Here is a 72,089-nt window from a genome sequence, read left to right on the forward strand (position 1 = left end):
TTCGCAACTTGCCCTTACTCGACAGAGTAAGGGCTACTCGATAGAGTACCCCCCAAGACATAAATACGGAGTATTACAAGAGTTGCAGAGTTGGAGGGCGCCCAGCAGTAGTTTTGTGTAGCTTTTGTCGTATTTTGCACATTTGTACATTGATTTTGAACATTTTTGGACTTTGTTTGGGGCTCGAGCCCCCAGTTTGTTGTACATTTCCTTCATTTGGTATATATACGATGGCCTGAGTGCCTTTGCTGCTGGGTGGTGTTGCTTGTATCTGCAGGTTAGTTTCGAACAGGTTTGGTAGATGACGGTTTACGCCGTCATGCTGCCAAAATTACATAGAAAACACGCAAAACGTACATTTTTATATACATATGGCCTTGATTAGCGCAAGATGAGAGACTCGAGAGAAAAAAAATGCAAAAATTTTGCCGAAAATGACCGGACGGTAGGGAGGGTTACCCCCTAAAAAAAAGAAAAAAAGGAAATTTATAAGTTAGAAATGTAGAAATGAAATTAAGAAATTAGTATATACATGCTGAAATTCGTAAAAAAAGGATTAAAATGAGAATTATTTCCTAAAAACGAAAATGGAATTTATAAAAAAATGAAAATGAAATTTATTTCCTAAAAAAAATGAAATGTGCACATGTGGTAAAATGGCAAAATGTCGATGTCGTCTCGAAATGCGTGCCCGCGGAATTAGGAAACTTGGAGCATGGTAATCTTCCCGTATTTACCAAAATAATAACCCGTAGGAATAGGAAATTATTCGTCATGGAAGTAGGAAAGATCTAACGCGGAAAATCACAGAAGTGAAACTGAGGAAGAGGCGCAGCATGAGCTGCGTCCCTTTGAAGAGGCGCAGCAGGTGCTGCGCCTGTTCCCATGCTGTCCTGTTCTGACGGATTTTTGGAAACAGCAATTAGTATAAATAGAAACGTCGATAGAGCTTTTATTCACACAAATCTTCCGTCTCTTCTTCGTCTATTTACATAAAATTCTCAAGACAAAATTTTCATCATGAATACTTTGGAGATCCGCTTGAAGGAATGGACCAACGAGTTTTCAAATATGGAGAAGCATGATATGGGCTCTTATAATTTTGGATCGCTGTTGAGTTTGAAACTCATCAAGGTTGTGAGACCGTTCTTGGATGCTTGCCTTGACTACTGGGACCCGAACTACCATGTTTTTGTGTTCCCTGGAGGCGATATTTGCCCCTTTCCTGAAGAAATCGCTGCTATTGGTGGGTGGGACCCCGAACATTTGCCTGCTATTCCTTCTACTTCTCAAGGGTACAAAAGCAAATTTAGAGATTTGCTCGGACTGATTAGACTTGAGGTGGACCGTCTAGTTACCTCAAAAGGTGTGACAATGTTGGACTTCATAGATCGATTCATCAACAGGGCCGACCCCACCGTTTCTCATGTTGCTAGGCGGAGGGCATTTGGCTTTTGCTTGTTGCATGTGTATGTCTTCCAAGGGCATGTTGATGAAGACTTGAGAGGTGATCCCCGTCTTTTGGGCTTTGTTGAGCAGATGGAGTTGCGCAGGAGCCCAGCTTGCTTATGCTTAGGAGAGATTATTTTGGGCTTGGATAATAGGAAATCCAACCGTGATCTGCCATTCTTGGGGAGTCCCGTCATTCTGCAGGTAAAAGACATCCTTTTTTTTCTTCTTTTTTTTTTTTTTTTTTTTTTTTTTTTTTGTTTTTTTTTGTTTTGTTTTTTTTTTTTTTTTCGTTCGTTTTTTTTTATGTCTAATACCTGCTTTTGGTAGGTTTGGCTTATGGAACGGCTCCGACTGATCGAGCCCCCAGTTCATGCGCTTTCCTATCATGCCCGTTCAATCGCGATGAGGACAAGGTTGTACATGGTGGACTTCACCCGGGTCTGTGATTATTGGAAGAACAAGCTAAGGAGCGATGATGGTCCCTTGATTAGGTGGGTCGTACCGTGGTGGCACCTCAAGTCCATCCGGAGTGTCTTCTTTGGATCCCACTAGGTCGGTGCGCATTCCTGGATTGGAGTTTATGGTGTGCATCTTCCGGAAAGGTGATGAGACAAGTTGGGCTGAAACAGACGATCCCAAGGCTTTATACCGTCCCCATGATCGCTATGGCGCTTACTACAGAGAGCCGAAGAGAGTGGGCTATCAAATGGGCCCAAAGAAACATGTGGTTCTTGAATTTCTCCGCCAATGCTTTATGGGTGTCGGATTCTTATCTGCGGTGGAGAAAGGCTACAACTCCGGAAGAGCGCGAGAAGTTGAGGAAGCGCGAGCCTATCGACTACAAGGTGCGCGAGGGAGAGAAAGAGAAGGAGAAGCATCTGACAGAGGGATAAGAAGAAGCCGGGTTTCAAGTTGTTCATCCTTCAAAGAAACCGAAGACTACTCCTGTCGCAGAGATGGTGATTGGCAAGAATGGAAAAGCTAGGCCTCGAGAAAGACCGTTGGTGATTAGGTCTGAAGTGGCGCAAGAGCGTCCGGCTCGAGGTCGTGACAAGAAGTATGACAAGAATGACAAGGGCAAGGGGAAGATGGAGGAATAGCCCAAGTCTCTTTATTATTATTTGATTATTATTATTATTGTTGTTGTAATAAAAAGGAGGAATTTTTAGAATCCTAGCCTATTCTATTTTTTTTATTATGTAGCGTACTATTATTATTTAGAAAATGAATGAAATAAAAAGGTAGTGGTTATGAAACCGTTGTGATTTTCTATTTATTATTCTTGTCGAATTTCAAATGCAATGCAAATGTCCTTCTATTTACATTTTAGATATAGTGGGTTGAATCCCGTGAAGGATTGCCTACGTATTCACTTAAAAAGCGAAATCAAACCCTTGCGCGTAGTTCGAATAAATGTAAAAGAATAATTGTTCGAAGCAAGAGCTTGTAATGAACGTAGAAAATAAGCATGAGCTTTTGGTTACTCTGAAGGTGCGAATTTAGTTTGTTTGATGATACGAGGATGACAAATTTGTCAAAATGCAAGAGCACAGTGACATTTAGCTTGTTTCAGCTCGGTCAGGGGCCGTTTATTTAGTGCCACAAAAGCGACACGTGGGGTTACGCGTGGTGCGTTTTCATTCCTATTCTAGGCATAGTATCGTTTCAGTTGGTCAAGGTTTGTCGGGTTTGAAAACTCATTTCCGTCTAGGTCTGTTATCCTAACCGCACCCCCTGGGAGTATGGATTTGACTACGAATGGTCCGGGCCAATTAGGTTTGAATTTTCCCCGTGGGTCAACTGGTAAGAGAGCTCTAACCGATTTGAGCACTAAGTCTCCTTCTTTGATGTTCCTTGGCCTAACCCTTTTGTTGAAAGCCCGTTTGATACGTGCTTGATATGTTTGGACATTATGCAAGGCGCGTAGCCTACGTTCATCCAGGAGGACGAGCTCTTCATATCTATCCCTCTTCCAATCGGCTTCTGGGATTTGACTTTCTAGTAAAATACGCAAGGATGGTATTTCTAGCTCGACTGGTTGTACAGCTTCCATGCCGTAGGTCAAATAGAAAGGAGTAGCCCCAGTGGGCGTCCTGACAGATGTACGATACCCCCACAAAGCAAAGGGTATCTTGCTTGGCCAATCTCTATAGTTGTCAATCATTTTCTTGAGAATTGTGACAACATTCTTGTTTGTCGCCTCTACCGCGCCGTTAGTCTGTGGTCTATATGGCGAAGAATGGTGATGCTTAATCTTGTATTTGGCTAGCAATTGCTCGGTCTCAGCTTGGAAATGTGATCCGTTATCACTAATGATTTCATGTGGGCAACCATATCGACAGATGATGTTGTTTTGTATGAACTTTGCCACATTTTTAGCTGTAAGACTAGTGTAGGAAGCCGCTTCTACCCATTTGGTGAAATAGTCAATTGCTACTAGAATGAAACAGTGACCTCCTGTTCCGGCTGGGGTTATCTTCCCGATTATGTCAATTCCCCAAGCGGAAAACGGCCAAGGAGACGTCATTGTATAGAGCAATGAATGAGGGACATGTTGTACATTCCCGAAGATTTGGCAATTGTGGCAATGTCTTACATATTTGATGCAATCGGATTCCATTGTGGTCCAATAATATCTCAAACGTGTGATTTTCTTTGCCATCATGGGCCCACTCATGTGAGGACCGCAATCTCCGTCGTGGACTTCTTCCATCACCTTTCGTGCCTGTGAATGATCAAGGCAACGTAGGACTACACCAAGAGGTGTTCTTTTGTATAATTCCCCTTGCATGAGAACGTATTGGGAAGCTAGTAGGCGTATAGCACGTTGTCCCCTTTTGTCCATATCCGGTGGATAGGTACCATGAGTTTGAAATTCAGGATTGCTTGGAACCAGGGTTCCTGCGCGATCTCTTCTTCATCGGTGATTTGGTGGACATAAGCCGGCTCTGACCGTCGTTCGATGCACAAAGGCATTTCCACCATGTGATCTGGCATATTAATCAAAGATGCGAGTTTCGCAAGAGCGTCTGCAAATTTATTTTCTTCCCGAGGTAGGTGTAGGTAGGTTACGTGATCAAAGAATTGAGCGACTTGGTCTATTCTAGCCTGATAAGGTGCGAGGCTTTCGCTTCGGATTTTCCAAGATCCCGTAACTTGGTTGATGATCAGTGATGAATCCCCATGTACTCGGAGGTTTTTTGATGCCTAAGCTCACTGCCGCTTGTAGTCCAATGAGACAAGCTTCGTATTCTGCGGCATTGTTTGTCACCTCGAAGTCGAGTTTGACAGCAATTGGTGTATGCTCGCCTTCAGGAGAAATGAGCAACACTCCTATTCCAAATCCTCTCAGGTTCGATGCTCCATCAAAGTAAAGGTCCCAGGAGTCTACATCAGTTTGGAGTATATCCTCGTCTGGAAATGACCAAGTATCTATTGTTTGTGCGTCATTGATAGGATTTTCTGCGAAAAATTCGGCGACGGCGCGACCTTTTATAACTTTCAGTGGTACGTATTTGAGGTCGAATTCTGAGAGCATCAGTGTCCATCTTCCTAGAAGTCCGTTGAGGACGGGTTTCTCGGAGAGGTACTTGACTGGATCCATTTTGGAGTATATTTTGACGGAGTAGCTAAGCATGTAATGGCGTAGCTTCTTCGTTGCCCACACAAGAGCGAGGCATGTCTTTTCGAGTTGTGAGTATTTGCACTCGTATTCCAAGAACTTCTTACTAAGATAGTAGATAGCTCTTTCTTCGCTTCCTACAGTTTGAGCCAGCATGGCACCCATGGCCGTTTCGGTTACTGTGAGATATCAACCAAGAGGTTGATCTCGTTGTGGTGGCATGAGCACTGGTGGTTTAGCCAATATCTCTTTGATTCGATCGAATGCCTTTTGACAATCATCATCCCACATGGTGTGGTCTGTTTTCTTGAGTTTCTTGAAGATAGGCTCACAAATCATCGTAAGTTTCGATATGAATCGACTTATATATTGCACCTTTCCTAGGAATCCTCTGACTTCTTTTTCTGTTTGAGGTTGTGGCATTTCAATCAGAGCTTTGATTTTTGAAGGATCTATTTCTATACCTCGTTGGCTAACAACGTATCCCAGGAGTTTACCAAATGTTACCCCGAACGTGCATTTCTGAGGATTGAGCCTCATGTTGTATTTTCGTAGCCTTGTGAAGAAGTTGCGAAGGTTCGCAATATGCCCTTCTCTTTCCTTGGATTTGACAATCATGTCATCTACGTATACCTCAACTTCTTTGTGCATCATGTCATGTAAGAGTGTAGTTGCGGTGCGTTGGTATGTAGCTCCGGCGTTGATCAACCCGAACGACATTACCGTATAGCAGTAGGTTCCCCATTGGGTGACGAATGCGGTCTTATGCATATCTTCCATGGCCATCTTTATTTGGTTATAACCCGCATACCCATCCATGAAGGATAGTAATGCGTGGTCCGCAGTATTGTCTACCAATATGTCGATGTGAGGTAGAGGGAAGTCATCTTTTGGACTTGCTTTGTTTAAGTCTCTAAAGTCAACACAAACGCGGATTCTCCCATCCTTCTTGGGTACGGGTACTATATTAGCTACCCAGTCAGAATACTCGGAAACTTTGATGAACCCGGCTTTGAATTGTTTGTCAACTTCTTCCTTAATCTTTAGAGCCCATTCCGTTCTCATTCGTCGAAACTTTTGTTTCACAGGTTTGAAACCTGGCTTAATCGGAATTCTATGTTCATCGATATCCCTGTCGATCCCTGGCATGTCTTTGTAGGACCAAGCGAAAACGTCTTTGAATTCATTTAGGAGGTCTATGAAATCGGCCCTTTCGGTAGAGCTCAAGGTAGTCCCTATCCTAAGTTCTTGGGGTTCTAGTTCGGTTCCTACGTTGATGGGTTCGGTGTCTTCTATTACTGGTCCCCCTTCCCCTTCCTGTAGTATTTCTTTGGCTACGTAGGGAGGTATTTCGATTGAGTCTGGGTCTGGGTCATCCTCAGTATCATCGTAAACAGAATTGCACTCAAGATAACACAAAGAGTAAGCAGAACCTGATTTATTCATATTAAAATTTGAGTAAAGTTGAAACAAAGAAGCCAACTGATCCATGGTCAGTGGCGGCAAAGGGACAGTGGTTGGGGCATTTCCCGAACTACTGAGTCTACTCGAGACTAAGTTAGGAGAAACGAAGGGAGTGGAGATGACGACAGGAGTAGACTCTCTAATGACTTCTCTAGACTCCGACTCCGACTCGAACTCATCGTCTTCTGGTTCTCCTTTGAACATCTCTCCTTCTCCAGTGGTGAGCTTGAAGAGTCTTCCTTGATTGTTGGTCCATTTGATAGATTTTCTCCATCCTTTCTGCTGTTTTGTGTCAGTTTCTGTGATTAACGTGGTGGGGTTGAAGCGATCGTCTTGAAGTATCATAGTAATGATCTCATCCTGCGCGGCCCTAACGAATCGATCTTCTCCAAACAATAGGCTAACAGCTTGTTCGTCTAAGCAAGGTGCTTGACGGGTTTTGACGGTAGGAACCGTTTCTGGAGGGATGAAGTAGCAATCGTGAAAGATCTCGATTCCGGCTAACTTCCTCTCGAGATAATGCCAAGGTTCGGGAAATCCGTGAAAGAGTTCTAGACTTCCTTCTTGAACAAAGTACCCATTTAAAGTAGGGAGATAGGGCCTCATTTGGACTCTTACGTGCTTGCGGTTTTGGACTTGGGCGAGCATTTCGAGAACCTCCTCTTTTGTGGGTTTATACCCTAGTCCAAGTGGTATCCTTGTTGAGTTGCCTTCCTTGTATGGTGCGAAGGTATTCTTCCGAATAGGGTTCAAAGGCATTCCAGGGAAGTATTCCTGGGACTTGAGTATGTGGTTGACCACCAAGTTGGAGTAGGGATTATAGTATAAGGGTGCCAATTCGCTTTCTATGACGCTTACACTTTGGAAGCCCCCAAGTTCGTATACGGGATCCGCAAGGACTTGATTGTTCGATTGTTTTTCGATTATTGCCTTGATGGGTGACGAAGTGATCGTCACTACTTTGCCATTTAGTGGGATCTTGATCTTTTGATGAAGGGTGGATGTTACTGCTTTGGAAGCGTGAATCCAAGGCCTTCCCAGGAGTATGTTGAATGAAGCTTCAATGTCCACTATTTGGAAGTTAACCTTTCGTTCGATTGGCCCCGTGGCTATGGTTAGGTTAGCAAGTCCTACTACTTTTCGTCGTGTACCATCATATGCACGTACGCCTTGATTGGTAGGGGTCCAATCCGACTCTTTCATGCCTAGCTTGTATGCTGTTTTGAGGGGTATGACGTTGACCGCGGAGCCATCATCCACCAAGGTCATTGGCACGTTCTTCTTTAGACAAATGACAGTGATATATAGAGCAAGGTTGTGACTAGCGCCAAAGTGTGGCAAATCCTCGTCCGAGAAAGTAATAGGATTACTTAGCTTCGGTGATTCTTGGAAGACCAAGTTGACTACATCTTCAAGAGTGGAGTTATGTGCTACATTTAGCTTGGCCAAAGCTTGCAGTAAAGCTTGGCGATGTGGGAATGAGCTTGCTATTAATTGCCAGACTGAAAGATCAGCCTTTGTTTTCTGTAATTGCTTGAGCAAATGATCAGTGGAGTCATCTTCGTTGTCATTTGGTGTGACAACGTTGGTTGGACCGTTTTGAGTAGTGCTTTGATATGGACGACCCGACCGAGTTAGGTGGTCCACATCTTGGTCCTCACCATTTTGGACTATTTCCTTGACTAGGGAATTTTCAATTAGATACTCGTCCTCATCATCATTGGCCCAAACCCCATTGACTGCAGCTAGTTCCCTCATTCTCATGATATCATCTTCTAGTCGTATGATTTGATCGACTAGTCTATCAACCACGATGATTATTTCTTGCATAGTGGCATTTTGAGGGAAGATTAGTGGCACATGTTCTTCGGGTGTTGCGTTGGGATCATGTAGAGTTGTCACCATATTTTCTAATTCCCAAACTTGTTTACCTACACTTCTGGCCCATGTGATGAAGTCGGAAATGGTAGGGGAGATGGTAGAGTAGAACCCTTCATTCTCGATTGTATGGATTTCATTTTTGATTGGAGAAATGAGGTGTGAGCAATCTAAGGTAGATTCATCACTTGTGATCACTAGAACTCCAAGAGGATTCTGAGTGTTGTTGGGCTTACCTCCCGGTGGTATTGGCAATCGACCATCTTCAATCATGTCTTGAAGCACGTTTTTCAACTTGCAGCACTTTTCTGTGTCGTGCCCTTTGCCTCTATGGTATTCACAGTACGAATTCTCGTCCCAAAACTTGGACTTCCTCTCGGGTTCGGGAGTAGGTCCAATGGGTTGGAGTTTACCTTGCTTCATTAACCTTTTTAGAGCGTTGGAGTAAGTGTCCCCAAGGTTTGTGAATTTCCTTGGTGGGGTAGTTTTCTTGGATGGCTCGAGAAGGTTAACTGTATCGGTCTTGATAGTAGAGCCGTATGAACGACTTGTGGACCCTTGATATCCTCGACCTACCGTTTTGGACAAGAGTCCTTTACGGATGTCGTCTTCAATCCTTGTTCCTAGTACAGTCAAGTCCTTGAAGGTTTTGATGTTTTGGTATCTCAAATGGTTGGCATATATGGGCTTGAGATTATCCACAAACTTCTCCACAAGAGTAGCCTCGTCCGGGCGTTCAACTAGTTGAGTGCTAGTCTTCCTCCACCTACTTAGGAAGTCGGTGAATCCTTCTTTGTCATTTTGGGTAAGAACCTCTAGAGTACGCATGTTGACTTGGATCTCGGCATTATCCGCATATTGTTTAGAGAACTCGATTGCGGCATCCTCCCAAGTAGCGACCTTCTTGTGATCTAAAGAGTAGAACCATTGCCTTGGGATGGTATCGAGAGATGAAGGAAAGATCCTTAAGAACATCTCGGGTTTGATGCCTTTGATAGACATGTAATCCTTGAAGGCACGAATGTGGTTCAAAGGGTTCTCGTGTCCCTTGAACTTAGGGATATCCGTCATACTAAAGTTAGTTGGCAATTTGGAATTGACGGCCTCGTACTTGCGATTGTTCTCCCTATAAATGTCATCACCCTAAAGGTACATCAATTGCTCCTCTTGGTATTGGAGTCTTTTCTCAGCTACAGTCATCCCCATGAGAGGATTTTCATCCCTAGATTCATCATCGGAGTTACGTAGTACTTCACTTTCATGAGGAGGCAACCTTCCCTCCACGGCAAAGATACAGCCTTCGATGAGCTCAAGGCGGTCATAGGTTTGTTCTTGAGTAGATTGCATTTGGGCTAGCGCGGCTAGGATTCGATCATTACTATTTTGAAGTTGGTTGAAGTTTGCTTCATCACTTGATCCGGGCATCTTGGAAACTGGATAAGATATCGGCGACGAATCAAAACACGATCGACCATTCTAACACACATGCTAAAAGAGGAAAAGTTTTGACTCGTGAAGTGGGTGTGTGCCACTTGTGTTGAGTGAGTTTTGAAGAAAGACAAGGTCTTTGAAAATGTGTGTCCTAGTCAACTATAGTGTAGTTGTAGGAGTGGACTCGAAGTGAGGTTTTGAAATGGGCTTGTGGCCCGAATTTTGACACGACAAACGGACAGAGTTTTGACCGGGTTTTGCGCTAATTAAAAGCCCTTTTTCGAAATTTTTGTTTGAAAACGGGTTTTGATTTTTGAAAAATCGTCATGGTTTTGTTTAGAAATGGTGATCATGTAAGGTATACACATTTATACAAGCATTATAACGGGATGCTGAGTGCATTTAGAAAAGGTTTTGGTTTAAAGGGTGGGTTGCCATACCGAACCATCAAACCCGAAGTCTGTGGAGAGGCTCGTACCAAACAAGAGTAAGGCCGATTCCTAGTCCATTTCCTCAAGTAGTGAAGGCCCTTGATACAAACAAGAGTAAGCACCATGGTATGGATGACGTCAATCGCTATCCATCCTTAGGCCCAAATAAGAATTAGGACCGTTTAGACGGGACGATTGGTCGAATGGGTTGGGTTGGGCCTAGGAAGGCCGAATAAAACGGTCTAGGAAGACCGAGTTATGAAAACCGACAATTGTCTTGTACAAACTATTCCCTAACCTTGTTCAAGTTTCACCCTTCGCTACACGTAAGTGTATTATCCCCAGCGGAGTCGCCAAACTGTGGACAGCGGGCCGCCCACGGGGGCGCTTGGGTTGGAAAAGAGAAACAAGTGTTTGCATTTTTGTATGGAGTCGCCACCAATTTTTATGGGAAATTGGAACCGTTCGAATACCTCGTGCCATGTCAAGACACAAAGTAAAGACATGAACACTAAGCAATCGTTACCCTTAGCATTCTATGCCTAGAATGACTCTCGTGGATGCCAATGAACACGGGTGTTCACAGATATCTGGAGTAAGGGGTGAGGGTACGTATTAGGAAGCTCTTTTGATCGAACACCTAATCACGCCCGCCTCGATAGCGGCCTCTACTAATGATTAGGGAAGTTATTCGTACTTGATATATCGTCGGCTATATGCATGCAATGCAACATCCAAGTTTTAATCCTAGCATGTGAGAATTAATACTAAGTCGGTTAACAATTAGTTTAACATACAATTAATGTCGAAGTTGGATTTAATGCTCAATTACATGTGAAAACATACAAGCAATAAAAGAAATACAATAATTATAAATTACAATAATTACATTGGGATAGGCGATTTATGTCGAAAATACCTTTAAAACGGATAATTTTGAGAAAAAGGATAAAGGAATAAAATTACGAATAGGTCAGAAGGTGATAATACGGATAATAGTTAGTTAATACGTAAACTAATTAAACTAGGTCAAGCAACAACGGAGTTCAGGGACAGAATTCAACCCGGAACAGGCGCATCAGAGCTGCGTCCTTTGGAATAGGCGCAGCAGGCGCTGCGTCTGTTCCTGACCTGAATTCTGGCTGTGAAGCCGGAATTGCGTGTTGTTAATGCTCGTTGGTAAATTTAATGATTGATTAAATTATTTACTCGGATGGAAGCGATTAATAGATTATTTACATGTGAATGAGTCATGAAAAAAGTAAAACATGGATGAGACGGATGCAAACGAATTAATTACATGGATGAATGATATTAAGCTAAACATGATGAGTTAATAACGAATTAACGACAAACATGTGAATAAACAGATGAAAAATATGTCAATGATGAATTCCAGAAACTCGATATGAACAAATCGAATCTCTACAACCCGAATCGAATTTAATGACGAAAACCCGCAAATATTGGATTATTAGGGATTTAAGTCAGATTTATGATGATTAAAACATATTAATGATGATGATTATAATATACATGTGAATTATATGCTATTATGACGAAGAATAAACAAACAAACGAAACAATCAAAAGGATTTTGGAACGAACAACAGAGGACGAACGAAGAAGAAAGGAAGCAGGAACTGCGGCAGCCTCACGAAGAGGCGCAGCAGGAACTGCACTCCTTCGAAGAGGCGCAGCAGTTGCTGCGTCCTTTCTCGACGGTTATCTACTGGAAATCCGTAAAAAGAGGTTTTAAAGCATAGTTTTAGAAATCGGTTTTAATGGTACTTTCGACGTAAATCTTACAATTGTGATACAATAAATAAATACAATAAATAAATAAGGATTATACACCCTCAGACTTACATGTTGACGAAACGAGAAGGACTAAGATATCGATTAGTGATGCTCGACGCGAATGCAAAGAAAGTGCCCTCGTAAGAGGAAAACGATTATTTAATTAAGTTGATTGATGTGTAGTTGGTCAAATTGGTCGGTCATGCAAACGGGGAGGCTGGTACTCAGAAGGATCCGAGCTTACGTGGTCGAATGTTCAAGCACGTAGACGCCAAAAGTAAGAACAAAGTCTAGAATGCAAAGGGAGAAGAGAAGGGCGGACACTCGCGTGAGAAATATGAGGAACGAAGGCTCCTATTTATACTAATCACGTGAAGGAATTAGGGTTTCGGAGACTCTTTGGAAGTGAATCTCGGAAAGATATGAAAAAGATACGAGAAACATGCGAAAAGGGCTCGGGAAGAGGCGCAGCAGCCCATCTGCGTCTCTTGGAAGAGGCGCAGCACCTGCTGCGTCTGTTCCCAAGCGGTTTCCTCCTGCAGAAGAAAGATCTCCGTGTTTGAGTTATGGTAGGACGGAAATAATTCGATTTTCCTTAATATCTTTTGTGAATATTACGGGAAATTGTTTACTAAAAGATAAAATTTATGAAATATGGAATAGAAATATCCGGAACATTCCAGAAATTTCTGACTCGGGTTTTAACGGTTATCAGAAAATGGAGACGGTTTTAGGCCCGGACTCCGAATGTACTCTAATTACTGTCAAAACGACCGTATCGGGACGTAGATGACAACTATGAGGCAGACATTAATATTTGAGCAATCACTTGACGATAATCTTACGAATTGTCACAAATCGTTCCGCGTACCCAACATGCGGCCCAATCATCACCGGGTGGTTTGCGGGAGGTGCAGAAATGAGGTATCTACAGTTTGACGAAACGAGAAGGACTAAGATATCAATTAGTGATGCTCGACGCGAATGCAAAGAAAGTGCCCTCGTAAGAGGAATTAAAACAAATTGATTAAGTTGATTGATGTGGAGTTGGTCAAATTGGTCGGTCATGCAAACGAGGTTGGTACTCAGAAGGATCCGAGCTTACGTGGTCGAATGTTCAAGCACGTAGACGCCAAAAAGTAAGAACAAAGGTCTAGAATTCAAAGGGAGAAGAGAAGGGCGGACACTCGCGTGAGAAATATGAGGAGCGAAGGCTCCTATTTATACTAATCACGTGAAGGAATTAGGGTTTCGGAGACTCTTTGGAAGTGAATCTCGGAAAGATATAAAAAAGATACGAGAAATACGCAGAAAAGGACCTGGGAAGAGGCGCAGCAGCCACTGCGTCTCTTGAAAGAGGCGCAGCACCTGCTGCGTCTGTTCCCAAGTGGTTTCCTCTTGCTGAAGAAAGATTTCCGTGTTTAAGTTATGGTAGGACGGAAATAATTCGGTTTTCCTTAATATCTTATGTGAATATTACGGGAAATTGTTTACCAAAGGATAAAGATTGAAATATGGAATAGAAATATCCGGAACATTCCAGAACATTCTGACTCGGAATTTAACGGTTATCAGAAAATGGAGACGGTTTTAGGCCCGGACTCCAAATGTACTCTAATTACTGTCAAAACGACCGTATCGGCACGTAGATGACAACTAAGAGGTAGACATTAATATTTGAGCAATCACTTGACGATAATCTTACGAATGGTCATAAATCGTTCCGCGTAGCAAACATGCGGCCCAATCATCACCGGGTGGTTTGCGAGAGGTGTAGAAATGAGGTATCTACAGAAGCCAATGAGGGCAGGCTTAAAATTCAGGCTGATTTGGACAAGTCCCAGAGTCTGCTGTTGGAGGAGGCTGCTCAGAAGCAGAAGTTGCAGAACAGTCTTTCTGCTGCTGAAGGGCGGATTTCTGGCGCTGAAAAGAATGCTGCTGACGCTGAGAAACGCGCCTTAGAGGCTGAGAGACGTGCCTCTGAGGCTGAGAAGCGTGCTTCTGATGCAGAGGCTCGTGTTTCTCAGATCCAGGGAGAGAAGGCTTCTGATGTGCAGGACTTGAAAGAGACTTTGGCGAATGCTCTGTCCTATGCTGCTCTAGAGACGAAGATCAAGTGTATAAAGGCGTTCCAGAATGGTGAGCATTCGGCTTGGGACTTAGGAGCTGAAGAGGAGAAGCTTGCTGCTGCTTTCCCTGATGGTCTGAACCTGGATGTGCTAGCTGGCTTAGTGGAACCTGGTGTTGCTTCCGCTGGTGATCTAGATGCTGAGGAAGAAGTGAATTCTCCTGCTCCTGACGCTCAGGCAGCTGCTTCTGAAGCTGTGGAGCATATTGATATAGATTAGCTTTTTCTGCATCTGAAAGACTTTTATCATGTTTAGCTAGTTTCTGGCCCTGCGGGGAGTAACATTTTATTTTGAATAGTTTAATGTGTTTTGGTCTGGCTCTGATACGAGACGTACTTTGCTTTTGAAACTTAAATATTTTCTGGTGAATCTCTCTTTGTGTCGTACCGTTTCTGGTGCTTTGATTTGTGCATGCACGTCGTTTGTTTGGCCATCGCTGTTAGATTGCTGGCTAAGGGGTCTAGTTTGCCCACTCGTCCAGAGGAGCCATGCTTGCGTGGGTGATAATGCATCGCGGGAGGCTGGTTGTCCTGGTTGTACGTGCTTAGCCACGGACACACGCCTTCTGTAATGAAATACAGACTCTGCCAGATTAGTTTGCATTTCATTCACTTGGCTTATTTGAGAAAAAATAAAAAGAGTTCTATACTTAAAATATTCGAAGTGGTTTTGCAATTTAGAATTTGTTAGAGTTAAAATACGAACAAGGCTGTTTTTAGAACCAGAAATGTTGAATTCAGGAATAACATTTAGAACCAGAAAACATTCAGAGTCAGAAGATATTCAGATCCAGAAAAATATTTAGGGATGGGAAAATATTTTAGAAATAGGAAAATATTTAGAGCCAGAAAAATATTTGGAGACATAAAAATACTTAGGGACAGAAAAATATTTAGAGCCAGGAAATATTTAAGGCAATATCTAGAACCTAGCTGAGCTGTATCTGGTAGGCTGAGTACCCAGTTGTTAACCATGCTGGTGACTTAAGTGAAATATTTTTTCAAGTGGGTGATATTCCAGGATCTGGGAACCATTTGCCCTTCCAAAGTCATGAGTCGGTAAGCTCCATTTCCAACTGCGCTCTCTACTTGGTATGGCCCCTCCCAGTTGTAGGCGAATTTTCCTGCTTGCTGGTTCTTGGTATTCTGGAAGACTTTCCTCAGGACCATATCTCCTACTTGCAGGGTTCTTACTTTTACATTCTTGTTATAGCTTCTAGCCACAGTTTGTCGGTAGGAAGCCATCCTGATCTGGGCGCTAGTTCTGAGTTCATCTATCGTGTCCAGACTGCTTGCCATTTCCACCTGATTCCGATCTTCTCGTTATGCATCCATATCTCGTGGGTTGGGACCCTAACCGGATGGAATGACGCTTCGCACCGAACACCGGTGAAGGGAGTTTATCCCGTTGCAACCTTGGGTGTGGTTCACCCCGAGAACCGCAGGTAGCTCTTCGCCCACTTGCCCCCAATCTCTTCGACTTCTTTTCAGATTTTCAACGATAATCTTATTCTTTGGATTGACTTGTCCGTTGGACCGGGGTTCCTCGGAGTAGATTTCTGCAACGAGATATTCCACCTAGCATAAAAAGCTTCTGTCTTATTTCCAATGAATTGGGACCCATTATCACATATAATCTCAGATGGAATGCCAAACCTGCATACGATATTGCGTTTAATGAAAGATATCACCTGGGTTTTCGTAACCGGGAGGATGATTTCGCTTCTATCCATTTGGAGAAGTAGTCCGTCATGGCGAGCATATAGAATTTGTTTCCTGGTGCTTTGGGTAGTGGTCCCACTATGTCCATTCCCCACTTCATGAAGGGCCATGGTGAGATAACCTGGTGCAGAGGCTCTGCAGGCTGGTGGCTAACGTGGGCGTGCCTCTGACAAGCGTCACATCTTTTTGCGAATTCCATTGCATCTTTGCGCATTCTGGGCCAGAAGTATCCCTGCCTCAGTGCCTTGTTGGACAGGCTCCTGCCCCCTGCATGGTTTCTACATTCTCCACTGTGGAGAGCATGCAAGACAGCTTGAGATTCTTCCCGATCCAGGCATCTGAGGTAGGGTCCAGCGAGGGATTTCCTGAATAGAACACCATCAATTAGTATGAATCTAGATGCTCTCATTCTAAAGCTCCTTACCTCCTTTTTATCTGCTGCAGCCAGTCTAAGTAAGGTTTCCTCCAGTCTGGAGTATTTTCTTCACTACTGGTGCTGCACACCATTTCTGCTTCCTGCTTAGATTTTAGTGTTGCTGGCTCCAGCACGTGGACAATTGGTATCGTGGAGATGGTTCCTGCTTTGAAGGTTGCCCCAGGGTGGCTAGTGCGTCTGCTTCTGCATTCTGGTCCTTGGGGATTTGCTTGATGTTGAACGTGATAAATCTGATTTTCAGCTCCTTTGCTACGTCTAGATATGCCATCATCCTGGAATCCCTGGCCTCATAGCAATCATTAACATGGTTAACTATAAGCTTAGAATCACTGCAAACCTGAAGGTGTCTGATTTTCAGATCCAGAGCCAGCTTCAGACCCAGGATCAATGCCTCATATTCTGCTTCGTTGTTTGTGGCCTTGAATTCACATCGTACAGCCTGGACTATGAGATCTCCCTGGGGTGACTTGAGGACCAGTCCTACTCCTGCTCCCTTGGCATTTGAGGCTCCGTCCACATGTAGCTCCCACACTTGCTCTTCTTTATCTTCTTCCAGACTCAGAATGTCCTGCTCTGCCTGGGTCTGGAGGGCTGGGCAGAAGTCAAACACGAAGTCTGCCAGAGCCTGAGACTTTATGGCCGTACGGGGTTCAAACTTCAAGTCGTAACCGCTCAAGTGCACGGACCATTTAGCCATCCTTCCTGACAGTTCTGGTTTTCTCATGATAGTCTTAAGAGGATAATTGGTTATCACAGAAATTGTATGAGACTCGAAGTAGGGACGCAATTTATGGGATGCAGTAACTAGTGCAAGGACAAGTTTTTCTAGTGACGTGTACCTGGTCTCTGCTGGAAGCAGAGACTTACTGATGTAATATACTGGATGCTGTGATCCTTCCTGCTCTCGTACTAGTCCGCATCGATCGTTGCTTCGTGTGATCGACAGATACAGGAACAGTGGTTCTCCTGGCTCTGGCTTCGACAGGAGAGGTGGGGTGCTGAGATAACGCTTCAGCTCCTGAAATGCTTTCTCGTGATCATCCGTCCACTCAAATCTTTGGCTTTTTCTGAGTACATCATAAAATAGCCTACACCTGTCCGGGGATCTGGATATGAATCTGTTTAAGGCTGCCACTCTTCCAGTCAGGCGCTGGACGTCTTTCGGTTTCTGTGGCGACTCCAGCTGCAGAATTACTTTGATTTGTTTGGTGCTGGCCTCTATCCCCCTCTGGGTCACCATATACCCCAGGAATTTTCCACTGGATACTCCAAAGGTACACTTCGTAGGATTCAGCTTCATTTGGTATTTCCTGAGGGTATTAAAGTTTTCGCCGATGATCTTTGGTGGTGTTGCGAGGCCTGCTTTGATTTGACGACCATATCGTCTATGTATACTTCCATAGTTTGGCCTATTTGCTCTTTAAACATCATGTTGACCAGCCTCTGATAGGTAGATCCTGCATTTTTCAGTCCAAAAGGCATGACATTATAACAATAGATACCTCTCTCAGATCTGAATGCCGTCTTTTCCTGGTCACTGGGGTGCATCTTTATCTGGTTATATCCGCTCCAGGCATCTAGGAATGTCAGCATCTCGTGGCCCGCAGTAGCATCCACCATGGCGTCTATGTGTGGTAGAGGGAATGGATCCTTTGGGCAAGCTTTATTTAAATCCGTGAAATCGACGCAGACCCTCCACTTTCCATTCTTCTTCGGAACCACCACCACATTAGACAACCACTCTGGATACTTTACTTCACGAATCTTTCCTGCAGCAAGCAGGTTATCTACTTCTTGGTCTATGACCTGGTTTCTCTCAGAGGCAATCTTTCTTCTTTTCTGCTGCACAGGTTTATAGCTTGGGTCTACACTTAGCTTGTGAGTTATCACACTTGGGTCTATCCCTATCATATCATTATGCGACCAAGCAAAACAATCCATGTTAGTTCTCAACAATTGAATGAGTTTGTCACGGATGTTACCTGTACATTCAGATCCAATGAGCACAGTTCGTTCTGGGTGCAGTGCGTTCAGGATGACTTCGTCTAGTTCTGCCTGCTGGGGCTCAATGTATTCGTCCTGGATGCACCGGCTCTATAATTGCTATGCAGGCGGGCTGGTTGTTGACTTCAGAGCCACTTTATAGCAATCCTTGGCTTCTTCCTGGTCCCCACGTATCTCTTGCACCCCCAGGGCGTTGGAAACTTCAGACACTGGTGGTATGTTGAGGGTATTGCCTTCATTTCGTGGATCCAGGGCCTGCCAAGGATTACATTGTAAGTAGAGGGCCCAACAATAACCAAATATCTTACCTGCTTATTAACACCTCCTGCATAGGTTGGAATAACGATCTCTCCTAAGGAGTGCTTTGTTTCGCCACTGAAACCAACCAAGGGAACCGCCTTCTTTGATAGATCCTTCTCGGTGAATCCCATGCCTTTGAGCGTCTCTAGCATAATTAGGTTGACAGAGCTCCCGGTGTCCACCAAGATCTTTCTCACCTCGCAATTTCCTATAGGAAGCGTGATGATTAAGGCATCGTGGTGTTGTTCTGGAGCAGACCCTGCATATGTTTCATCAAAGGTGACTGACGGCAGATTCTGGCAGTTGATCCTGCAGGAGCTTTCTGGTCTGTCTCCTTTAGTTCTGGTTACGTGCCTTTTTGCCGCTGAATATGTCAGCCCACACAGCTCCGATCCACCTGTAATAATATTCACAGTTCTAGTGCACTGAGGAGGAGGAGATGGCAGAACCTGATCTGTTGAGTTTACTCTGGTTGTATTTCTGGGTAGGAGGTGATCCAGGTTTCCTTGGTCATAATGGAATTTGACTTCCTTTCTGAGGGAGTGGCATTCATCGGTGTTGTGGGTGTTGCTGCCGTGGAACTCGCACTTCTTGCCTGTGTCCCTGTTGCTGGGGTTTCCTTCTGGAAGTTTTGGCCATCTGACTCTGCGTCCCAGCTCTCTCAAGGCTTTGAATAGTCCTGCAAGGTTGGTGGTGAAACCATACTCACTTATTTTCGGAGGCAGGTCTGCTTCGCTCTTTCCTTCAGAATTTCCAGATACTCTATTCACGCTCTTGCTGTAGGGTTTGGGTCTTTCACTCTTCTTCTCTACTGGAGCTTTTCTGGATACTGGGTCTGAATCATAAGTGCCTCTTACGGGTGCAGAGTCTTCCTCCAGCCTCATGACAGGAATTGCCTTTGATTGTACCTCCTCAAAGGTAGTGCAGGGATGCATGGTCAGGTCCTTGTATAGCTGTGAATCCTGGTGTAGTCCTCGGCGGAAGGCTTGTATAGCGGTTGCTATATCACACCTTGAGATAGCCACCTTCTCTTTGTTGAACCTGTTCAAGTAATCGCGGATGGATTCCTCGAACCCTTGCACTATCCGGTAGAGGTCGTGTCCGCTTCTCGCTTTCTCGCCGGGCGAATCTTGGTTGAAGGCATTGACTAGGTCGGCGAAGTGGATATGCTCTTGTTTGGCGGCCGACGAACCACCGCAGGTGCTCCGACAGTGTTGATCCGAATCCCCTGGCACATACAAGCTTCCTTTAGAGATCCGATTGCGGTTATTACCATCATTTTTCGCTTGTAGTGGTTGATATGGTCAAGTGGATCTGTGGTTCCATCATAGAGTGTCATAGCTGGCGGCACACATCCTTTAGGAACACCGACTAGGGCTATGTCGTCCACGAAAGGTGAGTCGCGTAGTCGTCTCTCGTCGGGCCGCTTTTTCCAACGGACGGGCCACGCCCGGTATCCTATACATCGTTCCCTCGGCTCCCGGTATTCTTTGCTCCAGTAATTACCCGCTCCCGCAAGAGGGTTAGAAACAGCGAGGAAAGAACCAAGCAGTGTACCTCCTAGCCAGGGTGCTCCGGAAAAGTGGCCTGGTGTTTGGGTGATGGTTCTTCGGTGTTGCATCGATTATGGATCAGCCGCCATCCCGGTGTCTCTTTGTAATCCTCCGATCCAGGCTCCACTGGTGAACTGGTTGCAGGATGGAATTGCTGTATTGAGGGCATGTCCAGATTGCCATCCTGGTGTCTGGTGTGCGGGAGTACCTGAAAAGAGTGGAAGGTCAGATCCTGACGGGGTGCTAAACAAAGCGTTACCTGTTGTCTGCTGCAGGCTGGGTGGATTATCAAATGACAGGCATCCCAATCCTCTTGGCTCGATTGGTTCGCTGGGTGCTACTCCTGCTAGATCTAGTCTGGTGACTAGTTCTGATGGAATTGATCGTCCCGACCCTCCACCGCTGGTTCTGGTAGGAGCCTCTGGTGCTGATGTTGGTTTGGTCTAGACTGCCGTTACGATCTGAGCAATCAGGTTCTGGTTGTCCTTCCTCAGATCCTCTACGGCTGGACGCAGAGTGTCCATCCCTTGAATCATCACCTGCATCGGGTCAAGCGCTGGAGATCCTCTACTTCGGAGAACTTCTGCGCCTGACCCTCCCTGGGTCTGGCTTCTGGATACAGCTTCGCCTCTGCTGGGGCTGCTTTCCCTACTGGATTTGGACTGACTGGATGCACCTGCTATCTTTGGTATCTGCGGTGGTTTCTGAGTCTGGGACATGCTGACGGGGGTCATCTGGCTGGACGTTGGAGATGCACTGACTGATCCTGCGGATGCAGAAGCAAGTCCTGCTCCAGAAGACAAGGCTGGCATGCTCTGGCTGCTGGAAGGATTCTGGCTGGTTCCAGACATGGTGTTGGCTGGTTCGGTCTTGCGAGGTTTGGCTATTGAAAATGATCACTATGCCCCACGGTGGGCGCCAAATTGTTTTGGTAAAAATTTACCGATTATTGATTTAATTTAGTGAGTGATAGTGATTAATCTAGTGCCGATTAATATTGGATTATGACGAATTTAAGGAATAAATATGCAACAAAGTAAAGAAGGAGAAGATGAACGAAAAGAATGACACGGAGGATTTTTGATAACGCGGAAAACTCGGTGTGGGAACAACCGCGGGGGGAGTCGGAATCCCGCCAACTTTGCACTATAATCGATGTAAAAATGCCCAAGTAAGGAAATACAAATATAACGTTGCTAGGGAAATATTGCTTGACTATTGTTGAGACTTGGGAGAGTGAAGTATTGCTTGAGAATAATGTTGAATGTCCCTTGAACGTTGCTCCCCTCTCCTTTATATAACTGTCAGAATCAGAACTAGGGTTTTTTCCTGCTTCTGTTCCTGGATACCAGATCAACTCCCCAAAGAATAGGGGTTGGTTAGTTGACTTGGTAGATATTTCTTTATTGCACGTGTGTTATTCATCTCCCAATATGTGTTTGTTTCTTCTTTTAATCCTACGGCCCCAATCATGCCACATCAGCGATTCTTATTTTCTTTCATCCACCAATAACCGTGTGCCACGTCGTCGTCCTTATGCCATATTTTCTTCCAGTAAAAAAGTGCCATGTCACAGGTGATAAAATCAATTTTTTATCCCTAACACTCATTTTATCAGCATATATGGAAGGAGGTTTGCATTGGACGGATATTAGAGGCAAGACAAGAGTAATGATTTTTGAACTGAAATACGCTGGTGTGCAAATCCAAGAGGCATGAGGCATTGGGAAAGTGCTTGGAGAAAGGCAACGTTAGCTGCTGCAGTATACTCCATATATGGCAGAAAAGGAACAGTCGACTCTTTGTAGGGAAGGAGGATTATGTAGATCATATTGATAAGATTTATTCTTATAATGTGATAAAACGATTTTTAAGAAGATAAAAAATGGCAGCTGTTCAGCCCTTAAGACTGATAGGACACCCCAATTTTAACAGAATTGCAGTGAAAGTTTCACCTGGATTCTATTAACCAAATAGCATAAAGCTAGCTATTTTCATTCATAAACTTCTTAATACATGATGGTGCTATATATATAAGTCTAGCCTTAGGCAATACGAAAGCATCTAATGATTGGTAAGTACTTATTCGATAATGATAGTGAGGTGTCAGGTGTCAGGTGCATTGGATCCAATGGTGATTGCAGCAGTACCACCACTGAATTCAGGTGTACTTAGATATTCCTTAGTGAGCTGGCAATGATTAGCTGTGGGTGGAGCATGTACAGTAAAGGACAAATCTTTGAGCTCATCCAAATTGAGACCGTTGGAGTTTGTTAGAGTATGGATAATATGGGCGCCCTTTTCTGAATTTCTCCCTTCCTCTGTCTGACTTAGGCCTAACTCCCTTGCAGATGTATCAATACCTTCCCCATGAGAAGATCCTTGACCCCAAGGATCAAAATTTGGAAACTTCTGCTGGAGATCATACAAAAATTCCCATGTAGCATCCTCTAATGGAGAGTCTTACCATTTGATAAGAACTTTTGTTGCTGTAATCCTCCCTCTCTTAACAGTCTTCCTAGCCATTATCAATTCAGGCTGCCTATCAGATTGAGATACGGGTAGGGAGGTAGGAGCTGGGGGATCACCATAGCACTTCTTAAGCATAGAGACATGAAATGTGGGGTGGATTTTTGCATTTGAAGGCAGAGCCAGCTTATAAGCAACTGTCCCTACCCTTTTTATAACCTGTTATGGACCATAATATTTCTTTGAAAGTTTCTGATTGGCCCTCCTGTTCACAGTATTCTGCCTGTAAGGTTGAAGTTGGAGGTATACATAATCCCCTATTTCAAATTCCCTGTCACTTCTTCCCTTATCAGCGTACTGTTTCATCCTGTTTTGAGCCTTAGCCAGATTGAGCTTGATGTTGTTGAGGACCTCTTACCTTTCTATTAGAGTCCTATCAACTACCTCTACCTTACTTTTACCAGGCATGTAAGGCAAGTGAATGGGAGGTGGTTGGCCATAAGTGACTTCATATGAGGTCATTTTTAAGGAGATATGATAAGATGTATTGTACCAATACTCAGCTGCAGGAACCATTTGCACCAGTCATTAGGCGATTCACTGCAGAAGCATCTTAAGTATGTTTCAAGGCATCTATTTACTACCTCTGTCTGCCCATCAGTTTGGGGGTGGTAAGCAGAGGAGAGACTAAGTTCTGTGCCATATATATGGTGAAGAGTTCTTGCCAAAAGCTACTGATAAAGATGGTGTCCCTGTCAGAAATTATAGAAGTAGGCATCCCATGGTGCTTATAAACATTATCAAAGTAGGCCTGAGCCACCATAGGAGCAGAATAAGGATGCTTTAAGGGTATGAAATGGGTTGATTTGCTAAGCCTGTCAACCACTACCATGATAGAATCACTTCCCATGGATTTGGGGATCCCATCTATGAAATCCATACTCACTTCAGACCATAGTGTATGTGGGATTTGTAGGAAATCATATTTTACATATCACATATTTTAGTTTAATGTTTTAGTCATAAAAACTTCAGGATCTTATGCATGCAAAACAAAACACAAGAGTGAAGGAAAATCGGTTCCTTACATTGGATATTTCGGATATTAGGGCACTAGTAAGGTCTCCTTCCTTACTTAGTTCTTGAGCTTTCCAAATGGATGAACAAGATTCAATTTAGAATCTCTCCTCAAGGATTGTACCAAGAAAAGCACTCTTAATACAAATATTAATTTGATTACTAGAATTAATATTTGTTCTCTTAAAATTACTAATATTATGTATATACTACTTCTAGTATAGTTGGAATAATATTAGAGGATTTATGTGAGTTTTTATCTTTTGTTCAACAACAAGAAGTAGAGAGATAAAAGTATTCAAGTGAATGAATAATGTTAGAATGAATAAGTGTAGAAATGAAAACACACTACTTGAGTGTGTAAAGAGGAGGCCACCGGTTTTGGGTGGGTAGGGTGCCCAATACCTTTTCAATTTTCTCTTCTCAAGAGTATAGGTATGCATACCTATATTTAGTAGGTAATCATCATGCTCTCCACTAATTAAAACAATTAAGGCACAAATAACCCTTCTCCCTTATACATTTACACGGTCCATATTATTAATATGGATCCATTTTAACTTTGTCAATTTGTTAATATGTATTGTGTGACATATTGGACATGTTACTAGACATGTTGTTTAAATAATGCATTTTTAACATATTAAAAATCATTATATAAATAAAATAAATCACATACAAAATTAACTAGTAATTCACAATTACTATTACTTAAAATGGGTCATATAATTATAAATCACAACTACTTGTATTTATAACAATCAATTCATTCTAATTTCAATTGTTTCATAAACAATAAGTAAACCTTAAGTAATAAAACAATTTAATTACTTAGAACGAATCTTATATAATCGAATTACAATAAGATACGTATAATTACTCACAAAATCATTTGTTCAATTTTAAGGAATTAATTAACTTGTATCATCATACAATTAATTAATTAGTCAATTAAGAATGTTTCCCTAGAGGTATGACCTTAAGGGATCAACTGATCACCACCGTCACACGACAGTAATGTCAAACTCTAGTCAGCCAATCATTATCGATTAATGTGGATCAGTTGACAATAAAATATTACTATCCCTCATGTATTCTTAATATGAGATTTTAAACATGTGATCGCATTATTGTCGAGGATACATACTCCAACAGGATTGGTAGGGGTTGAAGCTTTCCAGGGTAGGCAGCCCCATCATGTTTACATTGTTGACAAATAGTACATGTTCTCACATACTCCTGTATTTATTGCTTCATTCCTTTCCAGAAGAACTTTTGCCTAAGCCTCTGGTATGTAGCCTCAATACCAGAGTGGCCAGCTTACATAGTGTCATGCATAAAAGATATTAGCTTTTGTTGCAATCCATTATGGTTTCCCACCACCAATTTACCCTTCCTTTTAAGATGTCCCTCTCTCCATGAGAAATGCTTCACTCCATTAGGATTTTCTTTCAGTTTTTTTATAATTACTGCAATATTTTCATCCCTTCTCCAGGCCTCTTGGACAGATGAGTACAGATCAGTGCTTATTGAGCTCAGATACAATGCATTTAACTCTGAGCTTTTTACTCTAGATAAAGCATCTGCTGCAATGTTCTCCTTCCCTTTCTTGTAAGTTAACTCATAATCATATCCGAGTAGCTTTGCCAGCCATTTTTGCTGGAGAGGATTGGTGATTCTTTGATCCAAGAGAAACTTGAGGCTTTGATGGCCTGTTTTTATTATAAAAGGCCTTCCCATCAAATATTGGCTCCATTTTCCCACTGCATGAATAATAGCCAGTAGTTCTCTTTCATACACAGACATTGACTGATGTTTTAAAGATAGCCCCTTGCTGATGAATGCTATAGGATGTCTGTCCTGCATTAGTACTGCTCCAATGCCTTCCCCCCAAATGCATCAGTTTCAATTGTGAAGGTTTTTGAGAAGTCAGGTAATGGTAGAACAGGGGCAGAGACCATGAGCTCCTTGAGCTTCTCAAATGCCGCATGTGCTGCCTGGCCCCACGAGAATGAGTTCTTTTTAAGCAAGTTGGTTAGTGGCCTACTAATTGCTCCATAACTCCTAATAAACCTTCTGTAGTAGCCTGTTAGGCCAAGGAAGCCTCTCAACTGCTTGATTGTTTTAGGCACAGGCCAGTGTTGTACTGCATCAACTTTGGAAGGTTCAGTGGCCACACCCTCTGATACGTGCATATTCTATACACTTTATCTGTGGTTTTGGCATGTATTTCTATGCATAATTGGTAGCTTAAGGCTGCTATTTCTCCCGAAACGGTTTACTTTCCATTTTCTATGATTTATTGTAGGAATGCGTGGAAGTAGGCTAAATCAAGCCAAATTCGTCCTCCGGAAGCAAGTTCAAGGAAGCCAAGAAGAAGGAGAGTCGCATTCACTTACCTTGGGATGCGTGCAAGGAGTGAAGAGTTGATTGGAAGCAACAAGGAGCCACTGCACAGCATTTTCAGTCGATCGACTAAGCTTTACGGTCGATCGACCACTGGAGCTCATCAGATGCTACTGTTCCGCGTTTTCAGTCGATCGACCGTGCTGACCAGTCGATCGACCTGATTTCGAGCTGATAATTATTTCTCCGTGTTAGACTTTTAAAAGCCCAACTTGTAATTAACTTTGGGTATCTTTTTATCAGTAGAACGGAGCAACTTTTAGGTCATGCTTTTCATTCTGGAAAAAACTGAGTTTGGAGATCTAGCTTGAGACGGAAACCTTTGATTCGAATGCTTTGCTCTTGATATTCAGTTAGTAAGCTTTTTATGCAATTCTTCCTCTTTCTTATTTTCCTTGTTATTTGATTCTTGTTTCATCAATTAATTTCAGCAATTGAAGTTCTCTCCTTTGTTCTAGTTAGATTCCATCATGTCAAATTTGTTCTTTATTATTAATTTCGCAATTAGTGTAGTTATAATTATGCGTAGGTAATTTCTTTGATTGGGAACAAGGTGAGCCATGGTATTAAATTAGAATTGTTGTGTAGCACGAGTTCTTCCGTATTGGTCTTGTTATCTTTTGATAGATTTCTTTGCTAGATTGAAAGATTGGTAATTTGATTTATCGTTAGATTTAGAATTTCTCTTGAGTGAAAGCTTGATAAATTCTAGGGAATTATTAGACCGTGAGGTTATTTGAGCTTTGATCGAAAGACTAGCTTATCTTCCCTGAGACCGTATTATAAGATCTCTGTTGCTTGACTGACCTGTTATTTGCCATGGTGAACCGAAGTTCCCGATCCTCTTTTTATCTTATTAAGAATTTTCATTTTAGCAATTAGCCATTTAATCAACCAAATTCAAAACCCCCAATTATCTGTTACTTTTGTAGACTGAAAAATAGCAAACAAAATCAGCCTTGTCTCTCTGTGGTTCGACCCCTTACTATCACTAGCTATAGTTTTAGTTTGGAACTATAAATTTAATTTTGGTACTAAACGACGGTATCAAATTTTGGCGCCGTTGCCGGGGAGACGGTGTAATTCTGTTTGCTTTATTTTAGTTTATTTTTCTTGTCTCAAGGAACTTTTGTTCCTTGAGGCCGTTGCTTACCTTTGTTTCTAGTTTTGCTTTTTCACAGTTAGAAGACAGGTTTTTGAGAGGAAGACTTGAGTACTCTCACTTTGGCAATTATGGCTACAATATATGATAATCTTCAGCCAAAGGAACACCACCTTCCAATGGGGCGCCAGTTACCTACCCCTACCACCGGTAACTTCGAGTTTTGTTCCTCTTACATCGATCTAGTGGAGCGAAATCAGTTTGCGGGTCTACCAGATGAGGACCCCTTGAAGCATATAGAAACTTTCACAGACTACTGCTGTTCCATACCTATACCGGATGGGGTAACTCAAGATGAAGTAAAGGGGTTTATGTTCTTGTACTCATTAAAGGATTCAGCGCGAGATTGGTACCGCTACCTTGACAGGGTAGCAGCTGGAGTCACGGACTGGACATCTCTAGCATTAGCCTTCTACAAGAAGTACTTCCCACTTTCAAAGACTGACGCCTTGAGAGGTAAAATCACGAGTTTTCAGCAAAGAGCCGATGAAGATTTTTGCGAAGCATGGGGACGTTTCAAAAGTTTGGTCCGAGCTGTCCCTCATCATGGTTTCCAGCTGTTGGGGCTGGTGTCCTTTACAGTTAGTGCAAGGACTTATAAATCTCTAAAAGGATTAAAGGGCATACTTTTGGTATTATTATCAGTTGATCCACGTTTATCAATAACGGTTGGCTTGCTAGATAAGTTTGACGTTATTGTCATACAGATGGCGGTGATCAACTGGTCCCTAAAAGTCACACCTATAGGATACGTTTGAGAGATGTGACGGTATGGAAATACAGTCATGTAGATGCCAAATTTGACTAACCAGTTAGTCCGAGTTATTTGACTAATAATTAGTTAAAATGTGATGTTGAGATATTTTATTTAATACGGATTAAATAAAAATGGCTAAGACGAATTAAGCGGTTAATTCGTAAAATTAAATATAAGCGATTTATATTTGATTAATGTATATTGGATAAATTAATTATACAATATCGTCTTTGTCGGACATGTATTAATGTTTCAACTAATCCGTATTATTAGTTGATTTAATAACCGATAACCGATGACGATTTATGATAAAACCGTGTCATATACATTTAGCGCATTTCGGGTCGTACCATGAGTTAAAAATTAGAGAAAGTGGAAAGCCCACTCTCCCCATCTAAAGCTCACGGCCGAACCAAGGGAACAAAAGGGAGCCCTCCTCTCTTTTGTAACCTAATCATTCATTTTGAGAAAATTTTAGGGTTTTGAGAAAATTGCCTCTCAAAATTCGGATCTCTCATCCAACGAAAACTCACAAAATAATCCTCTCAATATTGCAAGGCAATTAGAGGATTCATTCTAGCACAAGGGCATTTCTCGGACAATCTTGGGTGCATCATTTAGGAGGAGATCTACTTTGATCTCTCATTGCCATTTTGCACTAGGACCGAAGGTTAATCCTTAAACTTTATCGTTTCATCATTGTATTTCGTTTATGACAATAATTTGCATATAAAATTTGCGTTATAATCCTTCAATTTATGGGTTTTATACGGATATTACCCCACAAGTGGTATCAGAGCGAGGCCACGTAAATTTTCATTGTGATTTTTCATCAAACGATTTTGAAACGATTTTTGTTTTGTCTAAAAATCCGTGCGGCAGCAGTAATTCTCACGGCAGAATTTTTTTTTGTTTTGGCTGTTGCGGTTTTAAAACCGTGTCTTGTGTTTACACGGCTGATACGGTTATTATCCGTTGCATATTGTTATTTTACACGATCATTATAGCAATATGTTAATGTTTTGCAATTTGTTGATTTATTTTTACAAGGTTTTGATCATAATTGCAATAAGTTTTGTTTTGACAAACTGTTTCACGAGGGTTTTGCATTTCCAGAAATTTTTGTACTCGATCGAGCAAGTTTTTAAATCGATCGAGTGGTTTTTCTGTCTTGTTTTACTCGATCGAGTCCTCAGCTGCACTCGATCGACCACTTTTAAAACCCTGACCGCTCGATCGAGATGTCCTCGTACTCGATCGAGCAGATTTGCTGATAAAAGTACTCGATCGACCACCAGTTTAGTCGATCGAGCACTTTCTGTTTGGCAATCCTCTCGATCGACTAGCAGTTCAGTCGATCGAGCACTTTTGTTCCTCGATCGAACACTAATGTCCCTGGATCGAGGGATTTTTGTTTTGGCAGTTTTGAAAATTTATTCTTTATGCTTTAAATTTTCTTTTGGCCTTAATATGTATTTTATACGGATATTGTACACTCGCTATGATTGTGAAACGGTTCACGCACGTACCATTAAGTTATTTTAAAGCGTATTTAAAGTAACGGATTGTATTAGATTAAAATTAAATTGATAGAAGCGGTTTTATCACATGAATTTTAATCATTAAAAGGTGGTTTGGATAAATTTAACATAATTACGGAATTATGTCACGAATGAATTTGTTTTTTTTTAGTTGATGCATTTATTTATCGTTAATTTTGAATGCTTTTGAATGCCTTTTATTACGTATTTATTTTTACAATCAGGTGTAACTTAGTGTGGCCTTAGTAGAACGTGTTACCGTAATGATGGAACACGGTCTTGGTTGTATTTTGAGATCTCGTATCTCCCTTTTATTTCTTTTAATTACAGTTTTTATTTAGAATGTAAATAGGTTTATATTTGTAAATTTTAAATTGTAATTTTTGAGAAGACCAAAGATGGAGACCGGATGCTCACTCCCGCTACTTGGATCAAGATGGAACATCAAGACAAGCTTCTCGGGTCCAACGGGGGATTCCAAAGTTGTTTTATGTTCTTTTTATTAGGATAGGCCACACTAGGAATTTTTTTTTACGTATTGCATTCTTTTATTTATTTTTCATAACGATAATTTGCATCATATTCCGCCTAAAAACCAAACCACCTAATTATTGCATGAAAACTGACACATATAGAGGTCACGAGTTAGTTTTCTTTGACATTCTTATGTCACATGATTTTAAGCCATCACCCAAATTAATTCATTCACGCAAACGCTAGTTATTCGTTCACTTAATATGAATTATAATTTAGTTGATGGGATCTTCCTCGTATAAACAAAAATTGAGAATAGTCTTTATAGGTCAAACTCCAATGAGTCCCTTCTTCGTCGGTAGGCATAATATGACCCCTTCTACGTCGGGTAAGTTGGAACTGATTGACCTATTTTATCTCAACACCATGATCACTCGTACGATCCTGTGATTATGGTGGACTATAGATAGGATTTACGGAAATCTATCGACCAAGAGTTCTTACGGAAGAATTAGCTAAACAGTTGGCTTATCAATTTACAGAAATTGAGTCTTGGGATCACTTGTATCATTCTTGAGGGAGATCAATTATGCAAGTGCGAGAGTCTACACGTTAAAATGAATTTTAAATAGACTTAAATCACCTCGATGAGTTGCTTATTTCATTTTGTGTTTTTCTTTCCTTTTCAGTGTAGATCACGTTCACATAAACTGCTAATAACAATATGGCTGGTCACTTGAACGACCCAATGCCAAGTGCCACATTGGACCGTGAGTCCCGGCTTCGGATCTTCATGAATCGGATGAATCATCAACTCGATCAAGAATGATGGATCAAACTTCGCGGACTGGGAGGCAGCATTACGGAATGCTGCCGCTGCTGACGGGAAGCTCAAATTTCTGCTTGAGCCCATGCCATCAAACCCAGGCCCCACGGCTGGAATTAATGAGATCGACAAGTATAACGATTTCGCTTTGGAAGCGGGTGCGATTAAAAACGTAATCATTTTTGCAATGGAACCCAAGTTGCAGAAACGCTTCATAGCCCAAGGTGCAAACAAGATTTTCACCACGCTCACCAAGGAATTCTCGAAAGCACCGAGAATCGTGACCTATGAGCATACCACTCGCTTCTTTGATGCGAGACTCCAGAAGGGCCAATCGGTTAGCCCACACATTCTCAGCATGATTGAGAATGTCGAGAACCTGGAGACGCTTGATTTTAAAATCAGCGAGAACATCGTGATTGACCGCATGCTTCATTCACTCCACGATGGTTTTTCGCAATTTAGAGCGAATTACTACATGAATGATTTGAAGAAAAGTCCCCATGAACTGCACTCCCTTCTCGTACGTGCACCGAGAAGGACATGAAGTTCAGTGGGAGCATGAAACAGGATGTTCTCGTTGTGTCAAACAAGGGCAAAGGTAAGGGCAAAGTTCAGCCAGGCCTAGCAGTAGGCAAACCGAAGTTTAAAAAGTCGGGTTCAGGTAAGAGTGGGCCTGGTGAGTCGAGCACCTCATCAGGCGCGACAAAGAGCAAGAATGAAAACATGGAATGCCATCATTGCCACAAGACTGGGCATTAGAGGCGTACATGTCCTGTTTATCATGACGACTTAAAGGCAGGTCGTGTTAAACCTGTTGGTATGTCTTCATCCTCTTCTACTTTTATTCATATGATTGAGATTAACCATGCAAGTTACGGAACTTGGGTACTTGATACTGGTTGTGGTTCTCATCTGTGTAATCATGTGCAAGGGCTCCGAAACATCGAACCCCTCGTAAAGGGTGAGGTGGACCTGCGTGTCGGGAATGGAGCACGAGTGGTTGCCGTCTCGAGGGGAACATACGTGATCCAACTTCCTAGCGGATTTGAGTTATTTTTATATAACTGCTATTATGTACCCAGTCTTTCTAAAAACATTATTTCGGTTTTCGCACTTGACAAACTTGGTTTTTCATTTGTAATAGAGAATAATACTTGCATTTTCTCATTACACGATATGATTTATGGCAAGGCAGTCTCCATGAACGGAATTTATGTTTTAGATCAGACCACCGAAATATTACACGTAATGAATAAAAAGTTAAAGGTTGGTGACAAAGATCAAACGTATCTATGGCACTCTTTGTATGGGACACATTAATGAGAACGCGTAAAACAGCTCATCAAGAATGGAGCTATCTCGGCCTTTGATTTTCAATCATTTGGCACGTGTGAATCATGTCTCATCGGTAAGATGACTCGTATTTCCTTCAAAGGTGTTGGAATGCGCGCTGCTAACCTATTAGGACTCATACACACGGATGTATGTGGTCCTATGTCAATCACCGCACGAGAAGGCTATAGGTATTTCATCACTTTCACGGACGACTTAAGTAGATATGGCTATGTCTACTTAATGAAGCACAAAAGTGAATCCTTTGAGAAATTCAAAGAATACCAGAATAGGGTACAGAACCTATTAGGTAGAAAGATTAAAACACTACGTTCAGATCGTGGTGGCGAGTATCTTTCTCATGAGTTTGATCAACACCTAAAGGACTGTGGGATTGCCCTACAGCTAACTCCACCTGGAACACCTTAATTGAATGGTGTGTCCGAACGGAGAAATCGAACACTACTTGATATGGTTCGATCCATGATGAGTCACACCGTGTTGCCTGACTCATTATGGGGTTATGCTCTTTTGTCACCGCTCTAATACTTAACCAAGTCCGTCTAAAGCTGTTGACAAGACTCTATATGAACTATGGAAGGGAACGGTCCCTAACTTGTCCTTTATACGGGTTTGGGGCTGCGAGGCTTATGTCAAATGGAGACACGAGGATAAGCTCGGCCCGCGATCGGTCAAGACATACTTTATAGGTTATCCTAAAGGAACGCTTGGTCATTACTTTTATTCGCCAACCGAACAACGTGTTTTTGTTGCGGCTAGTGCGACATTCTTAGAGAAGGAATTTCTCGAGAATGCAAAGAGTGATAGAACCTTCGACTGTCGGAGGTTCCAGAACAAATACCGAGCAATCATTGGAGGAATCAATTCCTACAATCCCGGCTGCATGTGAATATTCTGAGGAACCTAGGAGGTCGGGAAGAGTCTCTATTCCTCCAAACAGATACATTGGTATGGTCGAGGAACATGACATAGATGACATTCTACTCTTAACGAGTAGTGAACCCGCAACCTATAAAGGTGCCATGACTAGTTCTGACTCAAAGCTATGGCTTGAGGCCATGCAATCCGAGATGGACTCCATGTATGAGAACAACGTGTGGGATCTTGTTGACTTACCTGCTAAGGTTCGTTCCCTTCAATGCAAATGGCTTTACAAGATAAAGCATTCTGTGGAAGGTTAACAAGATATCTACAAAGCACGACTAGTTGCTAAAGGTTTCACCCAAGTGCCAGGTTTGCACTACGATGAAATTTTTGCACCCGTAGTCATCTTTGCGTTCCATTCGGATTATCTTAGCGATTGCCGCTTTTCATGACTATGAAATTTGGCAAATGGACGTGAAAACCGCCTTCTTAAACGGTTTTTTGGAGGAAGAGTTGTACATGGTACAACCCAAAGGTTTCATCGATCCAGAACATCCTAAGAAAGTGTGCAAGCTTAAGCGTTCCATTTATGGACTTAAGCAAGCATCGAGGAGTTGGAATCATCGTTTCGACCAAGTGATAAAAGAAAATGGATTCACTCGATCGGTCGAGGAACCATGTCTATATATCAAGTCGAGTGGGAGCAAGATTGTCTTCCTAATATTGTATGTTGACGACATACTCCCGATTGGGAATGACATACCTCTCTTAACTTCGGTGAAAGTATGGTTGAAAAACCATTTCCGGATGAAAGATCTGGGAGAGGCACAAAGAATTCTGGGCATCCGTATCTATCGAGATAGATCACGACGGATGTTATCTCTCACCAGAGTCTTACATAGACAAAGTCCTAGAGAGATTCAAAGATGACTAACTCCAAGAAGGGGTTTCTTCCTATGGCTCCGGGGGTGCATTTGAGCAAGTCTCAGTCACCAGAGACACCGGAAGAGAAAGAGCGCATGACACGGATTCCTTATGCCTCGGCTATAGGATCAATCATGTATGCCATGATATGCACACGTCCGGACGTGGCATATGCATTGAGTATGACAAGTCGATTCCAACAGCATCCAGGTGAATCACATTGGCTGGCTGTCAAGAACATTCTTAAGTACCTACGGAGGACTAAAGATTGGGCATTGACTTATGGAGGCGAACAAAAGCTATGCGCAACCGATTCTGTGAGATGCTAGCTTCCAAACGGATCGTGATGACTCGAAATCTCGGTCTGGATTCGTTTTTACTCTTAATGGCGCTGCGATCAGTGGAAGAGTTCGAAACAAACTCATTAAACAGATTCTACGACCGAGTCCGAGTACTATGCCGCGTACGAAGCTACAAAGGAAGCGATATGGATGCGTCAATTCTTACATGGGCTATCTGTAGTGCCTAGTTCGAATGACCCGATAACCATCTATTGCGACAATAGTGGTGCCATCTTCCAAGCTAAGGAGCCTAAGTCTAGCAACAAGTCTAGACATGTACAACGGAAAGCTCATCTAATCCGAGATTACGTGGAGCAAAAGGAAGTAGTGATAGAAAAGATTGCTCTGAGATGATAACATAGCGAGATCCTCTCACTAAACCATTACGACAAGATAAGCATGAAGGGCACGTTAATTCCATGGGAATTAAACGTGTTCCTAAGTTGTAGTACTCTTTTATGGATTAGATTCATTCTCTTTTGTACTCTATACAACATCATCGTTTTGATATTTATATATTTTGTTTTCCATGTGGAATTGTGCGACAATTTTTGAACACCACAAAGTGAACTGAAAGAACATTATATTTTTCAGTCCTTAATTGCCCACATGAGCTGATAACTCTGGCAATTATTTTGTGACGTTGGTTGATGGTGGGTTCAACGAGCCATAAGTCAACCGGTTGACTGACCAATCACAGAGGCGATTTATACGGATATTTCGTAGGACACAATTGTGACATCGACGTGGAGTCCTAAATGTTTTATAACATTCGGTGCCCGGTCGTGGATAGGACCTCCATGGTGATCCTAAGAGTCGATTCTTTTGACTATCGACTGTCTCTTGAGACTAAGGCGATTTTTGGGTGACTTTGGTTTCTTTCTCACGGTCATCCGTAACAGGGGGCCAAGTAGATTTTTTCTGGGTCATTTCATGCTGCGCTTAGATCGGAAGGAGTTCGAGTTGAAGGAAATATTCAGCCTTTATCAGGTACTCGATATTTTTCAGGGTCACTCGAGGAGTCAGAATCGAAATGCATGGCCATGCTCGGATACGGATTCGTTTTATCAGTTAAGTTACTCTCTAGTCGGGGAAACCACTCTTGATACAGATCGATTGTAAAATACGACCTTTGCGGATCCGGATCTGCAAATTGTTTTACATTGAGTGGGAGAAATTTTAAATGAATATGAGAATCGGTTATCGCACATACACTTGTACGGACAAGTGGGAGTTTGTTGGAGTTGTGTCCTCCAGTTAGTGCGGATAACGTCATTGCACATACACTTGTACGGACAAGTGGGAGCTTGTTGGGGCTGGTGTACTTTACAATTAGTGCAAGGACTTATAAATCTCTAAAAGGATCAAAGGGCATACTTTTGGTATTATTATCAGTTGATCCACGTTTATCAATAACGGTTGGCTTGCTAGATAAGTTTGACGTTATTGTCATACAGATGGCGGTGATCAACTGGTCCCTAAAAGTCACACCTATAGGATACGTTTGAGAGATGTGACGGTATGGAAATACAGTCATGTAGATGCCAAATTTGACTAACCAGTTAGTCCGAGTTATTTGACTAATAATTAGTTAAAATGTGATGTTGAGATATTTTATTTAATACGGATTAAATAAAAATGGCTAAGACGAATTAAGCGGTTAATTCGTAAAATTAAATATAAGCGATTTATATTTGATTAATGTATATTGGATAAATTAATTATACAATATCGTCTTTGTCGGACATGTATTAATGTTTCAACTAATCCGTATTATTAGTTGATTTAATAACCGATAACCGATGACGATTTATGATAAAACCGTGTCATATACATTTAGCGCATTTCGGGTCGTACCATGAGTTAAAAATTAGAGAAAGTGGAAAGCCCACTCTCCCCATCTAAAGCTCACGGCCGAACCAAGGGAACAAAAGGGAGCCCTCCTCTCTTTTGTAACCTAATCATTCATTTTGAGAAAATTTTAGGGTTTTGAGAAAATTGCCTCTCAAAATTCGGATCTCTCATCCAACGAAAACTCACAAAATAATCCTCTCAATATTGCATGGCAATTAGAGGATTCATTCTAGCACAAGGGCATTTCTCGGACAATCTTGGGTGCATCATTTAGGAGGAGATCTACTTTGATCTCTCATTGCCATTTTGCACTAGGACCGAAGGTTAATCCTTAAACTTTATCGTTTCATCATTGTATTTCGTTTATGACAATAATTTGCATATAAAATTTGCGTTATAATCCTTCAATTTATGGGTTTTATACGGATATTACCCCACACCAGCAATGGTATCTTTGCAACCTATTTTACAATGCTTTATATGATGATTACAAGGTCATCTTGGATGCAGCTGCTAATGGCAGGTTTCAAAACAATACCGGTCAAAGTAAAGGTTGGAACACTATCGAGGAGATGGCAGTCCATAAAGCTGAGTTTGGAAGTTCACGTGGAAAGTCACGAAAGCAAAGTGAAGAAATGACTGCTGTTGTGACACTTATGACTTCCATTTCTACCCGTCTCGAGAGGCTCGAAATTTCTGAATCTTCCAAGGAGAAAGTTGAAATTCCTGTTCAAAACTCGGATGAGATCGAGAAGTTGAGAGAGATGGTCCAACTCCTTTTGGTTCAAGTGGCAAATATGGAAGCAGCCGGGATTGAGTCCTCACGGAATTTTGTGAAACAATTGGAGAATATGGAGGCTAAGCAAGCTGCTAATTCTTCAAGCAAATGTGAAGGGCCGGTTGAGACGATCAATGCCATCAATCTCAGAAGTGGCCTTTCTTATGAAAGTCCCGACAAGCCAAAGGAAGACTCGGGAAATGACGAAGAAGCTCGTTTAAATTTCGTGCAAAACGAGTCGAATGCCGCATGCCACGGTCGATCGACCAACATTCCCGATCGATCGATCGAAGTGTCGATAAAATAGTTTCGGTCGAAACTATTCACACCAAAGACATCCAGTCGATCGACCAACATCCTCGATCGATCGACCGAGATACGACGAAGTTAATTCGACAGAACTGTTCACGCCGACCTACTTGGTCGATCGACCACTCATACCGATCGATCGATGGAACTCGAGCGAGGATGCAAATCCGTCAACTAGTCCGCATGATTCTTCACTCATTGATGATTTGACGGGGGTTTTTAACCTACGGAAGCCGAAGGTTACTGATCCTACGGCCAGTGTTGCAGTCCCGTATCCGGAGCATTTGAAGGCCACTAAGCTGGAACGCAAGTTTGGTAAGTTTCTGGAGATGGTCCAGAATCTCGAGGTAACGGTTCCTTTCACTGATTTAATTACCCAGGTACCCTCTTACGCTAAGTTTATGAAAGATATTTTGAATCGTAAGAGAAATTTTCGTGATGATGGTAATGTTGCGTTTGTGGAAGAATGTAATGCTCTTTCACAAGTTAATGTGCCACCTAAATTAAAGGACCCGGGTAGTTTTTCAATTCCTTGCACTATAGGTAACCACGTAATTGGAAAGGCCCTTTGTGACTTAGGGGCCAGCGTTAGTGTCATGCCGTATTCTGTTTGCGAAAGGTTAAACATTGGTAGACTTAAGGTGACCGATATTACCGTTCAAATGGCAAATAGATCGACTCAGAGACCTATAGGTGTTTTAGAGGATGTACCCGTTCGAGTGGGTAAGTTTTTTATTCCTGTCGATTTCGTTGTTTTGGACATTGCAGAGGATAGTCAGATACCTATTATTTTAGGCAGACCATTCTTACATACAGCTGGGGCTGTAATAGATGTCAAACGCGGAACCATCACCTTAGAGGTAGGGGATGACACCATTGAGTTGATCTTGCTCACAAGGCAACCGAAACTCGCTATGAGGATACGTGTTATTCCATTGATATTGTTGTGGGGTTGTTACTTGTAATTGGAGGGAATCCTTAGCCAAGGATCCCTTAGCTGATCTAACCCATTTAGATGAGTGTGCAGTAATACTGATGGAGAATCTTTGAGGAGCCAAATGCTTTGGTTGCCTCAATTGAGAGCTACGAGCTCAATGAAGAAGAAGATGAGATGCTTTTGAGCCTGGCCAACGATAACTTGGTGAACACTTGCTACACCATTGAAGCGATTCTGTCTATCTTTGTAGAGGTAAAGGTGCCGAGCGTAAGCCACTTCCTCCTAATCTTAAGTATGTTTTCCTAGATGATACGGAGCAAGTACCCGGCTATTGTTAGCTCTAAGCTTAACGATGACCGGTATCTGCTTTGATGTGTGTACTTAAGAAAACAGGAAGGCTTTGGGTTACTCTCTGGATGACATTAAGGGCATCAGCCCTGATGTTTGTATGCACAGGATAGAGTTGGAAGAAGGCCACAAGCCTTATAGACAGGGTCAACGCAAGTTGAACCCGAAGATGCAGGAAGTTGTTATGGCTGAGGTGATGAAACTAGTCGATGCAGGTATTATTTATACAGTTGGCAATTCCAAGTGGGTTAGCCCAGTTCAGGTAGTCCCGAAGAAAGGAGGGACTACCGTGGTTAAAAATGATAAAAATGAATTAATACCAACTCGAGTAGTGACAGGGTGGCGGATGTGCATTGATTATAGACAGTTGAATGCTGCCACCAAGAAAGACCATTTCCCCCTCCCTTTTGTTAACCAAATGACTGAAAGACTTGCTTCTAACAAATTTTTCTGTTTTCTAGACGGATATTCAGGGTTCTTTCAGATCCCTATTCATCCGGACGATCAGAGTAAGACTACTTTTACCTGCCCACAGGGTGTTTTTGCGTATCGTAGAATGCCTTTCGGATTGTGTAACGCCCCTGCTACCTTTCAGAGGTGCATGATGGGGATTTTTTTCGATTATATGAGAATATTATGGAAGTATTCATGGATGATTTCTCGGTTTATGGCAGTGACTTTGATCGTTGTTTAGCTAACCTTGATAAAGTCATGCAGCGTTGTATAGATGTTAATCTTGTTTTAAACTGGGAAAAGTGTCAGTTTATGGTCAATGAGGGAGTTGTGTTAGGGCATCTGATTTCTGATAAAGGTATACATGTTGACAAGGCAAAGGTGCAGGTGATTGAGCAATTAACTCCTCCCGTGAATGTTAAAGGAGTGAGGAGTTTCCTTGGTCACGTTGGTTTCTACCGGCGTTTCATTAAGGATTTTTCAAAAATTGCTAAACCACTCACACAATTGCTCCTTAAGGATCTTTGTCTTTGAATTTCTTGATGAGTGCCATGTCGCTTTTAACAAGGTTAAAGGAGGCCCTAGTTTCTGCGCCAATCATTCATTACTGATTGGGACCTCCTTTGAGATCATGTGTGATGCCGGCGATTATGCGATCGGTGCGGTTCGGGGACAGCGAAAGAATAAAGCTTTGAATGCCATATACTATGCGAGCCGAACTCTGGATGAGGCTCAAGTCAACTATTTTACCACTGAGAAAGAGTTTCTAGCTGTTGTTTTTGCCTTAGACAAATTTCGGTCTTATTTGTTAGGTTCTAAAGTTATTGTTTACACTGACCATGCAGCGTTGAAGACTCTCTTTATTAAGAAAGATGCGAAGCCGAGACTTTTGAGGTGGATACTCCTTTTGCAGGAGTTTGATTTGGAGATCAAAGATAAGAAAGGAGCGGAGAATGTGGTAGCTGACCACTTATCTCGTCTACACTGTGAAAAGGGGGATTCGTTACCTATTAATGATTCTTTTCCGATGAGAGTTTGTTAGCTATTACTACTTCAGGGTCTTATCCACCTCCGTGGTTTGCTGATTTTGCTAACTTTCTTTGTGATGGGTAGGATACCACCCGAGCTTTCATGGCAGCAGAAGAAGCGGTTTGCCTATGATGCTAGACAATATTTTTGGGATGATCCTTATGTTTTCAAGGAATGCGCAGACGGTCTCATCCGGAGATGCGTACCTCAGTGGGAGGTGAAGGATATCCTAGAGGCTTGCCACTCTTCTGCTTATGGTGGTCATCACGGTCCGTCCAGGACCGTAGCTAAGGTACTCCAATCTGGTTTCTATTGGCCAACTTTGCATGCAGATTGTCGCAATTTTGTTGCTGAGTGCGATGCTTGTCAAAGATCGGGGAATATTTCCAAGAGACATGAGATGCCACAGGTAGGAATTCTTGAGGTTGAGATTTTCGATGTCTGGGGCATTGATCATCAAGGACCTTTTCCGAGCAGTCAAGGTAATAAATATATCCTCGTAGCTGTAGATTATGTATCCAAATGGGTGGAAGCTATTGCTACCCCCCATTGCGATGAAAAGGTCGTGATGAAACTATTTAAAAAGATCATTTTCCCTCGTTTTGGTGTCCCTCGGGTTGTCATTAGCGATGGGGGAATGCATTTTAAAGAGAAACAACTTAGTGCTTTATTGACTAAATTCGGTGTCCAACATCGTGGAGGTTTGGGGTATCATCCCCAAACTAGTGGTCAGGTTGAGGTTTCTAACAGAGAGTTGAAAGAAGTCCTAGCTAAAGTTGTTTCTAAATCACGGAAAGATTGGAGTCTTAAGTTGGATGATGTCTTATGGGCTTATAGAACTGCTTTTAAAACGCCAATCGGGATGTCTCCATACCGATTGATATATGGTAAGACGTGTCATTTACCTGTTGAGTTAGAGCGTAAGTCTTGGTGGGCTATTTGTGATTTGAATTTGGATCCTAACCTCTCTCGTGAGAAACGCATGACACAAATTTGAATGAGCTAGAGGAATTTAGGCCGCTAGCCTATGACAATGCAAGGATCTACAAGGAGAAATCAAAGCGGCGGCACGACAAGAGAATCATCAAGCGCGAGTTCCATATTGGCGATAAGGTACTTCTTTTTAACGCTCGTATCCGTTTATTTCTGGTAAGTGAAATCCAGGTGGACGCCCCTATCTGATCCAAATTTGTCACAAAGTTCGGATCAGTTGAATTGGAGACCTCTGCTGGAGAAAGGTTCAAGGTAAATGGCCAATATGTGAAGCACTATCATGGATCAGATGCATATGTTGGGAAAGTCGAAGTTTTGTACTTCGACCCGCTATCAGATGATGAAAAGTGAGGTAAAAAGGTCGTGCGGGACCTCTTAAACCAGCCGCTTAATCGGGAGGCAACCAGGTTGTAATTATTTGTAATTTAGGAATTTTATTCTGTTCTTTGATTTTATTCGCATTTCTTTTGAGTCTATTTAATTTCATGCATTTTGCAATTTCTTGGTTTGGGAAAATTGTGCGCCTTTGATAATTTCTGCAGGATTTTATTTTATGCAAAGTGCGCAAGTGGTTTACTGGATGTTGTGAGAAAGACGGAGATTAAGTCGGGAAACAAATTTGACGAAATTGAGCTAAATTGCTGTGTCTAGCGATCGATCGACTAGGTGGTTGATCGATCGATGAAAAAAGGGGACTCCAGAAGCCACTGTGCAGGGATCTTGGTCGATCGACTGAGTAAAGTAGTCGATCGACCACTCTGCGGGATCAGATTACAACAAAAAGGTACTAATAATGACAAAAGGAAAGAAGCCAATGCAAGAGGGGCAATCGAGCCAAAGGCCTGCTAAGCGGCCACGCGGACCGCCTCTGATGATAGAAGCCACTACGGATAGTCTACCTGACTATCCGCAGGTTATCTTTGCTAAACCTATTCAGCGCGCAAAATTTTCCTTCTTTGTTTCGAGTAGGAAGGTCACAGCTACCCGGTTTCTCCATAAAGACACTTTGGAGAAACTAGGCTGTTACGAGTCGGTCGTGTCCCTGCTAAATGGGACGGGTATGATGGGTCTTGTGGACATGGCTGAGTTCACATATTATGTTATGACCCTTGAATTCTTTTCCTCTTACGCTTTTGATTCCACGGCCTTTGAGGCTGATGCGACCAAACCCTGCATTTCCTTTCGACTTTTTAATGTCAATTATTCTCTGACACTTGCTGATTTTGCGGGTTGTCTGGGTCTTTACTTCGAGGGCAGAACCTCGGACCCCTCTGACACTCATCGGGTCATGTGGTCTTGTATCGGTGACACTTACGGGTCGAGGAGGACGGGCACTTCCGTCCACTTGCCCCCTCTTCGTTATTTTCTACGGCTAATGGGTAATACCATTTTTGGCCGTAAAGAGTCTAATAATGTGAATAATATTGAGCTTTCAATTTTAGCGGGCTATCTGAACGTCGAGCGTCGGACAGCCCGTATTTATAACATCGCCTACTTGACTGCCGCTCACTTTCAGACTGTAAGTGAGGGCACCTTGACCACCATTGCCTGTGGTGGTTTGGTGACACGTATCGCCAACCGCCTTGTTCTACTTTTCCCTCGACAGGAGGACCCCATTGACCCTGACCTGAGTTTTATGGACCTCTCTTACGCGAGGGGCGTCTATTGGGTCGATAGACAGATGCGGTGGAAGATTGTCTCTTTCATCTGTGACCGCATCCCCATCCATCGGCTACCCTCCTGTCCTGCCCCTTACCACTGTTGAGGGGGCAGCTCGGCCGCCCCTGCCTAGTTACAGGCTTCCTCTGGTGGCGGCCACTCCTACTGCCAGCACTTCGAGGAGGGCTCGTGCCTCCTCTTCACAGGCATCCCCTACCTCCACTACCACCCCTACTGCTGGTACGACCACTTTCCGACCACCTACTCCTTTAGTTGTTCCTCCGGTCATGGACCAGAGGGCAATGTCACGTGTCTTGAGTGATTTGTGCAGGAGCTTCAACGAGCACAGATTGGACACAGCCATCGCCCTATACCCGGTCTACGAGGAGCTAGCTCAGGGGGGGATGCTTCCACAGGGTGACTGGACTCACCCTTCTTACTTTGTCCCTCCAGCGGGCGGTTACCCTCAGCCTGCCAGGAGACCGCCTCCCACTACTACTGCTGGTGCCTCCGGTTCCAGGAGGGCCACTCCCGCTGTTGCTGCTGAGGAGGAGGAGAGTGACTCGGGGTCCGGAGAGGACAGTGACTCTGACTACGAGGGTGGAGATTAGATGCTGGTGACCTCCCCGTTTTTGGCTGGTTTGGGGTGGTCGTATTTTGTGAGTTATATTCCTTTCTCTTTTAGCTTCCTTTTCTTTTATTATGCTTTTATTCTCCCATTTTTTCTTTGGTGATTTCTTTGATGAGCACAATGGGGACATTGTGCGTTTTGGTTTGGGGAGGGTATTTGCATATGCCTTTTGTTTTGCATCTGCATTTGTTTTTATTGCATTTCAGTCACATGTTTAGTGCATTTCTGTTTGCATTTGTTTTATTTTCATCCTTTCAAAAAAAAAAAAAAAAAAAAAAAACAAAGAAAAAATTGAAAAATTCATAAAAACTAAAAATATCACGTTTACTTTTGCATATAGTTGAGTCGGATTGGAGTTATTAATGATGATTTTGCTCTATTAGTCAAATATGCCATTCCTTGCCTTTTCATAGCTGCTTAGCAAGAATTAAAAGTGATCTTTCGAATTTTGTTATGGAATTCCATTTCGGGCAATTAGACTTGACTCATTACTTTTGGCAAACTACTTATACTTTCTGAGATATAGAGCCTACAACTGGTGACATTTATGACCGGTTAATTTAGGATTGAGAGTAGTTACTCCCTGCATTTCATGTTTTGCACGTGTATGAGTTTTGATTGCTTATTGCCTATACGCATTGGTTTGTGGTCGGTATTGCATGTTTAGAGAACTATTGCATCCTCCCTTTTCTCATCTTACCCCATTAACTCCACTATAAGCCAAAATTGCCAGTTGCCCTCAACTACATCCCATACTCAGCCTACCATCATTGTGCCAAGCTAGGAAGTAGTAGAGGAATTTGTTGATTTAAGCTGTTTTGGTTCGCTCTTGTAATGTTGGAGCGGGTATTTTTGAGAAGTGAAGGAATCAATTCAGCCTGAAAATAGAAAAAAGGGATTCAGAAAATGAAAAAAAAAGGATGAGTTGTTTACCTGGGCAGAATGCTCTGGAGTGTGCAGGGTGGTCGATCGACTGCCATCATTGGTCGATCGACCACCAGTTCAGAATTTGAAAAAAAAAATGAAAATGAAAGAAGAAGCAAGAAACAGAAAAAAAAAAAAGAAGAAAAAAAAAAGGGAATCTTGAAAATAATAAGGTCTTGGCTGAAATAAAAGCACGTCTCATGTGCTTACCTCATGATTTGGAGGCGTTTGTTTGGATTTTTTTGTGTTGCCTAGTCAATAAAGGCATGGTCTTTTTGTTGAGTTGGAAGAACGGGATATGGGTTCTAATGGTTCATTAGGTACTAGCTTGGCTCTTACCTTCACTTTCCATAATTGTTTTGCCCCTTCTTTCCCACTTAGCCTCACATATCCAAATTTTGCAATAGTTCGACATGTGATAGTCCTTGACGGTGGTTATGCGTATGTACGGTAAATAGAATCATTATTCATGCTAGTCAAGCATGCATGTTTTGTCGGTCGCAGTCTAGGTGAGAGACTATACCTTTCTTCCCTCTCTCTTACATATTATCTTACCTTTTGCTTTGCTGAGAGAAGAGTGATCCGGGAGAGTCCGATTATATAAGTCTTGCAAGGTCGAACGCCCGACTTAATTCTATGATATGCATAAATTTGTTCACTTGATTTAAGCTTTGCAGCAGTTGACTATGTGCATTAAACGGTTTGGCATTGACTTGTAGTTGGCTCTGAGATGTACTCCTTTCCATTTAGTTTTTTTTATACGGGTCATAGTGGTTGCTTGGGGACAAGCAAGGTTTGGTTTGGAGAGATTTGATACGTGCATATTCTATACACTTTATCTGTGGTTTTGGCATGTATTTCTATGCATAATTGGTAGCTTAAGGCTGCTATTTCTCCCGAAACGGTTTACTTTGCATTTTCTATGATTTATTGTAGGAATGCGTGGAAGTAGGCTAAATCAAGCCAAATTCGTCCTCCGGAAGCAAGTTCAAGGAAGCCAAGAAGAAGGAGAGTCGCATTCACTTACCTTGGGATGCGTGCAAGGAGTGAAGAGTTGATTGGAAGCAACAAGGAGCCACTGCACAGCATTTTCAGTCGATCGACTAAGCTTTACGGTCGATCGACCACTGGAGCTCATCAGATGCTACTGTTCCGCGTTTTCAGTCGATCGACCGTGCTGACCAGTCGATCGACCTGATTTCGAGCTGATAATTATTTCTCCGTGTTAGACTTTTAAAAGCCCAACTTGTAATTAACTTTGGGTATCTTTTTATCAGTAGAACGGAGCAACTTTTAGGTCATGCTTTTCATTCTGGAAAAAACTGAGTTTGGAGATCTAGCTTGAGACGGAAACCTTTGATTCGAATGCTTTGTTCTTGATATTCAGTTAGTAAGCTTTTTATGCAATTCTTCCTCTTTCTTATTTTCCTTGTTATTTGATTCTTGTTTCATCAATTAATTTCAGCAATTGAATTTCTCTCCTTTGTTCTAGTTAGATTCCATCATGTCAAATTTGTTCTTTATTATTAATTTCGCAATTAGTGTAGTTATAATTATGCGTAGGTAATTTCTTTGATTGGGAACAAGGTGAGCCATGGTATTAAATTAGAATTGTTGTGTAGCACGAGTTCTTCCGTATTGGTCTTATTATCTTTTGATAGATTTCTTTGCTAGATTGAAAGATTGGTAATTTGATTTATCGTTAGATTTAGAATTTCTCTTGAGTGAAAGCTTGATAAATTCTAGGGAATTATTAGACCGTGAGGTTATTTGAGCTTTGATCGAAAGACTAGCTTATCTTCCCTGAGACCGTATTATAAGATCTCTGTTGCTTGACTGACCTGTTATTTGCCATGGTGAACCGAAGTTCCCGATCCTCTTTTTATCTTATTAAGAATTTTCATTTTAGCAATTAGCCAGTTAATCAACCCAATTCAAAACCCCCAATTATCTGTTACTTTTGTAGACTGAAAAATAGCAAACAAAATCAACCTTGTCTCTCTGTGGTTCGACCCTTACTATCACTAGCTATAGTTTTAGTTTGGAACTATAAATTTAATTTTGGTACTAAACGACGGTATCACCCTCCTTGGAAATTAGATGACCCAAGTATTCCAGTTGTGATGCCTCAAAACAACACTTGTTGGACTTAGCATACAGCTTGTGTCTTCTCATAGTGTCCAAGACTTGCTCCAAGTGGTCTAAGTGTGATTCCCAATTAGGACTATAAATGAGAATATCATCAAAAAATACAAGCACAAATCTTCTTAAGAAGGGCTGGAAAGTTTGATTCATCAAACTTTGAAAAGTGGAGGGTGCATTAGTTAAGCCAAAAGGCATAACTATGTATTCAAAGTGGCCATGGTGGGTTCTAAAGGCTGTCTTGTAGACATCGTTAGGCTCCATCCTGATTTGGTGAAACCCCGACCTCAAATCTATTTTTGTGAAGAATTCAGACCCATGTAACTCATCTAAGAGCTCCTCTATTAAGGGAATAGGGAACTTGTCTTTGATGGTCTGCTAGTTTAGCCCTCTATAATCCACACAAAGCCTCCATGATCCATCCTTCTTCTTAACTAGCACCACTGGTGATGCATAGGGGCTGGTGCTATGTTTAATGACTCCACTCTCCAATAGTTCTTGAGTCATGGACTCAATTACATCTTTCTGAAGCATAGGATACCTGTATGGCCTCATGTTCACTGGATCTGCATTAGCCTTAAAGTTAATCCTGTGATTATGGTCATCCCTTAATGGAGGTAAACCTTTGGGCACCTCAAATACCTCATGGAATTGTTCTAACAGCTCCTTAATTCCTTGCTGTTGTGTTCCTTGATTAGCAACTTGAAGGGAAAAGAATCCTGCCCCTACCTCAGAATGGGGATACATCATGGCTACCTGGGCACCCTCTTCAACCACCTGAACATGTATTTCAAGGATGGCTTCTTGATTTTTGTCTGTTTAGATCCCTTCAGTAATATACTCTTTCCCTCATGGCAAAATTTCATAGTGAGTAATTTAAAATCCCATGAAATTGAGCCTAAAGTTTCTAACCATTGAATTCCCAACACAGCATCACAATTTCCCAATGGTATGACATAGAAGTCTGCTTTAAATTCTACATTTCCTATTTTCCAAGTGAGTTTCTTAATCATGTGAGAACATGATAATTTTCCCCCATTAGCCACTGCAATATTGAAAACATCAATGGGTTCTAATGGTAACTCAAGCCTTACTGCCACTCCCATATCAATGAAATTATGAGAGCTTCCACTGTCAACTAGAAAGCTCAATGTCCTCTTCCCTATTACACCGGGTACCCTCATGGTTTGGCAATGATGTTGCCCTGCCATAGCATAAATAGAGATTTGGGCAAATTCCCCTTGTTCTTCCTCATGTTCCTCCGTACACTCCAGCTCTTCCTCCTCCTCTTCTCCCTCAACTTTTATCATAAAAATTTGTTTCTTGTTTTTACAGACATGTTGAGGAGTATATTTTTCATCACATTTGAAGCATAAGCCTTTAGCCCTCTTGGCTTCTATTTCCGCTTCAGTCAATCTTGGTCTAGGTGTAAAGGTGGATGTTTTTTGTGGGGTGAAGGTTCTTTTTTGAGAATTTTAAGGAGATGTGTTTGGGTATTTTGAGGTTGGGACTTTCTGTGATGAGGTGGCGGTTGCTTTTTGGCTGTTAAAAGATAGAAAGGTATTTTTCTGGAAAGGCTTGGGATTTAGGTTATGGGTTGTTTCTTGTAATTTTGCCAGGCCATATGCCTCTTGAATGGACTGTGGTTTAAGCATTCTTACCATGAGAGAGATGTTATCATCTAGACTAGACAGAAAACAACTCAGTGCATAACCAGCTTGCAAACTAAGCTTGATAATAAGTTTATCAAATTCATCATGATATGCTTGCACAGATGTGGTTTGTTTTAATGCCAGCAGTTCAGACATAGGGTCCTCATGGGTGTCTCCAAATCTAGCTCTAATGGCTATTACATACTCCCCCCATCCTAAGGGTACTGTAGCGGGTCTCCCTTTGGTGAAAGCCTGATGCCAAGCCAAAGCTTTAGATTCTAGGTGGACAGATGCATAGGTAACCTTCATAAACTCATCCACGGTTTCCACAGAGAAAAACTGTTCACACTTAAATAACTAACTCTCTACATCATCACCATTAAATAAAGGAAATTTAAGTTTAGTTTTATGAGTATTACCACCAGCACCTCCGTTGTTTTGCCCTCCATTGTTTTGAAGTGCCAAAGTTGCTATTGTCTGAGTCAAGGCTGACACCTGGTCCTTGAGTTGCTGCATCTCGCTTGGTTCCCCCATTGCTCTTCTTACTGACCTTGGTTTAGTGAATTTTTGTATGTTTGATGAACTAAAAATGTGGGAAAAGAAATCTTTTTTGTTGTTTTTCCTGGGTTTTTCTCTATTTTGTAAATATAAGGAGATACAGGTTCAGAGGAAAGAATGCCTCTGATACCAATTGATAAGATCTATTCTTATAATGTGATAAACGATTTTTAAGAAGATAAAAAATGCAGCTGTTCAGCCCTTAAGACTGATAGGACACCCCAATTTTAACAGAATTACAGTGAAAGTTTCACCTGGATTCTATTAACCAAATAGCATAAAGCTAGCAATTTTCATTCATAAACGTCTTAATACATGATGGTGCTATATATAGAAGTCTAGCCTTAGGGAATACGAAAGCATCTAATGATTGGTAAGTACTTATTGGATAATGATAGTGAGGTGTCAGGTGTCAGGTGCATTGGATCCAATGGTGATTGCAGCAGTACCACCACTGAATTCAGGTGTACTTAGATATTCCTTAGTGAGCTGGCAATGATTAGCTGTGGGTGGAGCATCTACATAGTATAAAAGCCAAGTTCTTTCTTGGCTTTTGATTGGCGGGTGAGTTTTTACATGCAGGCCCCGTCATGTCTCCTATACTATTTAATTACCTTTTCTCCTCATGCAAATTCCTTTTATTTCTATCTTTTATTCCTATTTTAATTGTTTATGTTAAAACATAAGTTAAAATGTCACAATTTATATAAATGTTGTAATTAACAATTTTACATACTTCAACGGGTTTAAATACCTTTAATATAATTCCAATAAAATACGGTTGTATATTATCTGATATTTAAATCTAATATTTATCAAATATTCGAATCTCCAAATATGGACTATTTATATTGTCACGGTACTGAACACTTAATCACGCTCAATTATATATATTCATGTATCTAATAATAGCGTCTGTTATTACGACCCGTGCATTTTTTGCACGGGAATAAAACTAGTGTGCAGTAAAGGACAAATCTTTGAGCTCATCCAAATTGAGACCGTTGGAGTTTGTTAGAGTATGGATAATATGGGCGCCCTTTTCTGAATTTCTCCCTTCCTCTGTCTGACTTAGGCCTAACTCCCTTGCAGATGTATCACATATAGTTTGATTAAATTCACACTTAAAACTCGATTGCTAAGTTGTATGCCTACTAATAGTTGTTTACTTCAGCAGTTAGTTTGAGTATCCTTTTGGAACACTAGTGGAAGCTTTGTAAATTTTTATCCTCTTCTCCTTATGGATGAATAAGAGAGGTATATCTACTTGCAAAAAAAAAAAAAAAGAATTTAGTCTAATCTCGATTCCAAATTTTTAGAATCATTACAAAAGGCTTAAAATGTACAATAACGAAATTCAAATCCAATTTTATACTTCCCCGTTGTAACTTGTAATGAATTGTATACATTGACATTATACATAAACATTCGTTGTTTTTATTTTACTCATATCTTCAGTTACATATTATTAAAAATTATAAAAAATTGGTTTTCATAATATACCCGATAATATAATTTAAATAAGATCTCACGTAACTGTTTTAAGAAATTGTATTAAAATTCTCCTTACTTATAAATAGTGTCCAAAAAGCAAATGTATCTATTCAATTTAATGGAACGGATAAAGTATACCCAAACATACTGTTACTCGCTTCTAAGGGTGTTAACGAGCCGAACCGAGCTTGAACGTGTCTTGCTCGGCTTGTGCTCAAGAACCAAAACTCGAGCTCGAGCTTACTCGAACTTGAAAAAAATGTGCTCGTTATCAAGCTTGCGAGCTTTAATGGAAGCTCGAGCTAAATTCGAACTCAAATCGAGCCTAGATATAATTGTTAATTTTTTGATTTTTTTCTTCCGATATTTTCAGTAAGAAGGCTGGAAGGTTATATGTAAAAATATTTGACAAATAAGTGAGACATTTGATATGTATAATACACATATAATTATGATAGAATATTTTTACAACATATTGCCGCTCGCGAGCTTTTCGAGTCAAGCCCGCGTTTGCTCGACTTAATGCGTTAAGCTCTCGAGCCGAGCCTGAGTCAAACTAACACAAATCAAGCTCTAACCGAGCCGATTTTGAATTGCTCGCGAGCGGTCCTATCTTATCAACATCCCTACTTTGGTTCCATGTTTGAACAAGAAAGCCGTCTATCTTATTAGTGAATTGGGCCAAGGCATGAAGACGGACGATGTCACCAACTCACCATTATCAGCCATTCTCGTGGCCTCAACACCTGAGTGACTATGTCTTCTGCATGACCGTATTCGTCTTTCCCAATTTTCTGGCTTTCCCTCTGCTTTTTTCCCATGAACCCTTGTTTTTACTATTCATGGATTTACCACATGGTTCCAAAGAAAAAGCAGTAAAACTAGCACAGTGGAGTGACTAGTCGAGGAAAGTGTGTGAACAAATGGAGTTGAAGCTCATTCAATTGATGGTCATCCCCCATTTCTCCACTCAAGGTTTAATTTCTCCTTTTCTTGTTTCTGTATTTTCAAATTCAATTCTCGATTTGTGCATTCACTGAATCATCAATTCTAAACACAATTTTTTTTGTTTATTTAGATGAGAATCAAGTTGATTAAGTGTAAAGATGAATCCAAAGAAATTAATGATACTCATTTTAACAAAACACCTTCTCATGTGGGACCAAATGAGCAATGCATTCGGATTTAGCCTTTTTTTTTATCGCACTTGGTTTTGGGATGAAGCCTTCTACCATTTTAAATGTGTGGTTGCAGTGGACGACCGGATAGCTAGGCCTTTGAATTTTATGTTTTCCAGTAAGTAATCAAGTATACAGTCTATGATTCAAGTCAGCAAGGCGAAGCTGCGCACCTTAATAGACACAAGCGCGATTAAATTTGTCTTTTATAGATAATGTTTTGTGCAATATTACCTGTTTTTTGGATTATAAGGAGGGTTGAGTTGTGAAGGAGTAAACGTTAGGGATAATGTGCCAAAGAAATGCGCATAATAAAATACTACTGTATTGAATTGCAGTAGGGTGCCTCGCTCGCTGGCCTTGTCTATAAGGCGCACCAGGGCGTTTTCTAAATTAAGTGTGAAGCTTCGGAATAACATAGAACTCATAGTCACATAGCTTTGAAAGTTGTTTTCTAAGTTCAGCTTTTTCTTAAACCCTTCTTCTCAAGTTCCTTACTAACAAATTCTCACTTACTGGCCTAAGTTAGGCAGATAGCAATACTCTGGGAATTCGAGGTACAAAGTCCGTCCGTACTGTTAACAGCCTGTGATTTGTCGCATCATTCTTGAATTTAGAATGTATTGGCTTGCCTGGAACATGTCAGCATTAAGGTAACAGCTAATACTTATTAATGTCGTCTAATTTTTCTTGTATACCTCAAAGAAAAGATTGAAAAGCTGGAGGAGAAAGAGTGTTTAGAAAAAGAAAAAGAAGAGAATCTAAGGAAAGAGGCTGAAAAGAGATCTAATCAAGTTAAGCGATAACCATCAGCTGACCAAGAAGCATAGAGTGTGTAAGAAGAGCACAATGATTCAACAAATGGTGATGTTATGGGCGATTTTAAGGATTCCCTGAGAAGGTTTGCCTGAATGTGCACTACTGCACTCTATCTGTACGTTGCTGGATTTCACGTGACTGAGGCCATTTTTGTTTCTAATTATAATCAGTGCTCATTCAATCTTGCAACTCCGCTTAAATTTGGAAATCTTATTTAAGTTGTGGTACTGCTGAGTACTGTATTTCCGATGGAATCAAAGGCTCGTATTACTTGGCTTTGGATTATTAAAATGGCTCACAAATCTACATTTCCTAAATCATGGAGCAATAGTTGTAATTCATTTCTGGCCCCGTATGGATCGTCCTAGAATAACCTTTCTTTGTGCAACAGCAATGGCGTAAGTTGCGTACTTTCAATCTCCCTTATTTCATCGTAGATTTGTAGGTGGAGCCTTCAAGGCACCGGGGAGAGAGATTGTTGTTGTACTAATGCTTGTGAGAGCAGTTTGGAGTTTTGATTTTCTTTGGATAACAATAGCTGGAATGTCTTGATGGTAATAATCATCCTAAGAGTCTTTTGACTGCTTATGGGTTCTTCCTTTTTGGTAAATAAGTTTTGAATGATTTAGCCTGACAAAAGTAACCATATTATGAGTCTGAAATTTATATGTGGTATCTGCTTGTCAAGCATCATTTCATATAATACTACCTTTATGTTTATTAGAGAAATAAGTTTGTGAGTATTGCATGAATAATAATGAGATATAAGAGGTCTATTTATACTAATATATAATTTATAATTTTTTGGAAAAATTACAAATAACCACCACATATTTGCGTATTTTTGAAAATTACCACCATGTATTTGCGTTTTTACAAATAACACCCAAACTTCAATGTATATTCCCCAATCACCACCATATTTTGACCCCGAGCATCATTTTTTTTATTTCCCGACTTTTTAAGTAACGATTTAAGCGAAATTCCAAAAATACCCTCATTACTTACCCTAACTGGATCATTAACTAACATTTCCCCAATCTTGAATCTCCATCCCTAAATCCCCCAATTATTTACAAATCCTAAAATTCCCCAATTATTTCGTGGAAAAGCTAAATCCCCAAATCCTTAAAGAATTAAATTGCAGAAACCAATGACTCCAGCTGATACAGGAGCTATGTGCTCAGCTGTATCAACCTTGTTTAATGGTGAAAGTTTGAGAGAAGATACAAGAGAAGAGATAGAAAGAATTGAGAGAGAATTGTATTGATTATGAATGAATGAAGAAAATGATTACAAGATAACTATTTATAGAAATCTATATTTGTAAGAGTAACTGATTCTGTTATGACAGCTAAGTAATAACTAATTCTAACAGAATCCTAACAGAATTCCTCTAACCGTATCATTTCTTCCTCCTTAAAAACTTGACTTGTCCTCAAGTCACTTGAACATCAAACTGAGGGAATTGCTCCTCAAAACTTTCAGCAGGCTCCCATGTAGCTTCTGAAGCAGGATAGCCCTCCCACTGAACCAAGTATTGCACTTGTGCTCTATTCTGAAACTACACTGATCTCCTTTCTAAGATGGCCTGTGGTATTGGAGACTGAATAGAAGATTGACCTTGGAACCAAGGGGGAATGTGTGTAGCCATAGGTAAATTGCCATAAAATCTTTTAAGTTGAGATACATGAAAAACATCATGTATCAAGGATGATGCTGGTAGCTTGAGTTTGTATGCTACCTTTCCAATTAAAGCTGCAACTTGGAATGGTCCATAAAACTTGTGAGCAAGCTTCGATTACTTTCTTTGCCGACCGATTTGTTGTCTATAGGGTGCAATTTAAGCCACACCCAATCTCCCACAAAGAAAGGTTCTCTCGGGCCTATCTTTGATCTGCTAATTGCTTCATTCTGGATTGAGCCTTTACCAAATTCTGTTTTAGCAAAGTCACCATTAATTCCCTTTTTTGCATTGATCTATCTACAGCATCCACCCTTGATTCTCCAGGCAGATAGGGTAAGTGAAGAGGTGGGGGCTGATTGTAAACCACTTTATAAGGGGTAAGCCCTGTAGCAGTGTGAAAGTGAGTATTAAACCACCATTCAGCTAATGGCAACCATATACTCCAATCTTTGGGTTGATCTCCACACATGCACCTCAAATATGCTTCAAGACACCTGTTAACCACCTCTGTTTGACCATCGGTCTGGGGGTGATAGGCTGATGAGTACTTGAATTCAGTCCGATGTAGAGAAAATAAAGACCTCCAAAATTGACTCAGAAAAACTGGATCTCTGTCACTAACTATACTCCTAGGCCAGCCATGTAATTTGAACACATTGACCAAATATGCTTGAGCTACTTGCACAGCAGTAAAGGGATGGGATAAAGCTATAAAATGAGCACATTTGATAAGTTTGTCAACCACAACCAGAATTACCTCATTACCCATGGATTTAGGCAATCCAGTTATAAAGTCCAATGATATATCAATTCAAACCTCCTCAGGAATTGGTAGAGGCTGTAGCAAACCAGGATATGCCACATTCTCATGTTTAGCTGCTTGACACACTTGACAATGTTTGATAAACCAACTAATGTCCTTGGTCATTCCCTTCCAATAGAATAAGGATTTAACCCTCCTCAAGGTACCATCTCTTCCTGCATGACCAGCCTCACTTGACGAATGATGCCACGTCAAAATTTGTGATCTTAGGTCTTCATCTACCCCAACTGCTATTTTCCCTTTTCTTCTTATCAACCCATCCAATAAAGTATAGTGTCCTACAGATTGTTGTTGCTGCAAGGATTGTAAAATAGAAGATAAGTGGGAATCCTGAACATAACTGTCCTTGATCTTCTTAACTAAGTCAGAATCCACCATTGAAATAGCTAAACACAATATTTCAGATGCAGTTACCTTTGATAATGCATCAGCAGCTAAATTCTCCTTACCACTTCTATACACTATCTCATAGTCAAACCCCATCAACTTAGAAAGCCAAAACTGCTGAAAGGGTGTGGAAATTTTCTGCTGCAATAGCCATTTTAAACTCTTTTGATCGTTTTGATGATGAAATGTCGACTTGATAAGTATTGCTCCCATTTTCGGACTCGCAAATACTATGGCCAATAACTCTTTCTCATAGACTGACAGCTTTTGCCATTTTGGTCCTAACCCCCTGCTAATATAGGCCAAAGGGTGACCTGACTGCATAAGAACAGCCCCAATACCTTCATTTGATGCACCAATTTCAACAATGAAGGTTTGAGAAAAACTGCATGCTATGCAAGCACGGGGAGCGTAAGTGAGTGCTAACTTCAAGGCTTCAAATGCCTCTTCAACATGAATGATCCAAGCATAAGCCCCTTTCTTCAACAAATTAGTTAAAGGTCTACTCGGAATCGCATAATTCCTCACAAACTTCTGTGCTTGACTAACCAAGGAAGCTTCTCAAATCCTTAACAGATTTGGGTGTTGGCCACTCAGCTACAGCTTGTACTTTCTTAGGATCAGTTTCTACCCCTTTGCCCGAGATGAAATGTCCCAAGTACTCTACTTTCTCCATAGCAAATGCACATTTTGACATTTTGGCATACATGTTATTTTGTTGTATTAGCTGAAACACCAATTCTAAATGCTTCCAATGTTCTTCTTGAGTTTTACTATTGTGGACGCGGGCCCACGGGGGCGCTTGGGAAACAAGCGTTTGCATTTGTGGAGTCGCCACCAATTTATTGTGGAAAATTGGAAACCGTTCGAATACCTCGTGCCATGTCAAGACACAAAGTAGTGACATGAACACCAAGAACTCGTTACCCTTAGCATTCTATGTCTAGAATGACTCTCGTGGAAGCCAATGAACACGGATGTTCACAGAGATCTGGAGTAAGGGGTGAGGGTACGTATTAGGAAGCTCTTTTGATCGAACACCTAATCCCGCCCGCCTCGATAGCGGCCTCTACTAATGATTAGGGAAATTATCTATACTTGATATATTGTCGATTACATGCATGCAATGCAACATCCAACGTTTTGATCCTAACATGTGAAGAATTAGACTAAGTCGGTAAACACGTAATTTAATCATACAATTGGGTCGAACTTGGAATTTAAGTTGATTACATGTGAAAAAATGCAAGCAATACGATAAAAGGAATACAATAAATACAATAATGAAAATTACAATAATTACATCGGATTAAATGATTTATGTCGAAATACTTTTAAAACGGATGGTTTGAGAAAAGAAAGAATAAATAAATTAACGAACAGGAATTAGGCGATAATACGATTAATAGTTAATTAGATACGTAACTAATAAACAAGGTCAAAGCAACACGGGAGTTCAGAGACAGAAATCAACCAGGAACAGGCGCAGCAGAGCTGCGTCCCTTGGAAGAGGCGCAGCAGTTGCTGCGTCTGTTCCTTGGCTCAGTTCTGGTTGTGAAGCCGGAATTGCAAGTTGTTAATATTCGTTGGTGAATTTAATGCTTGATTATGAATAATTGACTCGGATGAAAGTGATTAGCAGGTTATTTACATGCGATTAAGGGTCATAAAAACAATAAACATGGATGAAAACTAAATAGGACGAATTATTTACAAGATTAATAAGGTTAATTGCAAATATAATCTAATTAGGTTAAACAAACTATTAATGATGAATTAATGATGGTGACGATAAACAAAAGGTGAAAAATATATCAATGACGAATTCCAGAGACTCAATATTGATGAATCTAACCTCTAAAACCCGAATTTGATTTTAATGACGAAAACCCGCAAATATTGGTTTATAAGGGATTTAAGTCGGGATTTAATGACGAATTAAATACTAATGACGATTAACAATATGTCAGATTATTATGCTTAAATCGTTACGTTAAAGAATCAAAGAACAAACGAAATAAAAGAGACGAATTGACAAAAGACGAAGGAAGAAGAAAGGAAGCAGGAACTACGGCAGCCTCATGAAGAGGCGCAGCAGGTGCTGCGTCCTTTCTCGACGGTCATTTTCTGGTAATTCGTTAAAAAGGATTTAAAGCATGGTTTTATAAATCGGTTTTAGAAACACTTTCGACATAAACCTTACATTAGGATTACAAAAATAAAGAACAATAAATAAAAGAAGGATTTACACCCTCAGACTTACATGTTTGACGAAACGAGATGAACTAAGTTAACGTTTAGTGATGCTCGACTCGAATGTAGACGAAAGTGCCCTCTAGGAGAAAAACGAACAAGATTGATTAAAGTTGATTGATGTGGAGTTGGTCAAATTGGTCGATCATACAAAACGAGGCCGGTACTCAGAAAGATCCGAGCTTACGTGGTCGAATGTTCAAGCACGTAGATGTCAAAAAGTAAGAACGTGGTCTAGAATGCAAAGGGAGAAGAGAAGGGCGGACACTCACGTGAGAAATATGTGAGACCGAATGTCTCTTTTTATACTAATCACGTGGAGGAAATTAGGGTTTTCGGAGAAAATTTGGAAGTGAATCTCGAAAATATATGAAAAGATACGAAAAATACGCAGAAAAGGACTTGGGAAGAGGCGCAGCAGGCACTGCGTCTCTTGGAAGAGGCACAACACTTGCTGCGTCCTTTCCCAAGTGGTTTCCTCCTGCGGAAGAAAGATTTCCGTGTTTCGGTTATGAAATAACGGATTAATCTTATTTTCCTTAATATTTTGTGTGAATATTACGGGAAATTATTTGCCAAAGATTAAAAGATTGCGAAAATATGGAATAGAAATATCCGGAACATTCCAGAACATTCTGTCTCGGTTTTAGAAAATGAAGACGTTTTTTTGACCCGGACTCCAAATGTACTCTAATTACTGCCAAAACGACCGTACCGGCACATAGATGACAATTAAGAGGTAGACACAAATATTTGAGCTATCACTTGACGATAAACTTATGAACTGTCACAAATCGTTCCGCGTACCAAACATGCGGGCCAATCATCACCGGGTGGCTTGCAGGAGGTGCATAAATGAGGTATCTATAGAGCCCCCACTTTGACTGAGGCTTGGATAAGGCGAAAGTCAAAGTATAGCCATCAGGTCAATCGAAGATTACAACCTGACGACTATGGCGACGCGAGGCGGCTCAAGAGGTCTGAGCCAAGGACCTGTCGTCGGGAACATTTTAGAGTCTGTCGACTTCCGGGGAGGGTCATTTAAAGTCCATTAGACTACGTAAGGAGGCTACTTGACCATAAGAAGAGACCATACCGAAATTCCTTAAAACTCTAGGGGAACAAAACGCGATATTGGGAGAAGACAAGCGGGACATAGTGGAGGCTGGCCGGGAGAAATCTGCTTGTGGTCGGGTCAAACACAAACTTCAGAAGAGCTTGGGGTCGATGTTGATCTCCATGTCTCGAGAGGGAATGACTGTCGGTCATGAACTCTCGCTGGGGGAACATATTCGGGAACTGATCTCCATGTCTCGAGAGGGAGTGTCTATCCGTGTACTCTCGCTGGGGGAACATAATAAAGGCGTGTCGAAACACCTGTCAAAGAAGAACCGCTCGTTGTGACAAGCTAGGTCTTGGCAAAAATAATATATGGCAGTTTGCAGTTGGCTTGAAAATGCGGGTCCGGGCGAAGAATATACGTCAAACGGATCAAATATGTGATATGGCACCAAGGAAGAGGCGCACCAAAGATGGGCCCACAAAATAACGAAATCATAACGAATTTTTGAAAATTCGTATGAAGGGAAGCTGAGGAAGAGGCGCAGCAAGAGCTGCGTCCCTTGGAAGAGGCGCAGCACTTGCTGCGTCTATTCCTGGGCGTGTTTTTCCTGCGTAAAAACCCGATGAAACAGAGGGTTTATTTCATTTATTCGAAACACAAATTCTCAATTTCTCTCTCAAATTCCAACCATTTCCATCAAAATTTGATCCAAAAGATTGCATTTGCCATGACTAATCGAGGTATGTGTATCAATTTTGCATTTATCTTCCGTATTTGATCAAATGGGATCGACAAAATTAGGGTTTTCGACCCTAATTAGTCGAAAATTTGGGGCTTTTCCCCCAAACGATTTTGCCTTGCAAAATTGACTTTGTAAATGGCTAATTGGTAATATAAGGATCATAACCATGTATTTGTTTCTAACTTTCGTTGAGTTTTGAGCATTTGAGTGAAATTGAGACGGTTTCACAGCTAAACCGTAAATCGCTTCGAAAATAGCCTTAGGATTGCCCATTCGTGGCAAAACTTGATATTTGGAATCCCTATATGATGGGTAAACTTCCTACCATCTCGGAATTTTGACTTGTGACGGCTTTTTCAGGACACTTTCTAGGGCATAATCGCCGTTATAACGAAATGCTGTCGAAATTCCGACTCGAACCCATGACTAGGCTTCAACTTAGGCTTGACTTGACCCAAATTACCACATGAGCGGATGGGTCGGTGGGAAAATTGGCAAAGATAGCGAGAAAAGAGCGATTTCGGAGTTCCGAAAATTCGAAAATCCCCTAATCAAGGCTTGTCGTCACTTGGCGCGGCCTAAATTTACTTTAATTCTGTAGGTGACGAGGCTTCTACATCCGGCAGGGATCCCATGGACGTGGACACTGCTGTTGTCCTTTCTCAGATGCTTGAGGAGGCGTTGGAGGAGGCTTTCACTGCTGCGGTGACGGCTATTGAGGACGAGGTCCTCGAGGAGGAGGTTGTTGAGGAGGAGGAGGCCCCGAGACGGGCCAACGTTGGACGGGGTGGTCGCCAGCTGAGACCTGGGACAGGAGGCACCTACTTTGGGCCGCGGAGGGTCACCTGTCCTACAGGACGGTGAAGAGCTTGGTAAATCGAACTCATCGCTCTTAATTCATCTTCTTTCATTTCTATTTGTCATTCCTTTTCTTCTTCATTTGAGCTAAAGATAGCTTTTGTTTCAAATTAACATAGGAGGCCGGGAATATCAGATCGTTCTCGGGCTATATGACGGCGATGGGGTGCTACGAGAGGCTGTCGGCTGAGGAGCGAGCCATGATCGAGCAGGGAGCGTTCGGCGCCCTGGTGCAGGTTTGGAGGGATATCGCGAGGAGGAAGCTTCGGGCTAACCCCAGTCTCGTCCGAGCTTTCTTGGACCGGTTTTGGGACACGACCTCCACGTTTCACATGCCTTTTGGCGAGGTGAGGGTCACGTTAGAGGACTACGGCATGATTTCTTGTCTACCGTGTGGGACTGAGGTGGTGGAGTGGCCGGAGACAGCCATGAGGTTTGACTCAGCTGAGGCTAGGAGGTTGATCGGATGGAACTTGGCGCCGAAGGCGGCTGCGGTACCTAGTTTGGTGCCTAGTTCTTACGTTCGGGACTACTTCGCGGGGAAGACCCCGGCGTCAGTGGTGATCGAGGGGAGGGAGATGGCTCCTCCTCCCTGCACTGCAGAGCAGAGGGTCCGTTAGTGGCTCTGGTGGTTTCTGTCTTCGATCTACCTCGGAGACAAGGGAGAGAGGCTTTCGACGAAGCTCCTTCCCTTTCTTTCTGACCTGAGCTCCCTAGGCCGTTGGGACCGGGTCATCTTGCTGGTTTTTTGCGGTCCTCATCCGCTTCATGAGGTCCATGGTTCATCCGGAGTTGATGGAGAAGGGGACATCTCCCGCTTGTCATCGGCCCCGGGATCGCTTGTTGGAGGTATGAACCTTCACTTCATTTCATGAAAGATCATTTCCTTTTCTTATCGAATCACGAAAGATCGTTGTTGATTATCTTGTTTTACAGGCGTGGGTGTACTCCTACTTTCCGGGCCTCGCGCCCAAGAGGACGGAGCCGGTGGAGAAGGCCTATCCCGTTGTGAGGGATTGGGTGATGTGCCGCACGAGGAGTCGGCGCTCCTTCCATGACGTCTGTCGGCGGGAGGTGAACGCTCTTCAGTTGGAAGGCGTGAGTACTTTACCTTGAATTTGTTTGTCTTTCTTCTTTTACTTTTAGAACTGATCATAAGAATGACCCTTCGTTTGCTTTTCTAGTGGGTGCCCAGGCCTTGGGAGGAGTACGGTGGCGCTCCTCCTTTCGTGGCTGAGTTCCTTCGACCTAGGAGCTCGAGCCGGTTGCTGCTGAGGACGTCGATGGGTCATGTGTGGTACTCTGGTGAGCGCTTGACTCGTCAGTGCTCTCGCGATATCTTGACGGTTCCCATCGATCCTCCTCGGACGATGTTTAGGGAGCCTTCTGAGGCTGAGAGGAAGGCTGACCTGGCTGGCGTCGGTGGTGGCGCCCTCCTTCTTCCTGGTGAGGACTACTCGGCGTTCCTCTACGGGAGGCTGGCGTACTGGCCGGTTGTGGTAAGTGCTTTATCCTCTCTTATTTTTGATTACTTTGAGAACACGATGAATGATCATCGGTTAATGGAAATCACCTGACTTTGCAGGAGGTCGAGGCGGCGGGCATCGAGCCCCAGAGTATCCCGAGACCCTTGAGTACACTAACGCGACGGGGATGACGACGATCTCCGAGCTACTTGACTTTGACGTGGCGGTGAGAGATGCTGGCTTGGACGAGTGGCAGCATCTGATTCGGAGGGTGAGTCTCCTAACTTGTATAATTTTGTGTAAGAACACATTTGCTCGAGTTTGTCCAATCGCTAAGAATTTTCTTTTTGAAATGCAGGTTGAGCCATCCCGGTTTGTGGCTTTGTGGAGGGTAGCCAACCGGCTGCGGGCTACTGCCGTCGAGGCACTTGCTGGCGGCCGAGGACGTCAGGTATGAACCTTCCGTTTACTTCATTTTCGAATTTTCTAATCTTCCTTATGTTTGAAATGATTGACATGAGTCAATTCTTGTTGTTTGCGAGAGGAGCGCGAGTGAGCGAGAGCTTGCCCGATCCGAGGAGGAGACGGCTCTTTGCTAAGGGAGCTCGAGGTCCGCGACGCCGAGGTTGCTGCTCTCGAGGCGAAAGTTGCTTTTTGTTGCTTCTTTTTTTTTTGCTGTATTTTTGTATATTTGTACATTTTAGGACCCACATTTTGGACATTTGGACCTTCTTTTGGGGCTCGAGCCCCCAGTTTGGTGTACATATCCCCTTTTGGTTGTATATATGATGGCCTGAGTGCCTTTGCTGATGGGTTGCTTTGTACCTGTTGGTTAGCTTTGAACAGGTTTGGTAGATGACGGTTTGCGCCGTCATGCTGCCGAAATTTACATAGAAGTCACATAGAACATACATTTGTACACATGGGCTAAATTAGCGCAAAACAATGACTCGAAAATGCAAAAATTTGGCCGGAAATAAAAATGCAAAAATTTGGTCGGAAATGACCGGACGGTAGGGAGGGTTACCCCCTAAAAAAAGAAAAAATAAAAAGATATAAGTTTGAAATGTAATGTGGAAGGAGAGTGAAATGATTCCCCAAAAAAGAAAATTAAAAAGAAATGTATAAGTGTGAAAATGAATAAATTAAATTAAATAAAATAAATTAAAAAAGAATGGTATGGATTTGAAAAATGAAAAAATTGAACTAAATTGGTGAAATAATTCCCCAAAAAAGAAAAAATTAAAAGAAATGTATAAGTGTGCTATAATGACAAAAATGTCGATATCGTCTCGAAATGCGTGTCCGTGAAATTAGGAAACACGAAATATGGCAACCTGACGTATTTACCAAAATAATAACCTGTATGAATAGGAAATTATTCGTTGAGGAATTTAGAAAAGATCCAACGCGGAAAATCACAGAAAGAAAGCTGAGGAAGAGGCGCAGCAAGAGCTGCGTCCCTTCGAAGAGGCGCGAAGACTGCTTTGCGCTGTTTCTGATGCATCCGTCCTGACGGATTTTAGGAAACGGCTTTTAGTATAAATAGAGACGTCGAGGGAGGTTTTATTCACATAATTCTTCCGTCTTTCTTCGTCTTATTACACAAAGCTCCCAAAATAAGCATACATCATGAATACTCTCGAAATTCGTCTAAAAGAATGGACAAATGAGTTCTCTAATGTGGAGAAACACGACATGGGTGCTTATAATTTTGGATCGCTTTTGATCTTGAAGCTGATCAAGGTAGTCAAACCATTTCTAGATGCTTGTCTTGACTATTGGGACCCGAATTATCATGTATTTGCCTTCCCTGGAGGCGACATTTGCCCATTTCCCGAAGAAATTGCTGCGATTGGTGGTTGGGACCCGGAACATTTGCCTGCTATTCCCTCCACTTCTCAAGGGTATAAGAACAAGTTTAGAGACTTGCTTGGGTTGGCAAGAGCTGATGTGGACCGTCTTGTGACTTCTAAAGGAGTGCGAATGTTGGATTTCATCGATCGATTCATCAATAGGGCTGATCCCACAGTCTCTTATGTTGCGAGGCGAAGGGCATTCGGATTTTGCCTATTACATGTATATGTCCTTCAAGGGCTTGTTGATGAGGATATGAGAGGCGACCCTCGTCTCTTGAGCTTGATTGAGCAAATGGAGCTGCGCAGGAGCCCAGCTTGTCTGTGTTTAGGAGAGATCCTATTGGGTTTAGATAACAGGAAAGCCAATCGCGACCTTCCTTATTTGGGAAGTCCCATTATATTGCAGGTAAAAGAACTCTTTTTCTCTTTTTTATTTTTTTCTTTTTTTTAGATTTTTTTCGTTTTTTTTTTTCGTTTTTTTTTCTTGTTTTTGTTTTGTTTTTTTTTCGTTTTCTAATACCTGCTTTTGGTAGGTCTGGCTTATGGAGCGTCTTCGATTGATCGAGTCCCCAGTTAATGTTTCTGCTTATCATGCTCGCCCAATTGCAATGAGGACCAGGCTTTTCATGGTGGACTTCACTCGAGTTTGCAATTACTGGGAGAACGAATTGAAGAATGAAGATGGCCCTTAATTAGATAGATCGTACCATGGTGGCATCTCAAATCTGTCACTGGAGTATCTTCTTTGGATCCTACCCGATCTGTTTGCATTCCCGGCCTGGAGTTTATGATATGCATCTTCCCGGAGAGATTGATGAGGCAAGTTGGATTGAAGCAGATGATCCCGAAGCTTGACACTGTCCCGCAGACTGCCGTGGCGCTTACTACTGAGAGTCGAAGAGAATGGGCCATTAAATGGGCTCAGAGGAACATTTGGTTCTAGTTCTTCTGTCAGTGCTCTATGGGTGTCATATTCCTATCTGCGGTGGAGGAAAGCTGCTACTCCGGAGGAGCGCGAGAGACTGAGGAAACGCGAACCTGTTGACTACAAGGTTCACAAGGTGGAAAAGGAGAAGGAGAAGCATCTGACTGAGGGAGAGGAAGAAGCCGGATTTCGAGTAGTTCGTCCTTCGAAGAAACCAAAGACCTCTCCTGCCGTCGAGATGGTGGTTGACAAGAATGGCAAAGCAAGACCACGAGAGAGACCATTGGTGATTAGGTCGGAAGTGGCGCAAGAGCGTCCGGCTCGAGGTCGGGACAAGAAGTATGATAGAAATGACAAAGTCAAAGGGAAAATGGAAGAGTAGCATGAGTCTTTATTATTATTATTATTGTAATAAGAAGGTGGGGTTTTTAGAATCCTAGCCTATTTATTTTTATTATGTAACGTACTATTATTAGAAATGAAATAAAAAAAGGTTAATTGGTTATGAAACCGTTATGATTTTTTTTCATTATTCTTGTCGAATTTCAAATGTATTTGCAAATGTCCTTCTATTTACATTTAAAATAATTAAATGGGTTGTATCCCGTGAAGGATTGCCTACGTATTCATTTAGAAAAATGAAATCAAACCCTTGCGCGTAGTTCGAGTAAATGTAAAAGAATAATTGTTCTAAGCAAGAGCTTGTAATGAACTTAGGAAATAAGCATGAGCTTTACTTACTCCTAAAATGCTATTTAGTTTATTTGATGATATGAGAATGACAAATTATCAAAGTGCAAGAGCAAGATGACATTAGCTTAATTCAGCTTGGCCAGGGGCCGTTTATTCCGTGCCACAAGAGCGACACGTGAGGTTACGCGAGGCGCGTTTTTTGCTCTTATTCTAGGCATAGTAACGTTTCAGTTGGTCAAAGTTTGTTGGGTTGGCAAATTCGTTCCCATCTAGGTCTGTGATCCAAACTGCACCCCCTGGAAGTATGGACTTGACTAGGAATGGCCCGGGCCAATTGGGTTTGAATTTTCCTCGTGGATCGACAGGTAAGAGAGCCCTAATTGATTTGAGGACCAAGTCTCCCTCCTTAATGTTCCTTGGCTTAACCCTTTTGTTGAAGGCTCGTTAGATACGTGCCTGATACGTTTGCACACTATGTAATGCACGTAACCTTCGTTTATCCAGGAGGATGAGTTCTTCATATCTATCCCTCTTCCACTCGGCTTCTGGGATTTGACTTTCGAGTAAAATACGCAAGGATGGTACTTCTAGCGCGACTGGTTGTACAGCTTCCATGCCGTAGGTAAAATAAAAAGGGGTGGCCCCAGTGGGCGTCCTAACAGACGTACGGTATCCCCATAAAGCAAAGGGTATCTTGCTTGGCCAATCTCTATAGTTGTCAATCATTTTCTTGAGAATCGTGACAACGTTTTTGTTTGCCGCCTCCACGGCGCCATTAGTTTGTGGTATATATGGCGAGGAGTGGTGATGCTTAATTTTGTATTTGGCTAGCAATTGTTCAGTCTCAGCTTGGAAATGTGATCCATTGTCACTGATGATCTCATTTGGGCAACCATATCGACAGATAATGTTGGTTTGTATGAACTTTGCCACGTTCTTGGCTGTGAGACTGGTGTAGGAAGCCGCTTCTACCCATTTGGTGAAATAATCGATTGCTACTAGGATGAAATAGTGACCTCCTGTTCCGGCTGGAGTGATCTTGCCGATGATGTCAATTCCCCAAGCAGAAAATGGCCAGGGAGATGTCATGGTGTAAAGCAATGAAGGAGGGACATGTTGCACGTTCCCGAAGATTTGGCAATTATGGCAATGTCTTACATACTTGATGCAATCAGATTCCATCGTGGTCCAATAATACCCTAAACGTGTGATTTTCTTTGCCATCATGGATCCACTCATGTGAGGGCCACATTCTCCATCATGGACTTCTTCCATTACTTTCCGTGCCTGTGAATGATCAAGACAACGTAGGATTACACCAAGAGGTGTTCTTTTGTATAGCTCTCCTTGCATGAGAATGTATTAGGAAGCTAGCAAGCGGATAGCGCGTTGTCCCCTTTTGTCCATTTCTGGTGGATAGGTGCCATTGAGCTTGAAGTTTAGGATTGCTTGGAACCAAGGTTCCTCCGCAATTTCCTCTTCATCGGTGATTTGGTGCACATAAGCTGGCTCTGATCGTCGTTCGATGCATAAAGGCATTTCTACCATGCTATCCGGTATATTAATCAAAGATGCAAGTTTTGCAAGAGCATCTGCAAATTGATTTTCTTCTCGAGGTAGATGTAGGTAGGTCACTTGATCGAAGAATTGGGCTACTTGGTCTATTCTGGCTTGATAAGGTGCTAAGCTTTCGCTTCGGATTTTCCAAGATCCCGTAATTTGATTGATGATCAAAGATGAATCCCCATGTACTCGAAGATTCTTGATGCGTAAACTTACTGCCGCTTGAAATCCAATGAGACAAGGCCAGATTCTCGGCGTTATTTGTCACCTCGAAGTCGAGTTTGACAGAGATTGGTGTATGCTCGCCTTCAGGAGAAATGAGCAACACTCCTATTCCAAATCCTCTTAAGTTCGATGCTCCATAAAAATAGAGGTCCCAGGAGTCTACATCCGTTTGGAGTATATTCTCATCCGGAAACGACCAGGTGTCTATCGTTTGTGTATCATTGATGGGATTTTCTGCGAAGAATTCGGCAACGGCGCGTCCCTTTATAACTTTCAAAGGTACATACTTGAGATCGAACTCTGAGAGCATCAAAGTCCATCTTGCTAAACGTCCATTGAGAACGGGTTTCTCGAAGAGGTATTTGACAGGATACATTTTGGAGAATATTTTGACGGAGTAGCTAAGCATGTAATGGCGTAGCTTCTTCGTTACCCACACAAGAGCGAGGCATGTCTTCTCGAGTGGAGTATATTTGCACTCGTACTCCAAGAACTTCTTACTAAGGTAGTAGATGACTCTTTCTTCTTTTCCTACAGTTTGAGCTAGCATGGCGCCCATGGCCGTTTCAGTTACCGTGAGATATAAACCAAGAGGTTGATCTCGTTGAGGTGGCATGAACACTGGTGGTTTGGCTAGTATTTCCTTGATTCGATCGAAAGCCTTCTTACAGTCATCATTCCACATGGTGTGATCTATTTTCTTTAACTTCTTGAAGATAGGTTCGCAGATCATGGTGAGTTTCGATATGAATCGACTTATGTATTGCACCTTGCCTAGGAATCCTCTAAGTTCTTTCTCTATTTGAGGTTGCAGCATTTCGATTAGAGCTTTGATCTTGGAAGGGTCTATTTCTATACCTTGTTGGCTAACAACGTATCCCAGGAGTTTGCCAGATGTCATTCTGAATGCGCATTTCTGAGGATTGAGCCTCATGTTGTACTTCCGTAGCCTTGAGAAGAATTTGCGAAGGTTCGCAATGTGTCCCTCTCTTTCCTTGGACTTGACAATCATGTCATCTACATATACCTCAACTTCTTTATGCATCATGTCATGTAAGAGCGTAGTTGCGGTGCGTTGGTATGTAGCTCCGGCGTTGATTAACCCAAATGGCATAACCGTGTAGCAATAGGTTCCCCATTGAGTGACGAAGGCGGTCTTATGCATGTCTTCTATGGCCATTTTGATCTGGTTATATCCTGCGTATCCGTCCATGAAGGATAGCAACGCGTGATCCGCCGTATTATCCACTAATATGTCGATATGTGGTAGAGGAAAGTCATCCTTAGGACTTGCTTTGTTTAAGTCTCTAAAGTCAACACAAACATGGATTCTCCCATCCTTTTTGGGTACGGGTACTATGTTAGCTACCCAGTCTGAGTACTCGGAAACTTTGATGAACCCGGCCTTGAATTGTTTATCGACTTCTTCTTTGATCTTGAGAGCCCATTCTGTCCTCATTCGACGAAGCTTCTGTTTCACGGGTTTGAAACCTGGTTTGATTGGGATTCTATGCTCTGCAATGTCCTTGTCGATCCCTGGCATATCTTTGTAGGACCAAGGAAAAACGTCTTTGAACTCATGTAGGAGGTCTATGAAATTGGCCCTTTCGGTGGGGCTCAAGGTTGTCCATATCCTAAGTTCTTGGGGTTCTAGTTCAGTTCCCACGTTGATGGGTTCAGTATTTTCTATCACTGGTCCCCCTTCCCCCTCTTGTAATATTTCTTTGGCTATGTAGGGAGGTATTTCGATTGAGTCTGGGTCTGGGTCATTCTCATTATCATCGTAAACAGAATTGCATTCAAGATAGCACGAAGAGTAAGCAGAACCTGATTTATTCATATTAAGATTTGAGAAAAGTTGAAACAACGAAGCCATCTGATCTGTAGTCAGTGGCGGTAAAGGGACAGCGGTTGGGACATTTACCGAACTACTGTTGCTATTTGACACTAAGCTAGGAGAAACGAGGGGAGTGGGAATGACGACAGGAGGAGACTCTCTAGGAACTTCTCTAGACTCCGACTCTGACTCCGACTCTGACTCTGACTCGAATTCTTCGTCTTCTGGTTCTCCTTTGAACATCTCTCCTTCTCCAGTAGTGAGCTTGAAGAGTCTTCCTTGATTGTTTGTCCACTTGACCGATTTTCTCCATCCTTTCTGCTGATTGGTGTTGGTTTCTGTGATTAATGTGGTAGGGTTGAAGTGATCGTCTTGAAGTATCATGGTAATGATCTCATCCTGCGCGGCTCTAACAAATCGATCTTCTACAAATAGTAGACTCACGGCTTGTTTGTCTAGGCAAGGTGCTTGACGAGTCTTGACGGTAGGAACCGTTTCTGGAGGAATGAAGTAGCAGTCGTGAAAGATCTCGATTCCGGCTAGCTTCCTTTCGAGATAGTGCCAAGGCTTAGGAAATTCGTGGAAGATATCTTGACTTCCTTCCCTAACGAAGTATCCATTTAGGGTAGGAAGGTAGGGTCGCATTTGGATTCCCACGTTCTTACGGTTTTGCACTTGAGCGAGCATTTCGAGAACTTCCTCTTTAGTGGGTTTGTACCCTAGTCCAAGGGGTATTCTTTGTGAGTTACCCTCTTTGTAGGGTGCGAAGGTGTTTTTTCGGATAGGATTCAAAGGCATTCCCGGGAAGTATCCCTGGGTTTTGAGCATGTGGTTGACCACTAAGTTAGAGTAGGGATTGAAGTATAAGGGTGCCAACTCACTTTCTATGACATTTATGGTATGGAAGCCCCCAAGTTCATGTACTGGATCTGCAAGGAGTTGATTACTTGACTTCCTTTCGATTACTGCCTTGATGGGAGACGAAGTGATCGTCACCACCTTACCATTTAGTGGGATTTTGATTTTCTGTTGGAGCGTGGATGTTACCGCTTTGGAAGCGTGAATCCAGGGTCTTCCCAGAAGTACGTTAAAGGATGCCTCAATATCCACTATTTGGAAGTTGACCTTTCGCTCAATCGGCCCTGTGGCTATGGTTAGGTCAACAAGTCCTACTACCTTTCGTCGTGTACCATCATATCCGCGAACACCTTGGTTGGTAGGGGTCCAATCCGACTCTTTCATGCCCAATTTGTATGCCGTTTTCAAGGGTATGACGTTGACTACAGAGCCATCATCTACCAAAGTCATTGGCACATTCTTCTTTAAGCAAATGACAGTGATATAAAGAGCCAAGTTGTGACTAGCGCCAAAGGGTGGCAAATCTTCATCCGAGAAAGTAATAGGATTACTTAGCTTTGGTGATTCTTGGAAGACCAAGTTGACCACGTCGTCGGGTGTAGAGTTATGTGCCACATTTAGTTTAGCCAAGGCTTGCAGTAAAGCTTGGCGATGTGGGAATGAGCTTGTCACAAGTTGCCATACTGAAAGATCAGCCTTTGTCTTCTGTAGTTGCTTTAGCAAGTGGTCAGTAGAGCCTTCTTCATTATCATTTGGTATGACCACATTGGTTTGACCGTTCGCTGTGGGGCCATTTTGAGAAGTGTTTTGGGATGGGCGTCCCGAACGAGTGAGGTGGTCTACATCTTGATCTTCACAATTTTGGACTATTTCCTCGCTGACTTTAACTAAGTAGTGTTCAGTGAGATACTCGTCTTCATCATCATCGGCCCATATTCCATTGACAGTAGCAAGTTCCCTCATTCTCATGATTTCAGCCTCTAATTGGATAATTTGGTCGACTAGTTCATCAACCATGGCTACTACTTCTTGCATTGTGGTGTTTTGAGAGAAGACTAGTGGTGCACGTTATTTAGGTGTGGTGTTGGGATCACGTAGGGTTGCCACTGCACTCTCTAGTTCCGTGACTTGCCTATTCACACTTTTTGCCCATCAATGAAATCAGTGATGGTTGGAGAAATGGTAGAGTAGTTCCCTTCATTTTCTATTGCATGAATTTTATCCTCGACTGGAGAAATGAGGTGTGAACAATCTATGGTAGATTCTTCACTTGTAATCACTAGAATTCCAAGAGGATTCTGAGTGTTGTTAGGCTTACCTCCAGGTGGTATTGGCAGGCGACCGTCTTCAATCATATCTTGAAGTACATTTTTTAGTTTGTAGCATTTTTCTGTATCATGTCCCTTACCTCTATGGTATTCGCAGTAAGAATTCTCATCCCAGAACTTGGATTTCTTTTCTGGTTCGGGTGTAGGGCCTATTGGTTGAAGTTTACCCAGTTTCATCACCCTTTTCAGAGCGTTGGAATATGTGTCCCCTAGATTTATGAATTTCCTTGGAGGGGTACTCTTCTTAGATGGCTCGAGAAGGTTAACTTCATCAGTCTTTCTAGTAGAGCCGTAAGAACGACTTTTTGAGCCTTGATATCCACGACCTATTGTTTTGGACAAGAGCCCTTTACGGATGTCATCTTCGATCCTCGTCCCTAGTACGGTTAAATCTTTGAAGGTCTTGATGTTTTGATACCTCAAATGATTTGCATACATGGGCTTTAGGTTGTCCACGAATTTCTCCACGAGGGTAGCTTCATCCGGACGTTCAACAAGTTGAGTACTAGTCTTCCTCCACCGACTTAGGAAGTCGGTGAAACCTTCTTTGTCATTTTGGGTAAGAACCTCTAAAGTGCGCATGTTGACCTGGATTTCAGCATTATCCGCATATTGTTTAGCAAACTCGATTGCGGCATCATCCCAGGTAGCGATTTTCTTGTGCTCTAGCGAAGAGAACCATTGTTTTGGTATGGTGTCAAGAGATGAAGGAAAGATCCTCAAGAACATCTCGGGTTTAATGCCTTTGATAGACATGTAATCCTTGAAGGCACGGATATGGTTCAAAGGGTTTTCATGCCCCTTGAATTTAGGGATATCCGTCATGTTGAAGTTGGTTGGCAACTTGGAACTCACGGCCTCATATTTGCGATTGTTCTCCCTATAAATGTCATCCCCTTTGAGATACATCAATTGCTCCTCCAAGTATTGGAGTCGTTTCTCAGCTGCAGTCATACCTATGGGAGGGTTTTCGTCCCTGAAATTATTCACAAATTCATCAGACACTTCACTTTCTTGAGGAAGCATCCTTGTTTCCACGGCATATATTCGGCCCTCAATGGTGTCAAGGCGATCAAACACTTGGTCTTGAGTAACTTGGAGACGAGCTAGCGCGGCTAGGATTTGATCATTACCATTCTGGAGTTGGTTGAAGTTCATGTCGCTTGTTTCAGGCATCTTGGGAACTGAATAAGAGATCGACGGCGAATCAAAACACGATCGACCATTCCAGCACACTTACTCGAAAAGAAATGTTTTTGACTCGTGAAGTGGGAGTGTGCCACTTGTGTCACGTGAGTTTTGAGGAAATGACAAAGTTTGAAAAATGTTGGTCCTAGTCAACTTTA

The 72,089-nt window shown here is 42.1% G+C and overlaps 2 protein-coding genes and 1 non-coding gene across 3 annotated transcripts; all 3 read right to left on the reverse strand.

The window, feature by feature from the left end:
* Positions 1–18,467: 18,467 nt before the first annotated feature.
* On the reverse strand, positions 18,468–19,603 carry LOC141641420 (uncharacterized). The gene is made up of 2 exons (XM_074450080.1): positions 18,677–19,603; positions 18,468–18,623 (listed from the first exon to the last, which is right to left on the reverse strand). Exons 1-2 carry the CDS (start codon positions 19,601–19,603, stop codon positions 18,468–18,470), a joined length of 1,083 nt encoding a protein of 360 aa, XP_074306181.1.
* Positions 19,604–25,632: 6,029 nt separating this feature from the next.
* On the reverse strand, positions 25,633–25,962 carry LOC141641421 (putative mitochondrial protein AtMg00860). Its single transcript, XM_074450081.1, has one exon. The coding sequence runs from the start codon at positions 25,960–25,962 to the stop codon at positions 25,633–25,635; it is 330 nt and encodes a 109-aa protein (XP_074306182.1).
* Positions 25,963–27,781: 1,819 nt separating this feature from the next.
* LOC141644906 (small nucleolar RNA R71) lies at positions 27,782–27,888 on the reverse strand. Its single transcript, XR_012544508.1, has one exon. It is a non-coding gene; the product is annotated as a small nucleolar RNA R71 (small nucleolar RNA).
* Positions 27,889–72,089: the final 44,201 nt, after the last annotated feature.

This window comes from Silene latifolia, chromosome 2 (assembly GCF_048544455.1).
Source record: "Silene latifolia isolate original U9 population chromosome 2, ASM4854445v1, whole genome shotgun sequence".
In the NCBI taxonomy this organism is placed as follows: Eukaryota; Viridiplantae; Streptophyta; class Magnoliopsida; order Caryophyllales; family Caryophyllaceae; genus Silene; species Silene latifolia.

Excerpts from the sequence above, each read along its gene's own strand:
- LOC141641420 (XM_074450080.1), bottom strand. The coding sequence starts at position 19,603 with ATGCATCCCTGCACTACCTTTGAGGAGGTACAATCAAAGGCAATTCCT. Across the intron at positions 18,624-18,676 it reads CAGGAGGTGTTAATAAGCAG|GCCCTGGATCCACGAAATGA; the intron begins GTAAGATATTTG and ends AATCCTTGGCAG.
- LOC141641421 (XM_074450081.1), bottom strand. The coding sequence starts at position 25,962 with ATGCACGTATCAGAGGGTGTGGCCACTGAACCTTCCAAAGTTGATGCA.